Below are 72089 nucleotides of genomic sequence, written 5' to 3' on the forward strand. Positions count from 1 at the left end.
ACTCAAACTAAATAATATTCTCTTAAGAGAGTGGGAGCGGACGACTCAAATTAAAATTAAAATCCTATTTTCAACCATTGTGTTAAAATAAAAATCTTAACAAGGGCAAAAGTCCATTAATAATTATTTATTTTGGAAATAACTCATAATTAAGCTTTTATTAATAAGAAAACTTACATAATTAAAAATACATAATTTTTTTTTTTGTTTTTGTTTTGGGTACAAGGTAAAATATATTTTGTCGAATCTGAAAATTTAAATTTAAACAAGAACTTGCATAATTACTGAACTAAAATTTGTTGGTTTATTATTCAGTTAACAACAATACTCATTTAATCACACTGGAGTAAGAAGCAAATCAGTGACACAATTCAGCGTAGCCTTTCCATTAAAAGTTAATGCATCTTCTTCTTTGTAAAGCTCATCCATCACTCTTGTGTAGTTAAGAATACAAGTAAGTAGACGCATTGGCACTGGGGCTGTTGGCACGAGCAATTCTTCGTTTGTATCTTTCCATGCATCCAAAATTTGCTTCTTAAATGCCTTGTACGTCTCATGCACCGTTATTCCATGATCCTTTATATAGCTTTCAACTGTTGATGTCACGTGTCCTCTCTCTTGTTCTTTCTATATATATACATATAAATATAGTAAGAGGTATCAACAAAAGAAAAAAAAAATTAAACTTTTGAAGATTAATAATTTTTTAAACTTAAAAAATCACGAGTTTAAAGTTAATAGATGCAGGATGAGGTAGGTTTCACCAAGAACCTGCATAGTACGAATGAAACATTTTTTTTTTTATAAATAAATTTGCCACAGATTTCGGGCGATTTATCCTATACCCGGGACGAGTTTGGTTTTGGCAAAACTCACTTTGCACCCGCCTTGTTGTTAATAATATATTTAAATTCAATTAATTAGTTAAAAACTGTTTCAATAAATTAATAATTATTTTAATTTTCTACGTTAAGACATAAAAAAAGATACCAAAAGTTTGTAACAACAAAACAAAACAAATAGATACCAAATCATAATATGCCAAATTCTGAGAATTACTTCAGTAATCTACCAGTTAATTTTGTTTTAGCAGAGTTAGATAAGAGTAGAATTATTAACTATAAATTATACATACCGTGTGGGAGACAGTATCACCCATAAGCCTGCAAATAATGGCGGAAGCCATCACAATCTTTGGATTAGCAGATACCCAATCAAGAATTTCCTTTGTTGCAATATCTCCCATTGCCACAAAAGTAGAGGTAATAAACATGGGGTAACAAGTTGAAATTAATGCGGTCTCCATACATTCTTCCATTGGTGGGGTGTAATTTTTGTTATACCATCTTGCTTCAGTTCTGTAGGCTTGGACTTGCTTCTTAATCTGCTAATTAATTAATAAACAAGGAAAATTAAAATTGTAGAATTTAATATATGTGAAAAGGTTAAAAATGTTGTAAAAAGAAAAAAAAGAAGAAGATAAAATTAGGCCAAAAAAAATCAAGTTCAGATAGCACTATATATCTTTAATGAGTTTTCCTTCTTTTAGTTGAATTTTAATTTTAATTTTATTGACGCTTGTTTAAGGAAATAAAGAAAAGTTTAATAGAAAGTATGAAACTCGTACCTTTTCTTTTATATACTCAACACAGTACGCATTTCCTCTCTTAATCATCTCTTGCTCTACTTCTTTATAAAATTCTAAAAGAATCTGGTAGACAAATCTTATGTACTTGGGAAGCTTGTCTAAGTTTTCTGTATCCCACCTAAGAGGTCAATTACAAAAATTATATGTAATTTATACTAGATATATAACAAGATTAATTTTCATATATAAACCAATATTAGAATTTCATATTGTACATATATGTGGGTAGGAACTTTCAACAAACCTTTCGATCATATCTGTAACAATTTCAAGCTCTTCCAATATACCATATGCATCATATAGATCATCTAAAACTATTGCTATGGAAATCATTTTGGTCATTGTACTTCTTACATAGGCATATTGAGGTTCAAAGCATACTCCTAAAATCCAAAAATAGCTTTCTGGTAATCTATGTCGTGCAAAAGGTGCATTACTTGTAATGTCCAAATCATTCCACCACCTATTAGATAAAAATAAAAAAAATTGTATTAAATAAAAATTAATATTAAATTATATTAGTTACGGATAAAAAAAAATCAGAAAATTATCAATATATAAATTTATATTACCTTGTGAGCTCACCGAGCTCTTTTTTGTATAAAGACTGTAAAAACTTAAAATCTAACTTAGCAAAGTTCAATAGTATTTCATTATGTGAAGGATTTTGTTGGTAGATAGAAATGTATCTCTTGGCCTCAAGCCTCGGTACAGCCTTGCGGATTGGTCGTTTTAAAGCCTTTGCTACTTGTTCTGTAAGATGATTACTTAAATTGGCACTCTTCAAGGCCAACTCAAGATGAGTGGTAGTGAAAATTAATGCTTCCTCTAGTATGTCTTCTCCATGTACTCGCAAATGGGAAGCTTCAGATAGTTCTAACATCCCAACAACATTGGTAGTCAAGGGTACTTCGAAATTTCCATTGTCGTCTTTAAATTTATTGAACACTTCTGCTCAACTCAAATACAAACTCATATGTTAGTTAATTTTTATATAAAATAGTTTAATTTTAAACGAGAATGATCATACATATGTGTGTTCTAGAAAAATTTTCAATTTTTTGAAAAAAAAGTAAGAAATCGTATCGTATAAACAAATTGAATAAAAGAATAAATCTGATATTTTTTTTAAAAAAGGCTCTCTTAGAAAAAAGGTACAATTATGTAGTATATATTAGCAATATGCTCACATACAAATTGAACTGCATTTGAATCTAAATATAAAAGAAAACCTAATTAAATAATTAGTAACAAAAAAAATGTGAATGAAAATTTATGCTATGTGAACATAATAAAATTAAATAGATTTCTAAAAAATCTAAGATAAAATAAAAGAAATTAATTTATTAATATTATATTTTAACTTAAGCAATGTTACTCCTATAGAAATGATCATGAAAAATTCGCTTCTTTATGTTACAAAGGAAAATAGAAGTTTTGTGGTAGAAAAAAGTAAATGGAATCACGAGAAACATACCGCATGAAATTCTATAACCTTGTTGTCTAAGTAATCGAAATTGGAGAGAAGTGATATAAAGATCATCATCATGATCAACATGATTATCGAGTTTGATAGTCTCATAAATTTGCTTCAAGATTTGATCAATCTCGCTTTCAAACTGGTAAGATATGCCTAGTTGTTGAAGTGCATCAATGAAGATAAGTTTCTCATAAAAAGGTTTGTCAACAATAGCCACTACCATTTTCTTCACTTCTTCCTTCAATTTGTTATATTTTAGTTCTTCATTATGTTCCTAAATTGAATTCAAGTAGAAAAATAATGATAATGAGAAAATGAGAAAAAAGTTGAATGCAATGATGAATAGAAACAGAAAAAAAGAATTAAGAAAGTTACTTATTATAATTAATGAAGTCAACTATAAAGTTTAAATCATGTTTCTTAATTGGATTAAGAAAGTAATTTCTCTTAATTAAATAGGATAATGATCATCCACGACCTACTTGATCAGTTCAAAGAGAGGTAATAGTGTTTGTACTTCATATAGTTTAAAACTGAGTAAGTATCAAATTAGTATTCAAAGTCTAACACTTGTTACAATTTATTTTTTTAATTTTTTTATATCATAATTTGGTTACCTTAGATTTCTATTTATTTTAAATTTTCAATTTTTTTTTCCCATTTCTTAACAGAAAAGATTAAAATTGGTTTAACCTATTTTATTTAATTAGTGATCGAAGTCATTTTTTTCGGCCTTTTTTAAAATTTCAAAACATAATCTAATTAGTTTCAACTTCTACTAAAAAATGAAAGACGATTAAGTATTTAAAATAAATAAAAAACATTAAGAATAAACTACAACCAAAAAAAAAAAATTATTGACCAAACTGTAATCAGTGTGAATCTTCGAAAATAATTAATATAGTAATTTATTTTTTAAAATTTTATGTTTCAATCTTTTTTTAATTAAATGGTTCAATATATACTCCCATTTGCATGTATATACACATATACATTATATGAAAAACGTAGAATTACATGCACATACTACCTATAAATAGTATACACAATACCATTACGTATATATATATATATATAGAGAGAGAGAGAGAGAGAGAGAGAGAGAGAGAGAGAGAGACGCACACACACAGCTAACTTAGCAAATATAAACTAATTTACCAGAAGCGGGGTGGCATCATATGAGAGAAAAAGATCACCCCAATGGCTGGGCTGATAGTTTCCAGAGGGACGCTTTTGGTCAGCTGGTTTGGCCATAGTTTTAGCTTCAACTGAGGAAACTTGAGCCAGAGACATCTGTCTTAATTTTGATATTTTATGGGTGTGTATGTGTTGTTCTTTGTTTCTGTGAAGTGATTTCTGATTTGGTTGCCTGGGGATATTTATAGGCATACGGTGATCTGCTCAGACAATAATTCATATATATATATATATATATATATATATATATATATGTAAAACTAGGGTGATCTGGGAGGTCAAAAAAAGTGAGCTGGAGACATTAAAAAATTAGGCAATCAGTGACTGATAGATGTATAGTGAACAGTTCAATGGTGATGCCGGGGGTGATCCATTCGCCAACCCCTTTTCCCGTGCCAAGAGTTTTGAAATTTATGCCTTTTTATGTATACGTTTAATCTTTTTAAAAAATTAAATTATTTTCGATTATAAATTTATATATTTATCAATTATATATATTATTTATAATATAATAAAATACAATTTCTAAAGAAAAATATAAGAACATATCCCGAATTAATAATCTCTCTTCGAAGTAGAAAAAAAAAATAAATATATATATATGTATATAAGCGCGCAAACACATATAAACACACCGCAAAAAAATTAAGTTCTTGAAAAATGTAATTCTCTATTTCACGAACTTCTGGATAAGCAAAGTTGATAGAATAATTGTATTGATTGTATCAATTATGATTTTTAATTTAATTATAAATGCATTGATCATCATCATAATCGACAAGAATCATATTAGGTGGCAGGTCTTTACCAGATATGCATTTCATCATAATATATTATCTACACAATATTATAGAATAATTTATTTAAATAATAAAATATAACAACTATATTTGACATGATTATATCATAAATACTACATTTAATTAGGTAGTGATTTAATTTGATCAATTTCATTAATTACTTTCGATAATAATTTAAAATTTAAAATTGCATGTGTTTTTGATTTTATTGAATCAACTATTATAAACTGATTACCGTTATACTATAATATACTTATTAAAAATAATGAATTCTACGTACTTAATGATATTCAAATTCGTATTTTTTAATAATTAAAGAGTCTTGAGATCTTAATTTATAGATCCCTAAATATATATTCAACCGTCCAAAATTGACCTAGAACTACTTAGAGAACAGTTTTCAAAATTTTCCTTTAAAAAACCTACTACAATTTGCACTATAAAAAAATTTTTAAATTAAAAATAAATCATTACATTATGGACTAGATTCAGTAACCCAATAAATTTTCAAAGAGTAAGGAGGTCGGTTCAGCAGTTGCATGGGAATTTAAACAACGCAACATCAAATTCAAAAAGTCAAAGGTCAAACTTGCTGGACAGCAACTGAATATATAATCTTTACATTTATAATTATATTACATCATACCGTATATTATATTACATAATACAGGTGCGATTCAAGTGATCAACTTAATTTTCCCATTATTTTATATTTAAGTCTGTCGCTATATAACCAAGAATGGAGGAAGGCATATCCTACGACCATAATTAGATAACATAGTCCAGCTTTATTAATAACTATTATATTATATGTATATCAGTATTTATCTCTTAAAAGATATGTACTTTGACATTTTGTTAAAATTTACTTGGATATTGTTTTATATTTTACTAGATTTTTATCCCCTATTGATTATAATTTCATTAAAATTTTTACTTCCCTATATAATTTTAATTTTTGGTAGAAATTTAACGTGAATTTTATAATATCAATATATAATTTTTATTAGATAACTAATAAACCATTTTAATTAGTTTTAGTTTTAGTCTAATTATATATAATTAAAAAAGCAAAAAAAAAAAAGTACTATTTTATAAATCAAATAAATAAATTATTATATAAATCCAAATATATCTATCCATTTGATAATATAATTCTATTTATTTTGCTTAAATTATTAACATAATGTGAAGGGTATACATATCCAAACAGTTTGAGTTCTCTTTTAAATAATCAATTGCAGTATATAATAAATATATAGTAAATAGATGATAATAGCTGCAACACAATTTTTCTAACGTCCAGTATCGCACATGTAAAATTCACCTATAGTGCATCAATCTGATAAAAATTCAAAATTATTTTATCTCTTATACAAAATTTACAAAACATGAGACTCTATACAATCTCTTTACATTCAATATTTTATTTCTATTCTATTTTTACAATCCAAAATAGTTAAACTAAGAAATTTCTTAATGTTTGCTCTAAATCCGTCCAGTTCTGAAATGACTATGAAAATTTAGGGTGAGAATTTCATTATTTCAATAAAAAAAGAGGAAGAATCCATAATAGAGATATGTAACTAATAATCATATAAATAAAATAAACGTAAATTTTATTTATGAAAATTCTAGTCTGAAGGACAATCATAATCGCCATCATTTTCATAAAAAAAAAGCACGTCCTGAATGCATGGCGGGTTCGAATTTGCTCTTCATAAGTGTGTCTCAGGTTTACTAAATGATAATTTCTTATAAGAAATTTAAACGATTAGTTATTTTGAAAAATAACTCATCATTAAGCTTTTATTGATAAAATTTTTTATATAATTCAAAATATATAATCATTTAATACTTTAGAAAGTATATATAATAGATACTTTGTTATTTTTCATAACTAGATCTATGATCGCTTACGAGAACTTAACATTAAAACTGATTAATCTGTAGTAATTGGATGTTGGGGAAAAAAAATTATGTATGTATATATGTGTATATAGTAATAATTATAGACAGGAAACGGCGCCGTTTGGAGAAGAGGAGGAGGAAACGGTGTCGTTTGGAGAAGGGGAGGAGGAAACGACGTCGTTTGGAGAAAACGGTGCCGTTTGGTGAAGAAGAGGAGGAAACGGTGTCGTTTGGAGAAGATAAGGAGAAAACGACGTCGTTTGGAGAAAACGGTGCCGTTTGGTGAAGAGGAGGAGGAAACGGTGTCGTTTGGAGAAGATAAGGAGAAAACGACGTCGTTTGGAGAAAACGACGTCGTTTGGAGAAAACGGTGCCGTTCGGTGAAGAGGAGGAGGAAACGGTGTCGTTTGGAGAAGATGAGGAGAAAACGACGTCGTTTGGAGAAGAGGGAGTGGACGGCTGGGATGAGGTGAGGTGAATGGACAAGATGAGAGGCAGTGGGGTATAAATAGGAGAAGGAAAAGGAAAAAAAAGAGAAAGAAAGAAAAAGCAAGAGGAAAGAAAAGAAAGAAAACAGAGAAAAGAAGGTTTGAGAGAGAGAGAGAGAGGAGCCAGAGTGGAGAGGAACGAGAATAGAGAGAGAAGGAGGAAGAGGACGGTAACGGTACGAGCCACGGGAGTGCAGGAAGAAAAATAGAGATGGGAGGTAGGGTAAACTTTAAGTTACATGCGTAGGTTTGGTGTAGATTTGAAATTGTGACCGTAGGTTGAGGATTTTATGTGAGTATGAGTGGAGGTATATGAAGGAGGTCGTGGGAGGAGAGAGAAGAAGGAACGCAGTGTGTTAGTGAGGTCCGTGAGAGAGAGGAGATTTTGTGTGAGTATGAGTGGAGATATATGGAGGAGGCCGCGGGAGGAGAGAGAAGAAGGAATGCGGTGTGTGAGCGAGGTTTGTGAGAGAGATGAGGTTTTGTATGAGTATGAGTGGAGGTATAGGGAGGAGGCCACCGGAGGAGAGAGAAGAAGGAACGCCGTGTGTGAGTGAGGTCCGTGAAAGGGAAGAGATTTTGTGTGAGTATGAATAGAGGTATAGGAAGGAGGCTGCGGGAGGAGAGGGAAGAAGGAATGCGGTGTGTGAATGAGGTCCGTGAGAAAGAGGTGATTTTGTGATTGTGAGTGGGTGTACTTAGAGTAAGCCGCGGGATGAGAGAGAAGGAGGACTTCGGTTAGTGAGTGGGATTCGTGTAAGAGATAAAATGCTAGGTGGTTGTGAGTAGAGGTAGGCATAGAAGGGTGGAGTGTGTGTATGTTGGAAATTAGGGAGTAAAAAAGGGAGGCCTGTAGAGTGTGAGGGATCAGGGTAGTGGTGTGTTGGTGTAGATGTGTGGTGTGCGGGTGTGAGTTGTATATAGGTTGGTATAGTTGTTGTAAATTTAGTAGTTGGCAAGAGAACATTACTGGTGTGTGTGTTAAGTGTTAGGGTGTATCATTTGGGGAAACGCGTGTAGGTTCTGTATACAGGTTAAAATTATAGGAGTGCCTTAGGACAATGTTGTGGAGTAAGAATGGGGTGGTATTATCCTTGAATTGCTAGCATTAGAGGGACACCGATATTGGTTGTCGCTACCTAGAAGGAGTAAGTTGATCGCCGATAGTGGTGATAGTAGGGAGACTCCGACGGGTAAGGGGTTGGGTCGCCGATATTGGTGACGGAAAGTAATGGTATCTTTGTGTGTGTGTAGCCTGTTAGGGGTCGAGAGATAGAAAGTTCATAGATGGTCGCCGATACTGGTGATAGGTGTGAATATTTGTACGGATGGGGTGACGTCGGGAGACGGTCACACTTAATGTACGTAATATTTAAAATACCGGGGGTAAATATTAGTTCTGGGTAGTTCTAGGGTGGTAAGAAGGTATGACTTAGGTTATAAAGATAGAATACATATAGAAATACTTAGTTTCATATTATTGCATACGATACTTGTAACTTAATTTTTACTGTACTGAGTTAATGTACTCACTCTTTATTATTTCCAGATGAATTAGGGATGGAGTCGGGATCGGAGTTGCTAGTTTTCGAGCCTAACATATAGAGCAACAGTGCAAAAATTTTTATTGGCGGAATTGAGTGTGTAAAAGTTAGTAGTAGTGTAGAGAGTGTGTCTATTGGGGGTATATGAGGTTGTGTTTCACTGTGATGTTAAATGTACGGTTGTAGGTGTATATTTGATTTGAATAATAGATTGTGATAGTATTTCTACGTGTTCGACTAATTTGAAATGAAACTTTCGTATTTGATCATGAAATTATTTTAAACTACGCCGTTTAAAAAAAAAACGGGACGTTACATAATCACATTGGAGTAAGAAGTAAATCAGTAATACAATTCAGTGTAGTCTTACTGTTATTAGTTATTGCATTTTCTTCCTTGTAAAGCTCATCAATTACTCTTGTATGGTTCAAAATACAAGTAAGTAGACACATTGGCACCGGAGCTGTTGAAATAATTCTTCATTTATATCTTTCCATGCATCAGTAACGTGCTTCTCAAACTCCTTATCTGTCTCTTGCACCGTTATACTATAATCTTTCATATAGCTTTCAATTGTTAATGTCACATGTCCTCTCTCTTGCCCTTTCTACATATATACATATAAAGGAAAATATATTAACAAAAAAAATAACTTAAACTTTGAAGATTAATAATTTTCTAAATCTAAGAAATTACAAATTCAAAGTGTTAAGAGATGTTTGAAATGTTAAAAATGGAGCTTACGTTATTTATTAATAATGTTACATATGTGGGAGAGGATTATGCCAAAAGCAAATGATTGATCGAGGATCTCCATACAAGCTATTCACAAGCCCACAATTTTTATTGTGTTGGGATATATCCAATTATTGTTAATAATGTATTATAAATTTAATTAATTAGTCAAATTTTTTCTTTTAATTTTTCAAAAGAATTTTAGTTTTTTAAAAAAAAAAAATAAAACAAAACTAAACATTTAAAATAAAAAAAAAATATTAAGGATCAAAATTGTAAAGAAAATATTAAATACCAAATCTTAATTTGTCAAATTCTAAGTACTAATTCAATAATTTATCCTAATATATAAAATAAATTTTGTTTTAACATAATTAGGTAACAATAAAAACAGATTTAATATTGTTAATAATGTGTTGTAAATTTAATTAATTAGTCAATTTTTTTCTTTTATTTCTTTTGAAGTATTTTAGTTTTTCTTTTAAATAAAATAAAACTAAACATTTAAAATAAGAGAAAAATATTAAGGATCAAATTGTAAAGAAAATATTAAATACCAAATCTTAATTTGTCAAATTCTAAGTACTAATTCAATAATTTATCCTAATATATATAATAAATTTTGTTTTAACATAATTAGGTAATAGTAAAATTAGTAAATTTCTTCTCTTAATATATATATATACATACATGACTATAGTATATACATACAATGTGGGAGACAGTATCACCCATAAGCCTACTAAGTTTCGAGGAAGCCATCACAATCTTTGGATTAGCAGATAACCAATCAAGAATTTTCTTTGTTGCAATATGCCCCATTGCCACAAAAGTAGAGGTAATAAGCAAGGGGTAACCACTTGAAATTATTGCGTTCTCCAGACATTCTTCCATGGTTGGGGTGTAATTTTTATCATACCACTTTGCTTCAGTTAAGTAGGCTTGAGCTTGCTTCTTAATCTAATAATTAATTAATAAATAAATAATATTATGTAAAGGTTTAGAATTTAAATAGAAATAAAATCATAAATTAAATATGAAAGTGAAATAATAAAGTTAAGATTTACATTCATTACACAATAATTTAGAATGCCCAATAGTGTAGCGCCCGGAGAAAAGGAGCCGAAAAAAAAAAAAAAAAAAAAGCCACATCAGCAGGTCCGGTCAGCAATCCCGGCCAACCGGGGCCTGCCACGTGGCAAGACCATGTCACTCCGGAACGGACCACGTTGGCGATCTGTGTGAGTGCGATCGGACGGTCCAGATCAATCGCGCGATCGGACGGCCCAGATCAATCGCGCGATCGGACGGCCCAGATTCAATCGCACGGACGGCCCAGATTCAATCAAAAACGAACGGCCCAGATTAAAACAAAATGGACGACTGAGATCAAAAGGCAAGGGGTTATAAATAGAACCCCCACACCAGACCACAAACCCTAGCCGCCTGCCGCTCGCCGGAGAAGACAAACCAGAAGCCGGCCGCCGCCACCCGCCGCCGCGCCGGGGAAATTTTCGACCGCCGATCAAGGTAAATTTTATACCCCCGACTCGTTTTTCCACGCTGATTCCTCCTGTGGCCAAATCGGAGCCAAAATCTCGGCTAAACGGCCGGAATACGCGGCCGAAGACTAGCGGCGCCGCCGCGCCCCTTCTCGGTTTTTGCCTCCGACGAGGCCCTTTCCGGCCTCCGTTTGATGCAATTTTTATATCACCGTGATCACCATTCTTTTCTCTACAGGTTGACCAGAGCCGAATCACCAAAACACGAACCTCGCCGGAGCGCCGCCGCCGGTAAGCTCCGTTTTTCCGTGATTTTTTGGCCCCCCGAGGGCCCTAGGGTTGTTTTCTCGCAGGGACCGATGCGAGTGTGGCCGAATTCGGCCGAAAACGACCGAAAATAGCCAACCCGAGGCGAATCGCCGCCGCAAGCAGCGGCGCCGTCGCCGGAGCACGGCGGAGCCGCCGTGCCGGAGTTGCGATATTGGCCAAAAAGAGGCCCTGAGCCTAATTTGAGATTTTTTGGAACACGTGCAGGTACCGTTAGTGCGTTTCAGTTCCCCGGGAAAAATTCAGGGAAAATTAGGAACAGCCTGTAGGCGCACTGTGAATCGTATTCGAATCCCGAAAACAAGTAAGGACCCCTCACCCTATTTCCTATCACGGTATTAGAGTTCAAAATGATAAAACGGTATTTCTTGAATTAACGAATGTGTGAAATTGCTTAAGGTGGCTAATGGAGCCCGAGTCTAGTGTGATTGGTGATTTACTGTTATTTGGCCTGTTTACAGCTTTAAATGCAAAATGAGGTTTGATGTATTCATTTTACAGATTTGTGTGCATATACTACGTTTTTATTAATTATGGGTTGAATGACTGAAAAACTGATACTGTATGTTGTCTGTTTGGCATGAATTACGATTTGCTTGTTTAAATGTGAATTGATGATGCTGACTGAGGAAAAGAAAAATAAAAGATTGTGTAGACTGATAATTGTATTATGGGGTCAGCCTGACTAGATATCCTGGGAGATGGTGGACGGACCGGGTCCGTAGGGAACTCTACCGGGATTGTGGTCTCACATGCCGGACGGGGTATGGAGATCTTATGGTTTTGGCGCCCATACCGGACGGGGTATGGGGACGGGCCGTTTCACCCTCATACCGGACGGGGTATTGAGGTTTATGGTTTTGGCACCCATACCGGATGGGGTATGGGGACGGCCCTGGAAACTAATTATGAATGTTAAAGGTTAACGGGTAGCGGGACCCCTATGGACCCCCACGGATACTAGTAGGCTGGTAAATGAGAAAAAAGATGTAACGGCCCCGGAAAATATTAAAATGAAATGAGTATTTAAATTATATCGAATGCGGAAGCGAGATCAAAATTTCAATTAACATCCCTTACACGAAAAACCAAACAAACGTACTTAAAATATAAAAGGTTAAACTAACTAAGAAAGAAAACTCGAAAATAAACTATGCGTATGACTACAGAGTCTCTAGGCATCCCCTTCGTCGTCCTCCTGCGGAACGGGCTCGGGAACCATGTCTTCCTGATCTGAAATGGTTAATTAAGGAGTGAGCTACACTAGCTCAGTAAGAACATCACGATATCTCACCGTCACGGAGATAAAGGTGGGTAGAAAACCACAAAAAGACCAATGGAGCATAATTTACAACAAAACCTTTTATCAATAATAAAACTTTTACCATCCACTTACCTTGGTGGAATTTATGAAAACAATATGAGAAAACAATAACATTATCATAATCATTGAATAATCTAAGCTGTAAAACATAACACTTATCACGCCTCTTGTAATCCAATCATTGTACAACATATCTTTTTTCTCATTTACCAGCCTACTAGTATCCGTGGGGGTCCATAGGGGTTCCGCTACCCGTTAACCTTTAACATTCATAATCAGTTTCCAGGGCCGTCCCCATACCCCGTCCGGTATGGGCGCCAAAACCATGAACCTCAATACCCCGTCCGGTATGAGGGTGAAACGGGCCGTCCCCATACCCCGTCCGGTATGGGCGCCAAAACCATAAACCTCAATACCCCGTCCGGTATGAGGGTGAAACGGGCCGTCCCCATACCCCGTCCGGTATGGGCGCCAAAACCATAAGATCTCCATACCCCGTCCGGCATGTGAGACCACAATCCCGGTAGGGTTCCCTACGGACCCGGTCCGTCCACCATCTCCCAGGATATCTAGTCAGGCTTACCCCCATAATACAATTATCAGTCTACACAATCTTTCATTCTCCTTTTCCTCAATCAGCATCATCAATTCACATTTAAACAAGCAAACAGTAATTCATGCCAAACAGACAACATACAGTATCAGTTTTTCAGTCATTCAACCCATGATTAATAAAAACGTAGTATATGCACACAAATCTGTAAAATGAACACATCAAACCTCATTTTGCATTTAAAGCTGTAAACAGGCCAAATAACAGTAAATCACCAATCACACTAGACTCGGGCTCCATTAGCAACCTTAAGCAATTTCACACATGCGTTAATTCAAGAAATACCGTTTTATCATTTTGAACTTTAATACCGTGATAGGAAATAGGGTGAGGGGTCCTTACTTGTTTTCGGGATCCGAATACGATTCACAGTGCGCCTGCAGGCTGTCCCTAATTTTCCCTGAATTTTTCCCGGGGAACTGAAACACACTAACAGTACCTGCACGTGTTCCAAAAAAAATCCAAATTAGGCCCAGGGCCTCTTTCGGCCCAAATCGCAACTCCGGCAAGGCGGCTCCGCCGTGCTCCGGCGACGGCGCCGCCGCTGGCGGCGGCGAGTCGCCTCGGGTTGGCTGTTTTCGGCCGTTTTCGGCCGAATTCGGCCACACTCGCATTGGTCCTTGTCAGAAAACAACCTTAGGGCCCTCGGGGGGCCAAAAAATCACGGAAAAACGGAGCTTACCGGCGGCGGCGCTCTCGGGTGCGGCGACTCTCCGGCGAGGTTCGTGTTTTGGTGATTCGGCTCCGGTCAACCTGTAGAGAAAAGAATGGTGATCACGGTGATATAAAAATTGCATCGAACGGAGGCCGGGAAGGGCCTCGTCGGAGGCAAAAACCGAGAGGGGGCGCGGCGGCGCCGCTGGGCTTCGGCCGCGTATTCCGGCCGTTTGGCCGGGATTTCGGCTTCGATTTGGCCATAGGAGGAATCAGTGGGAAAAAACGAGTCGGGGGTATGAAATTTACCTCGATCGGCGGTCGGAAATTTCCCCGGTGCGGCGGCGAGTGGCGGCGGGTGGCGGCGGTCGGCCTCTGGTTCGTCTTCTCCGGCGAGCGGTTGGCGGCTAGGGTTTGTGGTCTGGTGTGGGGGTTCTATTTATAACCCCTTGCCTTTTGATCACAGCTGTTCATTTTGTTTTAATCTGGGCCGTTCGTTTTTGATTGAATCTGGGCCGTCCGTGCGATTGATTGATCTGGGCCGTCGGATCGCACCCACGCGGATCGCCAACGTGGCTCCTTTTGGAGTGACGCGGTCTTGCCACGTGGCAGGCCCTGGTTGGCCGGGACTGCTGACCGGGCCTGCTGACGTGGCCGCCCTTTTTTTTTCTTTTTTTTTTTTTTTTTTTTTTTTTTTTTTTTCCTCCTCCTTTCCGGGTGCTACAAAAGATATGTTGTATAATGATTGAATTACAAGAGGCGTGATAAGTGTTATGTTTTACAGCTTATATTATTCCATGATTATGATGATGTTATTGTTTTTCTTATATTGTTTCATAAATTCCACCGAGGTAAGTGGATGGTAAAGGTTTTATCATAAATAAAAGGATTTGTTGTAAAACATGCTCCATGGGTCCTATGTGTTTTCTACCCACCTTTACCTCCGTGACGGTGAGATATCGTGATGTTCTTACTGGGCTAGTGTAGCTCACTCCTTATTTAACCATTTCAGATCAGGAAGACATGGTTTCCGAGCCCGTTCCGCAGGAGGACGACGAAAGGGATGCCTAGAGACTCTGTAGTCATACTCATAGCTTTATTTTCGAGTTTCTCTTTCAGTTAGTTTAATCTTTTATATTTTAAGTACATTTTTGGTTTTCGTGTAAGGGATGTTAACTGAAATTTTGATCTCGCTTCCGCATTTGATATATTTAAATACTCATTTCATTTTAATATTTCCGGGGTCGTTACAAATAGGGTTACGGGAATATCCATTCTAAAAGAATAAATAAAAATTAAAGAAATAAACGAAAAGTAAATAACTAAACATTTTAGGACAAACTTCACTAACTTTTGAAGAGTTACGAGAATGTTCATTCTAAAAGAATAAACGAAAATCGAAAAAATAAATAAAAAGCAAATAACTAAGCATCTTAGAACAACCTTCACTAACTTTTGAAGGGAGTTCAGGTGGTGAACTATTCATAACCCTCTTATTGATCGAGATCTGAATCTTTGTCATCTTGATATGAAATAGTTAATAAAAGGGTGAACTACACTAGCTTACTAAGAATCATACTAATCACAGATACAAAAAATTAAAAATTAGTAAAAATAAGAAAAACAATCAATGAAGTACTTAATTTAATATAAATTCATTTACTATAAAGAAAATTATTTATTTTATATTCGTGTAACAAGTCTTTCCCAATAATAACTTATAAAAACTCAATATTCATGCACTATTATTTATCACATATAAGATAACAAGAAACGATCATTTTATATTTTTACTCGTTTACCGGTACCCTTGGGGGTCCATAAGGATGTCCTCCTACTTGTGAATCCAATATCCAATTAAATAATTAACTGATCGTCCTCATACCCCGTCCGATAATGAGCGTCAAATATTCTACCATCTCGATATCCCGTTCGGTATGAGGGTGAACCATAGCTCTCAAACTTTATTGGTAAGAGACTTCCCAGCCCACTTCGACTGAGGTAACGTTCATGGTAAGGTTTCCTATGTACCAGGCCCGTTTGCTTTTTCCCGGGTACTTAGTAAGTCTTTCTCATTCAGATTTCTATTAATGTAACAATCAACCACGCATTAACTATATCTCATTTCATACTCACGGTTCACTTAAATAACAATATAATTTAACACAACCAAATAACCAATGACCGGAATATGGGCACACAATGTAGGAAAATAAATAACTAAATAACCAAAAAGACCCTAAAAACCATCAAATGAGTTATGCATAGTCTAATAGTAAATAAATATAGGCAATCTAGGAAAATAAATAAGAAATTGAAATGGCTGTGAACTAACTGGTTTCGGTTCCTCTAATGACCTGTAATTATTTTCAATATTTTTTAATTTTTCATAAAAATACACAATTATTAATTATTAAGGCTCAATTTGCCGTAACGGAGAAAAGAGTGAGGGATCCTTACCCGAATCGATATTTCGGGATGCTGTACTGTTTATTACGCTTTCTAACGGGTATCAGATTTCCTGAATTATCTACGCGGAATCTAAAACAATTGTCATGTACCTAAAAATACCATAAAAATTCAAAATTGGTGTCCAAAACTGGTTCCGACCAATTTCAGGTTTCTAGCACGGTGGTGCTGTCGTGCTCCGGTGCCGTCTCTACTGCCTACAACATCGGTTTACCTCGACCTAGCCGGTTTTAGCCAGTTTTGACTGATTTTTGGGCGATTTTGGCCGTATCCCTGTAGAAAAACATGTCAGGGGCCATGGTTGGTCGAAAAATCATAGAAAATCGAACTCACTGGCGGGGGGGGGGGGGGGGGGGGGACCTCTGGGTACGGTGGCTCCATCGGTTCTCCTTCGCGGCTGAGATTCTTTCTTCAGTCAACCTACACAGAAAAGGACAGTGAACACAATGATAAAAGCATTACATAAAACGGGAATCGGGAAGGGGCTCATTGAAGGAATTTTGGGACTTTAGCCGCAGTAGTTCCGCCGAGCTTCGCCCACAATTTTCGATTCACTCGCCGTTCTTTTTTGCTCTGATTTAGCCGTGGGGTGCTCGAACCCAAACCCTAGTCACCAGCCCCCTGCCAGAGAAGAAGAACCAGTCGCCGAAGAAGGGAGCCGACCACCGCGCTGGAGCCACCTCTGATCGCCAAAAAGTGTAAAAATTCTCCTATTCACTCGAAATTTGATTTTGAACACCTCCACGACCATATCGGAGCAAAAAAATAGCGAATGAGTCGAAGATAGTTGGTAAAGCCCGGTGGTGCCACGACGAAAAAAACCAAAAACTGCCTCCGATGAGCCCCTTCCTGCTTCCCGCTTCGTGTGATTTTTTCACTATTGTGTTTATCATTCTGTTTTCTACATATTGACTTAAGAAAAATGCCCAGCCGTGAAGGTGAGTCAGCAGAGTAGCCGCATCAGAAAATTTTACCACCGGTAAGTCTTTGTTTTTTAACTTTTTTCGGCCAACCAAAACCCCTTAATGTGTTTTCTGACATAGATGGGTATAAAACAGGCTAAAACATGCTAAAATTGGCTAGTCTGAGGCAAACTGCCATTATGTGTGGCGGTGCAGCCGTGCCAGAATTCTGAAATTTGCTAAAAATGGTTTTTAACAACGATTTTAGATTTTTTGGTGTATTTTTTAGGTACATGAAGTGTATTTTTACCTTCGCAGAAAAATTCAAGAAATCCAAGGATCGCTAGTAGGCGCAATAGACAGTTCAGTATTTCGGACACTGATTCGGGTAAGAATCCCTCACTTTATTCACTGTTATGGAATTGAATTATAATTATCAATAGTATAGTATTTTGCGTAATTTAGAAAGTTTCAAAAATTAATTACAAGTTACTAATGGAGCCAGAATCAGTTATTTATTATTGTTGTCATATTTAATCGATTGTTTGATTTTACAGCTTTAAACGCATGATAATATACTGGAATTGGTAAAATAATTCAGTGGTGTTTTCTTGATGCATATATTATTTGTCTTGCGTTGATTTACGGTTAAATTGTGAAACTAAAAATTAAAGCTAAACAGAAAATTGATTGGTTAAGTGAATGAATGAATGGTTGCCTTATTGGATATCTTGGGAGATAGTGGATGGATCGGGTATATAGGGAACCCTACTGTGAACGTTGCCTCATACGGGATGGGGTATCGAGGATTAGTATTTTTGGCGCTCATACCGGACGGAGTATGGTGACGATCCGTTTTACCTTTATACCGGACGGGTTATTGAGGGATGATATTCTTAGTACTCATACTGGACAAGGTATGAGGATGTTTGGTTGGTTGACAATGTTGAATAATGGTTCATGCGTAGTGGGATATCCCAATAAACCCCTATGAATACCAGTAGACAAATAAAAAAGGAGGTTTGTTATTCTTGCTTACTTGAAAGTGATATTGGAATGCTATTTGAATTGTTGTCTCTATAGATCAGTTTTGAAAATCTCACTACAGTAAGTATGCAATAAATGATTTTATTTATGATAAATGAATTTACTTAATTTAATAACTCTATTGGTTGTTTTTATGATTTTTACCAACATTTATTTCTGTATTGGTGAGCAGTGTGATATTCTTACTTGGCTAGTGTATCTCACAATTTCATCAACAATTTCAGACCGAGAGGATCAAGATTCAGATTTTGATCAACAAGTGGGTTATGAATAGTTCATCACTCGGACTCTCTTCAAAGGTTAGTGAAGGTCGTCCTACGATACCTAATTGTTTTCATTTATTTTTTTGATTTTTTGCTTGTTCTTTTAGAATGGTCATTCCCATATCCCTATTGGGTATTTTAAATTATTGTGTAAGGAATGTAAACCCTAACTCTATTATTTTGCTTCCGCATTCAATTTATAATTTATTTCATTTTAGGTTCTGGACCACTACAAGATAGCACTTATATATATCTTTTATGAAATTTCTTTTTATTCAAATTTCAATCTTATTCACACTTTATTGACCAAATAAAGAAAAAATTAATTGAAAGTATATGAAACTCATACCTTTTCTTTTATATACTCAACTCGATATGCACTTTCTCTTTTAGTCATCTCTTGCTCCACTTCTTCGTAAAAATCTAAAAGAATCTGGTAGACAAAACATACTCCCAAAATCTAAAAATAGCTCTCTGGCAATCTATGTTGTGCAAAAAGTGTATTATTTGTAATATTTAATTCATTCCACCACCTATCAAATTAAAAATGCAAAAAAATTATATGGAAACATATTTTCTTCAAAAAATTAAATATAGAAGATTATTGATATATAAATTTAGATTTACCTTGTGAGTTCATTAAGTTCTTTTTTGTATAAATACTATAAAAGATTAAAATCTAACTTAGCAAAGTTCAATAATTTTTTATTATGTGAAGGATTTTGTTGATAAATGGAAATGAATCTTTTAGCCTCAAGCCTCGTAACAACCTTGTGTATTGGTCGATATAAGGCTTTTGTTACTCGTTCTACAAGATGATTATATGAAGCAATGCTCTTCAACGCCAACTCAAGATGAGTGATAGTGAAAATCAATGCTTCCTCTAGTATGTCTTCTCCATATACTCGCAAATGGGAAGCTCCATATAGTTCTAACATTCCGACAATATTGCTAATCAAAGATTTTTTGAACTTCACATTTTTTTGCTTAAATTTGTCGATACTCCTGATCTATTCACCACAAATCCATATATTGGTTAATTGTTATATAGATAATTTAATTTAAACGACAATAGTGATACATATACTGATGCACATACAAGAATTTATCAACTTTATGAAAGAAAAATAAGAAATTGTATACAAAATCAATTTTTTCTTTTTAAATACAAATGAAACATCATGTGAACCTAAATATATAAGATACAAAAGAAATGTGAATGAAAATTTACACTATGCGAATATAATAAAATTAAACTAATTTCTAAAAATCTAATATAGTATAAAAAAAAAACTAATTTATTATTACTTATGTGATAGTTTAACTTATACAATATTAATCTTATAAAATGATCTTAACAAGTTAGCTTCTTTTGGTTACAAGGGAAAATAAAAGTTTTATATATAAAGAAAATAAATGGAATCACGAGAAACATACCGCATGATATGTAATAACTAGGCCCAAGGGAGAGGAGAAAGCCCAAATATAGGACTGGAAATAAAAAATAATAATAATAAAGACATAAAGAAAAAAATAAAATAAAAAAATAAAAAAGGGAAAAAGAAACCCTAACAGAAAGGGGGTATAGGGGTAGTGGAAAAAAAGAAGAAGAAAAAGGAGGAGGAGAAGAAGGATAAAGAAAAAAGCATGGCGGGCGGCCGAAAAAGAGAAGTTGTGCATAGTGTCGGGCCCGCGGTGCGCTTTACCACCGAAGAAGAAGAAGAAAAAGAAGAAGAAGAAGAAGAAGTAAAAGAAGAAGAAGAAGAAGAAGGAGAAGGAGAAGGAGAAGGAGAAGGAGAAGGAAAAGAAGAAGAAGGAGAAGGAGAAGGAGAAGGAGAAGAAGAAGAAGGAGAAGGAGAAGGAGAAGAAGAAGAAGGAAAAGAAGAAGAAGAAGAAAAAAAAAAGAGGAAGAAGAAGAAGAAGAAGAAGGAGGAGGAGAAGGAACGAAGCATGACGAGTGGTTGGAAGAACAGCTGCACGCGGTGCGCAGTGTCGGACGCGCAACAGGTGCAGCTGAGAGAAAAGAGCTACAAACAGTGCATAGTGCCGGGCACGCAGCGCACGATGCACAATGTTGGACGAGTGGTGTATAGTGCCGGGTGCGCAGTTTGTAGTGCCGGGAGTGCAGTGTCGAGCGCAAGGCGCGCATTGCTGAAGAAGAAGAAGCAAAGTGCGTGTTGGCTGGACCTGATCCGCATGAGGTAGAGCATGGCACGGCATTCCAGATCCGTCCAAAGATTCGTGCGAGGCCAGAAATTAGGGAACTAAAGAGAGAGACCGAAACCGCACTTTTTCAAGTCGAAAGTTTGAATTGGACACAGATTTCAATAAATTTTCCTCCACCTTACATTTGGTTATTCTTTTAAATTAAATCACTAATCACGTGTGTGAAATTTTTAGGGAAATTGGGAATAGAAAACTGAAAAGGAAGCTGACTGTATGGAACCAAAGTCGTTCGAAAACTTTTCGATTCTTTTTTCATTGGAGGTTCTAGTAAAAATATAGTTAGTTTTTATTTGGGGATTTTTATTTTTGTAAAATAATTTATTGATTTAAAAATAATAGACCCAAGTTTAATAGATGATTTTAGAATATGTTTTCTAATAATTTATCATCTATATGTATGTGAAAGTGTGTGAATAACTTCCTACGATTGTATTTGTGTAATTAAAAATAATGTTGAAGTTGTATGAATACATAACTAAGTGTAATTGAATATATTTACGTGTGCCAATAAATACACATATAGGAGATAATGGGTGGGAGTGTATGTTTACAAATTATATGTCTTGTTATATATATATACATACGATTACATGGAATTATTTTGAATGAACAGTATATGATTTCCTATGGATATATACGATATATGTTAAAAATATGCAATATACAGGTAAGATGAATGCATGTGTGTAGGATGACATATGCATAATTAGGTGCATACACATTTATATGTATGTGCGAGCATATATAATACAGTATATGTATCAGTAAGTGATTAAGCTGCTGTATGAGTGTGGGTGCAAATCTGTAAGTTTTTAATAGTAGACATGATTACTTGCGAAATATGTGTAGGGGTAGTTAAGATATATACTGTTGTGTGTGTATGAATATGTAATCTAAAGTGTGTTACATACATGTAAATTATATGTACAATGAATACTTAAACAAGGCAGTAAGTATAGAAATATAAGAATGTGTATGTTTGTGATTGGTGTTTAAATTTCTGAAGTTGAGATAATTTTTGAAGAGGAAAAAACTTACTGTGTATCATGAGAGAGAGTGTACGGACTTGATACATATGGTGAACCCTATTGTGGATATGTCCTAAATTGTACAGGGCTGGAAAGTCTTATACCAAACGAGATATTGAGACGATTTATAATTGTGGCGCCCATTACCGGATGGGGTATGTGGACAACTGGTGAATTGTAAAAGAAATATTTTTTATATCCACATGTAGCGGGAATCCCTATGGGTCCCTAGTGATACTGGTGACGGAAATGAAAGTATGTAATAGAAATAAAAGTCATCTGGATATGTATCTGGTGTGGTTGATGGTATTTGTGAATGAAATGAAATTATCTAGATATAAATCCAATATGATATGATGATATTTATGAATGTGAATGATATGTACGGTACCTAGATATAAATATATTGGAATAAGTAATGAAAAGGATGTGGTTCTTGATTGTTTTTTTATTATACTTTGCGATAGTGATGATGAGTATGGTTGTCTTGTAAATTAGACTTCAATGAATATAAAATTTGCATTTATTTTATTCAATCTGTATGAATATACATTTGCATATCTTTATTTTGAATACTACTTTATTCTTATTAAGTTTATGAAGCTCACCCCAATTCACAACCCCTAATACAGATTAGTTCAGGTCAGGAGTGAGTTTAAGATTAAAGGAAGACTTTGAAAAATCTTTTAACTACCTTAGACGTTTATTGTAAAGTAGATATGAATATATTATTGAGATATAATTTCAAAGGATTGTTGTGAGCCTCATGAATTGTGACTCTGTACAAGGGATGTATTGTTAATTTAATGAGATTAGCGTAATGTTACGTAAAATTTATCAGTTTTATGTGTAAGGCAACACTCCTTTCTCTCTAGAGAAATTGGGTCATTACATGATATCATATATCATTGTTGTCTAAGTAATCGGAATTGGAGAGAAGTGATATTGTAATATCCGGATCCGGAATCAATTTTAACAATTTAAAAATAAATAAAAATTTATTTATAAAATAATTTAATTTAATTTTGTTGAATTTATTAAAAAAAAGAGGTTAGGGATGTAATCGAAAATAATTTCTAGAAAAATGGATAAACATTTGGGTTTGTAGGGTGTTTTTGAAAGAAAAATTACAAATAGGGAATCAAAGTGCAAATAGAAAAAGTTTGACCACGTAGGACTGGTCAATCAGCAGTCCCGACGAACCGGAGCATGCCATGTGGCAAGACATGCTGACGTCGGTGCCACGCGGGAGGCCACACGAGCGATCCGCGTGCTCCATGATCGGACGACCCATGATGGATCTCGCGCGAGTGGATGGCTAGGATTCACATCCTTCTTAGGTGTGATTAGACGGATAAGATCAAATCGCGATTGACGGTCCAGATTTGTTTCCTCCTTAGCACGATTGGACAGACGAGATCGATCGCAATGGACGGTTTAGATCAACACAAGATGGGTATAAATATTTTGCATTAGACGGGAACTTGAACCCTAGTCGCCAGCCCCTATCGGAGAAGAAGAACCAGACGTCGGAGAATGAGGCCGACCATGGACCGCTTGGAATTCAATTTCGAGCACCCCTTGGCTAAATTGGAGCAAGAAGGACGTTAGGTTAGCTAGAAATCGCGGTCAAAGCCTGACAAAGCCACTACAGTCAAAACCCTAAAATTTCTCTGATGAGCCCCTTTCCTATTCCCGTTTGACATGATTTTTTGATCATTGTGTTCGTCGTCCTTTTCTGTGTAGGTTAGCCAAATAAAGAACCTGAGTCGCAAAGGAGGACCAGTGGAGCCGCCGCACTCGAAAGTTCTCCCTGCTAGTAGGTTCGATTGTTTGTGATTTTTTGGCCAACCGAGGCCCTTAGCGTGTTTTTCTATAGGGATATGACCAAAATTGGCCAAAACCGGTCAAAATCGGCCAGACTGAGGCTAACCACCACTATGGGCGGTGGAGCCAGCGTTGTTACGGAATCCTAAAATAGCTGGAAAGAGTTTTGGGTATCGAGTTTGGAATTTTGGAGTATTTTTAGGTATGTGATGAGTGTTTTGGATTCTATAGAAAAAATTCAAGAAACTCGGTACCCGTTTGGAGGCGTAGCAGACATTGCGACGTCTCGAAATACCGATTCGGGTAAGGATCCCTCACCATATTTTTTGTTACGATAAATTAAGGCTTAACGATGTATAATTCGTATTTTCATGAAAAATTACAAAACTCTAATAATAATTATAGTTTACTAGTGGAGGCAGAACCGATTATGTAACGGCCCCAAAAATTAAAAGGAAACGTATATATAAAAATTCTAAGTGCGGAAGCGAAATAAAATATTATGATTAACATCCCTTACACAATAACCAAAATGTATTAAACGTATGAAAGAATAAGCTAACTAAAGTAAATACTAGAAATGAATACTATAAGGAAAACTATAAAATCTTTAGGCATCTACTCGCCGTCTTCCTGCTGAATGGGTTCGGGAACCGAGTCCTCCCAATCTGAAATGGTTAAGTAAGGAATGAGCTACACTAGCCTAGTAAAGATGTCACACTATCTCACTGTCACAGAAGTAAAAGTTGGTAGAAAACAAAAACGACCAATGGAGCATAATTTATAACAAATTCATTTATCAATAATAAAACCCTTTATTGTCCACTTACCTCGGTGAGATTCATGAAAACAACTTATGAAAACAATAACATTATAATATCATGAAATCATACGCACTCTGTAACATAACACATGTCATAGTTTTAATATTTCAATCATCAAGCAACAAATTTCCTCTTTTACCAGCCTACCAGTATCCATGAGGATCCATAGGGGTTCCTGCCACACGTGAACCATTCATTTTTAATAACTTAATTTCAGGCCCATCCCCATACCCCGTCCGGTATTGGCACCAAAACAATAAACCTCAATACCCCGTCCGGTATGAGGGTGAAGCGGGCCGTCCTTATACCCCGTCCGGTATGAGGGTGAAGTGGGCCGTCCCCATACTCCGTCCGGTATGAGCGCCAAAACATTTAAAGTCTTCATACCCCATCTGGTATGAGAGACAACATTCCCGGTAGGGTCCCTTATGGACCTGGTCCGTCCACCATCTTCCAGGATATCTAGTGAGGCTGTTAACCTATCCATTTATCAACTCAATCCCATTCCTATTTGTTATTAGTCTCAATTACCCAATTAAACATGAATATGTAAACCAGTAACGAACACCAAACAAGGCAAACATAATATCAGGTTCACAATAATCAAACCATAATAAATTAAACAATGAATCATGCATACGAAGCCACAGAATAAACAAATCAGATACTACACTGCATTTAGACTGTAAAATAAATCAAACAGGAACTGACTGAAAAACATATCAGATTCGGGCTCCATTAGCAACCTTAATTAATTATACATATCCATGAATTCATAAAATATTATTTTATCATTTATTAGACTTTAATACCATTATAGGAAATAGGGTGAGAGATCCTTACTTGATTTGAAGTCTAAAATCGGTGGCGGCGGTCGGTTCCTCTGGTGGCTGGGCTGTCTTCTCCGGTGAGGGCTCTGGCTGCTAAGGTTTGGGGTTGGGTGTAGATGAGATTATTTATAACCTTCCCCTTTTAATATGAGCCGTCCATCACGATTTAATCTGGACCGTCCGATCCCGATTAAATTAGAAATGAATATGGACTGTCCATCACGATGCGATTTGGGTCGTCTGTGCATGATTCAATCTGGGCCGTCCGCGCGCGCGTTTGATCTGGACCGTTCGTGCACGCAGGAACGAATCTCAGCCGTTCGAACGCGCGCACGCGGATCGCCCATGTGGCCCGTTCCGCATGGCCTTCCAGTGTCAGCATCTCTGCCATGCGGCGTGTCCTGGTTGGCCAGAGCTGCTGACCGGGCTGCTGACATGGCTGCTGACGTGGCGTAATTTTTTAAATTATATTTTGACCTCCGGTTTCTGATTTTCTTTTCAAAAACACCCCCAGAATATGAATTTTCACCACTTTTTCTCAAAATTATTTTCAATTAAACCCCAATAATAATTTTATCTATTTTTATCATTATTATTATTTTTATTTCTATTAAAAAAATATAATAAAATTAAATTATAATAATTCCAATAATAATAATAAAAATAAAAATTAGGATGTTACAACTCTCCATCCCTTAAAGAAATTTGGTCCCCCAAATTTGTCTCTTACTCCTGGCCGAACAAATGAGGATACTGGGCTCTAAAGTCTGATTCTAGCTCCCAGGTAGCCTCTCTTGGCGTGTGGTTCTGCCACACGACCTTTACAAATGATATTTTCTGGTTGCGGAGTATTCTGCTCTTTCGGTCTGTGATACCGACTGGTACTTCCTCATAAGACAAGTCATTTTGGAGTGGAAGCGGTTCATGAGCCAAGACATGAGAGGGGTTTGGGTTGTACTTACATAACATGGACACATGGAACACATTGTGGACCTTGGAGAGCTCTGGAGGCAGTGCTAGTCTGTAGAACCAATCCTGTCCAAGATTTCAAATGGTCCAATAAATCGGGGGTTTAATTTTTCCCTATTGCCGAACCTACTAATTCTCTTGAAAGGAGTGACCTTAAGGAACACCCGGTCGCCTTTCTCAAACGCTAAATCTCTCCTCCGGGTGTCCGCATAACTCTTCTGCCTGTTCTGAGCCGTCTGAATCTTCTTTCTGATTTAACTATTTTAGACGTGGTCTCCTCCACCAACTTTGGGCCGAACAATTTTCTGTCACCCATTTCTTCCCAACAAATCGGAGATCTGCATGGGCGCCCATATAACGCCTCATACGGAGCCATGCCAATGCTCGTTTGGTAGCTGTTGTTGTAGGCAAATTCTATCAGGGGTAGATGGTCGTCCCAATGGCCCCTAGAGTCAAGGACACAAGCTCGGAGCATATCTTCAAGTGTACAGATTGTCCTTTCTGATTGTCCATCAATCTGAGGATGAAAGGTAGTATTGAGAGATAGCTTTGTTCCCATGGGCTGCTGAAAGCTACTCCAAAACCGAAAAGTGAACTTGGGGTCCCTGTCGGATACCACTGTCTCTGGAACTCCATGCAATCTGACTATTTTTCGGATACACATTCTTGCCAACTTGTCCAAGGGATCGGTCATCCTGATGGCTAGGAAGTGGGAAGACTTGGTAAGTCGGTCAACAATTACCCAGATGACGTCATGTCCTGAACGTACATTGGGTAATCCTGTTACGAAGTCTATGGTGATATGTTCCCACTTCCACTCCGGGATGGGTAAAGGCTGAAGTAACCTGCCTGGGCGTTGATGCTCTGCCTTGACTTGCTGACATACCAAGCATTTAGATACAAAGTCAGCTATGTCCCTCTTCATCCTATTCCACCAAAACCGGGGTCGCATGCTTTGGTACATTTTGGTGCTTCCGAGATGCATGAAAAATTTCGAGCTATGGGACTCTGTCATGATGTCTCTCTTTAACTCACTGTTATCTGGGAGACACACCCTATCCTGGAATCGGAGTAACCCATCGGCAAAGACTTGAAATTCTGAGCTCACTCCCTGTTTTGCATCATTCTTGCGGGCTACTAGGGCGGGGTCGACTGACTGGGCTTCCCTTATTCTCTGTATTAACTCGGGCTAGACGGTTAGACGACCCAAACATGCGATTCTCTTCAGGTCCTGAAGCCGAACCTGTTGTGTGGCCCCAATTTGCCTGCGTTCAGAAACCATCAAATGGGATAAGATACCTGTATTTTTCCTGCTGAGAGCATCTGCCACCACATTGCTCTTACTTGGATGATATAAGATATCACAATCATAGTCTTTAAGGAGTTCCATCCACCTTCTATGACGCATGTTGAGATCCTTTTGAGTGAATATGTATTTCAAACTCTTATGATTGGTATAGATCTAAAAGGTCTCTCTGTATAAATATTGGCGCCAGGTTTTCAAGGCGTGTATGATTGCGGCAAGTTCCAAGTCATGGGTGGGGTAATTCTTCTCATGATTCTTTAACTGTCTGGACCCATATGTTATGACATTCCCATGCTGCATCAGGACACAACTTAGAACTAGATAGGAGGTATCACTATAAACTGTATATCCCCCCAATCCACTCGGTAAAGCTAGTACGGGTGCAGTGGTCAGCCGCTCCTTTAATTCTGAAAAACTTCTCTCACAGTCCTCATTCCACTTAAACTTAGCATTCTTCTTTGTGAGTCGGGTTAGGGGAGCCGCTAGACTAGAGAATCTTTCGACGAACCTACGGTAATAACCTGCCATTCCCAGGAAGCTATGGATTTCCTTAACTGATGTCAACTTCTCTCAGTCAAGTACCGCTTCAACCTTTTCGGGATTCACTGATACTCCTTCCTTCGATATGATGTGTCCTAAGAAGGCGGTCTGCTCAAGCCAGAATCCACACTTACTCAACTTTGCATATAGCTTCTTTTTTCTGAGGACCTGCAAAACTTGGGCTAGATGGTGAGCATGCTCTTCTCTGCTTTTTGAGTAGACCAAGATGTCATCGATGAACACAATAACAAATTGATCCAAGAATTCTCTGAAGACCCTGTTCATCAGATCCATAAAGATGGCCGAGGAGTTGCTTAGCCCAAATGGCATGACCAGGAACTCATAATGTCCGTAACTAGTTCAAAAGGCCGTTTTGGGGATGTCTTCTGTTCTTATTTTCACATGATGGTAACCTGATCACAGGTTTATTTTGGAAAAGACCTGCGCACCCTGCAGCTGATCGAAGAGGTCATCAATTCTGGTAAGGGGATATTTGTTCTTGATTGTGACCTTGTTCAATCCTCTATAATCAATACACAGTCTCAACGTTCCATCTCCCTTTCTGACAAAAGTGACTCCGGCACCCCAAGGAGACACACTGTGTCTAATAAAACCACTATCTTGCAATTCAGTGATCTGTTTTCTCAGATCTTCCATCTCAACGCGGCTCATGCAGTAAGGAGCAACCAAAATGGGCTGGGTGCCTGGTCGTGGTCTATAGTGAACTCAACTTCCTTGTCCACTAGCAGTCCGGGTAGTTCGTCCGAAAATACATCTGGAAAGTCTTGGACTAGTGGAATCTCTTGGATACAAATTTCCTTCTTGGGCTTGCTTAATTAGAGAAAATAGCAAGGTTAAAGTACTTGAAAATTAAGGAAACTTGCCATCAAGGAATAAGTACCAAATGATTTTATTAATTTGTAGATGGTTCTTCATTAGAAGGATTAAATACAACATTCTTGTTAAAATAATCTATGGTGGCGTGATACGCCTCTAGCCAATCCATCCCTAAAATTACATGAAAATCCCCCGTGTCTAACCCTATTAGGTCTATACTCAGTTTCCTATTTGCTATCTCCACGACACAAGCCCTGTAGACAACTTTCCCTAATAGTGTTTCACCCCCAGCAGTAGATACAAATAACATCGAATCAAGTTTATTAGGTGATACATTAAGTTTGGATGCAAAAATATGTGAAACAAATGAATGTGATGCACAAGTGTCAAATAAAATATGAGCAATATGGTTACAGATAGTGTACATTCCTTGTGCCACGTCCGGGTCGGCATCGGCATCCTGCTGTGTGAGGTTGTAAACCCTGCCCTGAAGAGGAGGTCTTCCTTGGTTCTGGTTCCTCGGGTACTCTCTCGCATAGTGTTAGGCACTACCACATATGCGATAGGTGTTGTTGAGGCGATAACATGGTTGGTCCCCGTGATCCCTACTGCAGTGCTGACAGATCTTGCCACGTGCTAGCCCTAGAGCTTGAGGGAGAGCCTAGATCGCCGGTCTGGGCCTCTTATTTTATTGGATAGGCGCAGTAGGTGTTGGTCTGCAGGGTGGAGCTGAGGGTCTGTGACTCCCTGCTGACTGAGGAAGGGTGTTGAAACTCCTCTCCACGATATGTGCCTTTGCCAGAACGGCTGAATATGTCTTGAGCTCTAGTACCAATAAGTGCTGCTTGATCTCTAGGTGGAGGCCCCGCTAAAACCTCCTAGCCTTCCTGCCCTCAACTATCAATGTCTCAGGGGAGTATCGGCCCAGCTTTAGGAACTTACGAGCATATTCTGATACCGTCATGTTTCCCTGGACCAGTTGGACAAACTCTATCTCCTTTAGATGTCAGATGTGCTTGGAGAGGTACTCCGCATGAACGACTGCTAAGAACTGCTCCCAAGTGACTGGTGTAGGCAAGGTGGTCTGCTTGAGCTCCCACCAACGACCTGCTTTCCCCACCAACATGTATGAAGCAAGGGTAACCTTCTACTCAGGAACCACTCCTAATGTCTTGAAAGCCTTATCTGTCTCCGCCAACCAGTACTAGACATCTTCGAAAGAGGACTCCCCTGCAAAAGTGGAAGAGTTCAGTCTCGTGTACCTCTCTACATAGCCTGGGTCAATCAGGGAAGGAGTTGGGTCATGTGGAAGAGGGACTGGGCCAGGCTGAGAATAGACTGGGGGACCCTGTGGTGGCACCTGCTGATATAATGGGGGCACTAGATTGTACTGTGGCGGTGCCGGGCAGTACTGTGGCTGGGGCACCGGATTATACTGTGGCAGTGGTGACATGGGGTACTGTGGAGGAGCAGACTCGTGCCGGGGTGGCTCGGGATCCGCTCAGTGTAGCGGTGGCTCAACCTGTGGTAGTGGGGGAGGGTCGGATAACTCTCTTCTCTCCTCTCGGCCTTGCTGGGCAGCAATGATCCTTTCTAGCATCTCAAATATTCTGTCCACAACTTCCCAAAGTGAATCATCCCGGGCTACTCGGTTTAGTAGGGGTCTTCCTTTTCTCATCTCTCTGCACCTGCATTTCACGAGGAAGGGTTGAGTAACGATTAATCAGTTGGTATTTCTCTAAATATTATTGTGTAAGGGACGAGTCCGAGAAACGCGGCTCTGATAGCAACTGTAACGGCCTCGGAAATTAAAAGAAAACGTATATATAAAAATTATAAGTGTGGAAGTGAAATAAAATATTATGATTAACATCCCTTACACAATAACCAAAACATATTAAACATATGAAAGAATAAGCTAACTAAAATAAATACTAGAAATGAATACTATAAGGAAAAATATAAAATCTTTAGGTATCTACTCGCCGTCTTCCAGCAGAACGGGCTCGGGAACCGAGTCCTCTCGATCTGAAATGGTTAAGTAAGGAATGAGCTACACTAGCCCAGTGAAGATGTCACACTATCTCACTGTCATAGAAGTAAAGGTTGGTAGAAAACAAAAACGACCAATAGAGCATAATTTATAACAAATTCATTTATCAATAATAAAATTCTTTACTGTCCACTTACCTCGGTGAGATTCATGAAAACAACTTATGAAAACAATAACATTATAATATCATAAAATCATACGCACTCTGTAACATAACACATGTCATAGTTTTAATATTTCAATCATCAAGCAACAAATTTCCTCTTTTACTAGCTTACCAGTATCCATGGGGATCCATAGGAGTTTCCGCCACACGTAAACCATTCATTTTTAACAACTTAATTCTAGGGCCGTCCCCATACCCCGTCCGGTATGGGGACCAAAACAATAAACCTCAATACCCCGTCCGGTATGAGCGCCAAAATATTTAATGTCTTCATACCCCGTTCGGTATGAGAGACAACATTCTCGATAGGGTCCCCTATGAACCCGGTCCGTCCATCATCTCCTAGGATGTCTAGTGAGGCTGTTAACCTATCTATTTATCAACTCAATCCCATTCCTATTTATTCTTAGTCTTAATTACCCAATCAAACATGAATACGTAAACCAGTAACGAATAACATACTAGGCAAATATAACATCGGGTTCACAATAATCAAACCATAATAAATTAAACAATGTATCATGCATACAAAGCCACAGAATAAACAAATCAGATACTACACTGCATTTAGACTGTAAAATAAATCAAACAGGAACTGACCGAAAAACATATCAGATTCGGGCTCCATTAGCAACCTTAATTAATTATACATATTTATGAATTCATAAAATACCGTTTTATCATTTATTAGACTTTAATACCGCGATAGAAAATAGGGTGAGAGATCCTTACTTGATTCGAAGTCTAAAATTGGTTTTTCACTGTACCTACGGGCAGTCCCTAGATTCCCTGAATTTTTCTCCGGGAATTGAAATACACTTCTAATACCTGCACATGTCCCCAAAAAACTCCAAATCAGACCCAGAGCTTCCTCGGCCAATTTCAGAATTTCGGTACGGCTGCTCCGCCATGCTCCGGCGTCGGCGCCGCCGCCCATGGCGGCGATTCACCGTGCTCCGACATCGGCATCGCCGCCCACGGCGGCGATCCGAATCGGGTTAACTGTTTTCAGCCGTTTCTGGCCAAATTCAGCCAAACTAGCACCAGTTCCTGGGAAGAAACACACGTAGGGCCCTCGATGGGCCAAAAAAATACAGAAAATCGAGACTTATCGGTGGCGGAGCTCTCGAGTGCGGCGGCTCCTCCAGCACGAGTCGCAATTTGGCGTTTTACTCTGGTCAACCTGTAGAGGAAAGGACGGTGGTCATAGTGGTGTACAAATTATATCGAACGGGAATCGGGAAGGGCCTCATCGGAGGTAAAAATTGAGAAAACCAGCGGCGGCGCCGCTGGGTTTCGGCGGCATTTTTCGGCCAATTGGCCGGTAGTTTGGCTCCAATTTGGCCACAGGGGGTTCAACATCAAAATTGGAGCCAATAGGAGAAATTTTACTTCATTTGGCGGCCTGAAAGTGCTCCGGTGTGGTGGCGAGTGGCGGCGGTCGGTTCCTCCAGTGGTTGGGCTGTCTTCTCCGGCGAGGGCTCTGGCGGCTAGGGTTTGGGGTTGGTTGTGGATGAGATTATTTATAACATTTCCCTTTTAATCTGAGCCGTGCATCATGATTTAATCTAGATCGTCCGATCGCGATTAAATTAGAAATGAATTTGGACCGTCCATCGCGATGTGATCTGGGCTGTCCATGCATGATTCAATCTGGCCCGTCTGCACGCGCGTTTGATCTGGGCCGTCCATGCGCGCGAGAACGGATCTCAACCGTCCGATCGCGCACACACGGATCGCCCTCGTGGCTCGTTCCGTGTGGCCTTCTCGCATCAGCATCTCTGCCATGCGGCGTGTCCTGGTTGGCCGGAGCTGCTGACGTGGCTGCTGATGTGGTGCAATTTTTCTAAATTACGTTTGGACCCCTGGTTTCCGATTTTTTCTTCAAAAACACCCCCAAAATCCGAATTTTCACCCTTTTTTTCAAAATTATTTTCAATTAAATCCCAATAATAATTTTACCTATTTTTATCATTATTATTATTTTTATTTCAATTAAAAAAATTAAAATAAAATAAAATAATAATAATTCCAATAATAATAATAAAAATAAAAATTAGGGTGTTACAGGTTAGTTCACAACTATCTTGACTTCCTGTTTATTTTTTCGTACTATTCTACTTGCTTTATTGATTCACTATATGATTAAAATTATTACTTTTAAATTATTTTTCTCATTTATTTATTGTCTGATGTGGTGCTGATGTGGTGCAATTTTTTTAAATTACGTTTGGACCCCTGGTTTCCGATTTTTTCTTCAAAAACACCCCCAAAATCTGAATTTTCACCCTTTTTTTCAAAATTATTTTCAATTAAATCCCAATAATAATTTTACCTATTTTTATCATTATTATTATTTTTATTTCAATTAAAAAAATTAAAATAAAATAAAATAATAATAATTCCAATAATAATAATAAAAATAAAAATTAGGGTGTTACAGGTTAGTTCACAACTATCTTGACTTCCTGTTTATTTTTTCGTACTATTCTACTTGCTTTATTGATTCACTATATGATTAAAATTATTACTTTTAAATTATTTTTCTCATTTATTTATTGTCTGATCGTGATCTTTATCTGATTCATTAATTTAAAATAAAGGCCCCGATTATATTTTTTAATTGTTGAGGTATGAAATAGTACTGTTTACTTAAATGTTATTTTATTAATATGTTAATATACAATAAGATATTTGTATTACACGGTTGGTTGTTTTGTTGATAGAAATCTGTATGTAAAAAACTTACTGAGTACCTGAAAAAGGGCGGACGGGCCCAGTACATAAAAAACCCTATCGTGAACTTTACCTCAGTCGAATGGGGCTGGAAAATCCCATACCATAAAGGTTTTGGAGATATACTTTATCCTCATACCGAATGAGGTATCGATACGATAGAATGTTTGACGTCCATTACTGGACGGAGTATGAGAATAGCCAGTTAATTGTTTAAATTGGATATCGGGTTCACAGGTAGGAGAGACACCCTAAGGATCTTCAAGGGTACCAGTAAGTAAATAAAAAATGAAAGGTATCGTCTCTTGTCCTTTTATATATAAAAATAAAAATTGTATAAATATGAGTTTTCATAAGTTGTTTTTGAAAAATTCGTTATAATAAGTATTAAACAAATATTTTACAGTTGAAATATATTTTAGGACAGCCTGACATATATATATATTTAGGATAATGTAATATATATATATATATAAATATATATATACTTTCTGTGTTAAGTAAGCGTCAAAATTAAACTTTCTAATTTAATTGAGAACATAAATAACCACCAGGTCGCTTTCTAATAAATTTATTCAAAAATGTTAACAAATTTATGGCCTCCATAATTTTTAAAGTTACTAATTCAAAATTTTATGAATATATAATATATGAACTGTGAGATATTATTTATTTACCAGATGTAGAGAACTTTATAATTCCCAATAATCCAATTAAAATTTGTGTTATCAAGGTTTTAAAACAATCTTATAATAATAAATAAATTATTAAATTTTCATTTCACTAAATTTATTCGCCTAATAAATTCACGGCCCATAAAAATATATTATATTATTATTATTCATTGTTTAATAATAAAAAAAATTATTATAATAATTTATTGATTAAAATTATTATGTTATGTTTAAAGTTTATAAATTATAATATTAATAAAAATATAAAATTTATTATTTTATGAATATATTATACATTAATTACACTAACTCATAATATTTAATTTGACGAGACATAATACTTAACCCATTACAAATTATGATGTATATGTGACAATTAGATTCCTTTATTTGAGAGTACTCTCATGTTAAAAATACTATATTATATGACAGAGATGTGTATGTGTCATACTTCTGATCAATTTTTTCAGATGAAATTCACGTGGTCATTCTTTATATACGTGGTTTTGCTATATACACAAAGAATGCAACGATTTCTGACTGCAATAATTCATCTTAAGCAGAGATTCACAGTACAATAATTTGACAATACCATCCAGCTTTAGTAATAATGTTATGTGACTTCTTTGTGGGGACATTATTTGTTGTGGTTTTTTAAATATCAAGAAATCATTTACTATTCTTTTTTAAAAAGAATATTATATGTTTTTTTTTTTAAATATGTGCGTATCAGTATATTATCTATTTTGAAAATATATAGTTTTATATTTAATATTATATCACAAATTAGTCATATTAATAATTATATTAGATTCGTAAATACATTAGTATATGATAAATGGTCCACTGAATTTAATAACATAAAATTTGATTTAATTTAAACTTATGTAGTTATATATAAAAAATTAATCAAAGGTATTTTTGTAATTTTATTTAATTTTAAGAAATTTATGTAGTAAACTTATGAATATACACCCGTATTCATATCTTAAAAGACGTGCACTTTGACATCTTGTTGATGCAAATTTATTAAAATTTTTGCTTCCTTATTTAAGTTTAGTAGAAATTTGACTTGAAACTTATAATTTCTTCAATGTATATAATTTTTATTAGATAATTAAAAAAGCATTTTAATTTTAATCTAATTATATATAATTAAGAAAGAAAAATTGTGTAAAAAATAGATAATAAATTAGTACATAGATGTACGGTTAATCGTTCATCCGAGCAACTTTTGAATAGAAGAATTCAACCAATTAAGTATGAGATTTATTGTCTACATAATCGAAAGTGGAGAGAAGTGATATAAATATCGTCGTCGTCTTCGTCAACATGATGATCGAATTTCATAACCTCATAAATTTGCTTCAAGATTTGGTCAATCCCAATTATTGAAGTGCATCATTGAAGATAAGTTTCTCATGCAGAGGCCTATCCACAATAGTAATTATTATCTGCAGTCACTTCTTCCTTCAATTTTTTGTACTCTATTTCTTCATCATGTTCCCTAATTCAATCCAAGTATAAAAATAATGATAACGAGAAATGGAGAAAATAGTTAAATGTGATGACAGAAAAAGAAATAGACAAATAGAATTAGTAAAATGTAAAAAAAATATCACGTGTATTATTAATGAAAAGTCGAATTACATATTTTAAGAAGAGATTGTGTTCGTGTTAGTCACTATTTATGTAATAAAACATATGAACTTTCACTTAAAAAAAACTAATGGAATTAAAATTTACTTTTTAAAAAAAAATTATAATTAATGAAGTCAAGTACAAAATCTAGATCATCTTTCATATATAAAAGATATATATACTTATTTTTCTTAATAAACTTAGGTACTGAAAAATATATTTTAATTATGAAAATATAAACGATTTAATTACTAATAAAAAAAAAATACTTCTTAAAAAAATGTCTGTAACGCCCCGTTTTTTTTTTTATTTCTAATGGCGTAGTTTACAACAGATCCATGATTAAATACAGAAATTTCGTTTCAGGTCAGACATGCACATAGAAACATCATTACAAACTATTGTTCAGAGTTAAGATAGATCAGCAATCACACATATAACATCACATGAAATACAGCCGTATACACTATCAACAAGAATACTATCAACTCTACTACCAACTTTTACATATTCAATCTGTCCATAAAGATCCTTATTATGTTGCTCTAAGCGTTAGGCTCGAAAACCAGCAGCTCTGATCCCAACTCCATTCCTACATCGTCTGTGAACAACAGAGGGTGAGTTCATATAACTCAGTACAGTAAAAATTAAGTTACAATTATGATATGCATCGAATATGAAATCCAGTATTTCTATATGTACCCCATCACCGAACCTACGCCTACCTACCTTGTCATCACTATGGGACTACGCAGGACTAAAAAGTACCCCGGAATCCTAAATACCATGCATACCATGTGTGACCACCCCCTAACGTCACCCCAAGCGTAAAAATATTCACACCCGTCACCAATATCGGCGATCATCAATAAACCACCTACCTCTCGACCCCTAATAGGCCACTCACACACACAGAAATACCATCCTTTACCGTCACCAATATCGGCGACCAAATCCATTCTCGTCGGAGTCTCCCGACCATCACCACCATCGGCGATCAACTTACTTTTCCTAGGTAGCGATAACCAATATCGACGTCCCCCGATGCTACTGAGCCAACACAACCTCATCATGTCGTTACTCCCCCACCTTATATGGAAGCTTTCTTATACTTTTAACCTGTGTACCTAAACTACATCCATCTCCCCATAAAACACGCACTAACACTCAACATACCCACACTTGCAATGTTTCATTGCCAACTACCAAATTTACAGCAGCTATACCAACCTATACACGACCCATACCCTCACACCACACAGCTACCCCACACATCCCCTCGTCCTACACAGAGACAGCCCCACACCTCCATACCGACACTTCATTTCCACGGTCTACGACTTCTCTTTTCTCATCCCAAACTTTCTACGTCCACACGCTCTACTTCCTCCCTTACACATATTTACCTCACTTCCGAAATCTCTCATTCTCTCCCCCTCCACGGCCTATTCTAGATACTCCACCCTAAAATCCCGAAATCACCTCACTCACACCCTACACATCTTTCTTTCCCTTCTTTCGCGGCATATTCTAGATACTCCACCCTCAAATCCCGAAATCACATCACTCACACCCTACACATATTCCTTTCCCTTCTCCCACGGCCTAGCCTCCTCCATACACCCCCACTCACACACAACAGCTCCTCTTCCTCACAGACCGCACTCACACACACCGCACTCCTTCATTTTCCTCCTCCCACAGCCTAACCTTCTCCATTCACTCTCACGCACACACAACAACTTCTCTCTCTCACAAACCGCACTCACACACACCTCACTCATTCCTTTCATCTTTCCGCGGTCTAACCTCCTCCATTCACTCTCACGCACGCACAACAACTTCTCTCCCTCACAGACCACACTCACACACACCTCACTCCTTCCTTTCCTCATCTCAGGGCCTAACCTCCTCCATTCACTCTCATGCACACACAACAACTTCTCTCCCTCATAGACCGCACTCACACACACCTCACTCATTCCTTTCCTCATCCAGCAACCTAACCTCCTCCATTCACTCTCACACACACATAACAACTTCTCTCCCTCACAGACCGCACTCACACACACCTCTCTTATGCACAACCTCACCTCTCCTTCATAGACCTCACTCACACACACCGCACTCCTTTCTTTTCCTCATCCCGCGACCTAACCTTCTCCATTCACCCTCACGCTCACGCACAACTTCTCTCTCTCACAGACCTCCCTTCTACGCCACATTTTTTCCTCTCTCTCCTTCCGCGATCTAACTTCCTCCCTACGCCTCCACTCACGTTTCCACAGCTCCTTCACCTGCAGCAAAATCTCAAATCCACATCTACTAACATAAAACTTAAAATTATCGTACCTCCCATTTCCATCTTCCTTCCTCCCGCTGATCGCACTGTCACCGTCCTCTTTCTTCTTCTCTCTCCCTTCTCGTTTCTCTCCGCTCTGACTCCCCTCTCTTTCTTTCTCGAACCTTCTTTTCTCTCTTTTTTTCTCATTCCCGCTCTCTCCCTTCTCAGTTTTATCTTTTCTTTCTTCTTTTCTTTTTTTTCTTCCTTTACCTCTTTCTTTTCTTTCCCGTCTCCTATTTATATCTCACCTGCCTCCTCAAAACGACGTCGTTTCCCCCTTCAAAAACGACATCATTTTTCCCCCTTCAAAACGACGTCGTTTCCCCCACTTTTTCTTTTCCTTTTTTTTCCAGTTACTACAATGTCTGTCACTCTAATAAAAGAAAAGTCAGAATTGAGTTTAAAGTGATGCATTTCATTTTCAAAAAAGCTTCAATCCTTTTTTTTCTTTTAATAAATAAATGGGTCAATTTCCTCGACTTGCATGTATACATATATGAATATGAGAGGTATGGTCTTATGCACACATACTACTTAATTCATATGCATATGCAAAATGAATATGTATGTATATATGTGGATACATATACAAGCACAAATATAGCCAAATGAATCTTTCCAATCAAAAAACATTTCTCTTGATCAGGTTTATCCAGGTGGAGCTCAAGTCACCAAACCAGCTGAGGAAAAATGTTCATGTGAAAACTTTTAACTTAGTTGTTGGAATGACTTTTTTCTCTCATGAAGGTGGAATAATTAGATCAAATGTTGTAAGGGATGTAATTTTTAATTTAGAATGCCGCATAAAGATACGATTTCTAAATTATTTTATTATTTTAGTTCGAATTTACTCTTCATAAGAACTAATAATTAGCTTCGGGTGTGGTAAAACTCGTCTCGAATTCACTTTATTATCATCGTTAGTTCCAACGATAGTATTTTAGTATTAATAACACTTACTTTTCCAAATCATATCATCAAGTTCTATTAATCTATGTCATGGTAACATATGGTAATAAAAATTGTGAAAAGTGATATGAGTTTTCATATTCTGATATAGGCTAAAAAAATTAGACCGGATCAAACTGAAAAGTCTTTGATCTAAACAATAAAGAATAGAAAAATTAATTTATCTCCGTCCCAATTCCATACTGGATTGAAATCGATTGCAAATTTTTAAGTAGATATTAGTTTTTATATGAAAGGAAAATTTTAAAATAAAAAATTAAAATCCAAAATTTAAGGAAAAAAAAATTGAATTCAGTCAATTTTGATAGGCTCCTGATTGAAATGTTTATTCTCTTCAAAACCTCCCTCCATGGGATCCTAAATTGAGACATCTTTTGTATGTCAATTTAGGATTTAGCAGAGTTTTCTCCAGCAAAATAAACTCAGAATTGATTATCTATCTTTTATACACATTTTAAGATTTTAACTACATTTTATTTTTACCCCAAAAATTTGAAATTTTACTTTCAACATTTAAAAAGCACAAATTGTAACACCCACAAAAAAAAGAAATAATAAAATAAAATAAATAAAAATTTGTATATAATTAAATAATTAATAGATATAATTTTTTATTAATTTATTTTATTTTGTTCTATTTTATTTTATTTAATTTGGGGTAAAAATAAAGTAAAAATTGAATGAGGATGAAATTGGAAACAATTTTGGAGAAAATGAGTAAAAATTTGGGTTTTGGGAGTATTTTTAAAAGAAAAATCTGAAATCAGGGGTCAAAGTGCAATTTGGAGAAGTTCTGCCACGTAGGATGCCCGGTCAGCAGCCTCGACGAACTAGGACGCGCCACGTGGCAACGGGCGCTGATGCAGTGCCACTCGAAAAGCCACGTGGGCGATCCGCGTGACCGCAATCGAACGTCCCAGGTTCGTTCTCACGCACACAGATGGACTGGATGCGCTCCCTCCTAAACGCGATCAAATGATCAGATTCAAATACGATCGGACGACCCAGAGTGAATCGTGATGGGCAGTCCATATTAGATCGCAATGAATGATCCAGATTCACTCCCTATTTAATCACGATCAGACGGTTTAGATCAAATACGATGGACGGCCCGGATCAAAAGTAAACAGATATAAATAACCCCCATCCACACTAAACCCTAACCCTAGCCGCCAAACCCCCTCATCGGAGAAGACAACCCAACTGCCGGGGAGCCGACCGTCGCCATTCACCGCGGCACCAGGACCCTTTTCGACCGCCAAAAAAAGGTAAAAACTTCTCATTTTGCACGAAATTCAATTTTAAGCTCATCCATGGTTAAATTGGAGTAAAAAGACTGGCCAATTGGCCGAAAAATATCGGCGAAGCCTGGCGGTGCCGCCACAGGGAATTTCACAAAATGCCTCCGATGATGCCCTTCCCGATTCCCATGCTGTGTAATTTTTCTACCGTTGTGATCACCGTGTCCTTCTCTACAAGTTGACCGAAGTAAAACACCCAACCGCAACGTGAGCCAGAGGAGCCGCCGCACCAGAGAGCCCCGCCGCCAGTGAGTTTCAGTTTTTCGTATTTTTTCGGCCAACTGAGGCCCTTTAACATGTTTTATCGCAGGGATCGATGCAAAATCGGCCAAAAATGGCTGACCTAAGGCAGACTGCCACTGCGAGCAGCGGCACCGTTGCTAGAGTACTGCGGAGCCACCGCGCCGAAATTTTGAAATTGGCCGAGTGGGCCCTGGGACTACTTTTGGGTTTGTTTAGAATATTTATAGCTACTATTAGTGCATTTCGATTCCTGGAGAAAAATTCACGGAACCGAGGGACTCCCCGTAGGCGCAATAAATAGCTCAGCTTTTTGGGCATCAAATCGAGTAAAGATCCCTCACCCTATTATCTATCATAAAATTGAAGTCTAAATTAATAATAATATGGTATTTGTGCAAATTAAATAAATGTGCATAGTTAATTACGGATTACTAATGGAACCCGAATTGGAAATTGTTCTGTGTTGATTTCTGTTAATTTATTTTACAGTCTAAAAGTATGATGATATCTTGTTTATCACTTTTATTATTTGAATGCATGAATTGCTGCCTTATGTGACTATTATTTGATTGAAAAATTGAGATATGATTGCATTCCCTAATGTATGTTTGTTTGTTTATGTGATAATGGTTGATTTGAAAATAGAGACTAAAGGAAAACGGAAAAGTTGTGTGGCTAAATAAATAGATAGAACAACAGCCTTACTAGATATTCTAGGAGATGGTGGACGGACCGAGTACATAGGGAACCTTATCGTGAACGTTGTCTCATACTAGACGAAGTATGAACACTTGATAATTTGGCACTCATACCGGACGGGGTATAGGGACGGCCCGCTTAACCCTCATACTGGACGGGGTATTTAATTTTAATAATTTGGCGCTCATACCGAACGGGGTATAGGGACAACCCGTAATTGAGATTGTTAAAGGAAAGGGGTCACGTGTAGCGGGGACATCCCTATGAACCTCCATGGATACTAGTAGGCTGGTGAAAAAGTGACACTTATTGTTTGGTTATTCGACCATGTGTATAGATTTATGATGTGTTCTATATTGCTGATCTTACATGAAATTATGATACATATGATATTATTGTCTGCATAGGTTATTTTCATTACTTCTACTGTAGTAAGTGAACGGTAAATGATTTTATGATTAATAAATGGATTTGCTAAATTTAGTGCTCCATTAATTATTTTTGTTTTTATACCCACCTTTATTTCTGTGTCGGTGATATAATGTGATATCTTTACTGGGTTAGTGTAGTTCATTTCTTATTTAACCATTTCAGATCAAGAGGATCAGGTTTCAGAGTTCGATCCGCAAGAAGATTGCAAGTAGATGCTAGATATTTTCTCTTTTTCGTTTATTTCCTTATTTCTTGTGTTTCTTTCAAAAGGTGAATTCTGTAATACTGTTTAATATTTTTAAGTTATTGTGTAAGGAATGTAAATTTTAACCATTTTATTTCGCTTTCACACTTAAGTTATTATTTATTTCTTTTGGATTTCCGAGGTCGTTACACAAATTCTTGAAGTAAAATAAACAATCTTACATAATTTATAAGAAAAATGGCTGGAGATTGTTTTTTAAGAGAAAAAGTATATGTAGGGTTCTTTAATCTGTTATAGTTATCCCAACTAAGAGAAAGTAGCCACCATAGAATGTTTTTTTTCATCCAGGTACATCATGACTTGTTATATCAAAATTTTAATTTATTTACCCTAATTTTATTAATACACGAGTGAGTTAAGTCATATACTTCATTAAATCAAGTTATGAGTTGGCTATCACTTGCTTATGATATATATACAAAATAATAAATTTTATATTTTTATTGAAATTAAATTTATTAAATTTTATGTACGTAAAAAATAAAAAAATTTATAAAAAAGATACAACAAGGAGAAAAAAGTAAATATCAAGTTCAGATATAAAGATCATCATGATCGTCATCATGATCAACATGATGATCAACTTTAGTAGTCTCATAAATTTGCTTCAAGATTTGATCAATCTCGCTTTCAAAATGGTAATGATATACCAATTGTTGAAGGTCATCAATGAAGATAAGTTTCTCATGCAAAGGCTTGTCAACAATCGCCATTATCATTTGTTTCACTTCTTCCTTCAATTTGTTATATTTTATTTCTCCATCACGTTCCTTAATTGAGTTCAAAGATAAAAATAATGATAATAAAAAATAGAATAAATATATATACATATGTATACGCAATATACGTAGGCATGTATATATATATATATATAGACACGCAAAGATAGATATCAGAAATATAAGTTAATTTACCAAAAGTTCTATAGAATCATATGAGAGAAATAAGCTTCGACGGGATAAACTTAGTCAAGAGACATATTTTTTGATCAGAAAGTTTTATTTTGCTACGTGTGTGTGTAGATATGTATTGAAGACAACGTAATATATAATTCTTGAACTGAACATTTAATTTTATTCGAAAACATAAAATAATGCTGGACGAAAGCGAGTTGGATTAGTATATACGTTTTCTGGTGTGTGTATATATATATATATATACATATATTAAGCCCAATATAATATGCATACGTTTTGTCCGCTCTCTAATAAATTTATCCGAAAAGTTCACAAATTTATGGCCTTCATAGTTTTCTTAATTTACTAATTCAAAATTTTATGAATATAAAATATATGTGTTATGAGATAATTCATGGACAGAGTGGTTAGATATTATTTATTTACCAGATGTAAACAATTTTATAATTCCCAATAATACTAATAAAATTGTGATGTTTAGATTTCTAAAAAATCTTCTAATAATAAATAAATATTAAAATAATATTTTCACTAAATTTTTTAGTCGTTTCACAGCCCATAAATATATAATATTAGTATACTATATTATTATTATTCATTGCGTAAATGAAAGAAATAAAATCATCAACATAGAAGTTTAATTATAGAGATTATTGTATTTTGTTTAAAGTTTACAAATTATAATATTATTAAAAATATAAAATTTATTATTTTATCGTTATATTACGATGTTAATTATACTAATTCATAATATTTAACTTAACATCGTATAACGCTTAGTTCATTATAAATCATAAATAATTATAACAGATTAAACAATCCTGACTTAACTCTTTATTTCCTTAAAAAACAAAAAACAAAAGAACATGGCTGTATTATATGTTATATTATATGATGGAGCTGTGTCATTCTTCTGATCAATGAATTTGTTTAGAGGAGCTTCGTGTGGTCAAATTGAATCTCCTTCAATTTTTAAAAATATGTAGTTTTAGTAATGATGTTATATGTTTTTTTTTTTGTCGGTAGATAATTTATTGTACTCTTTTTTATAAGAACTAGTTACATACTTTAAAAAAAATATGTATTATATGTTTTTTTTTTTAAATGTATATATGTGATAATTCGAAAATATTTTCGAGTTAATTTTTTATATTTGATATATTTAATTTAACTTTTATATATGTTTAAAAATATATAATGTAACGCTCCATTTTTTTTTTTCATTTTTTCTACGGCGTAAGATAAAACAATCCCGTGACCCAACATGCAAATCCTAGACCAATTGCATCACACATAAAGAAAACTTGTCCACAGTTTATTGTTCATACCTAATGAAAGTTATAATTCTACTTATACATCAAATGGCCACACCATATCACACATCTCCAGAAATCAGTATCCATACTAAGATAACCTTTTACAGACTACAACCCGCCACAAGGAAAACCCTTGCCCTATGGCGCTAAAGACTAGGTTCTGTAACCAGCAATTCGGATCCCAGCTGAATCCCTATTTTATCTGTTAACGAAAAGAAGTGAGTTCACATAACTCAATACGATAAAAATTAAGTTGCAGGTATAATATTCAGTGACAGGAAATTTAGTATGTCTATATGCATTTCTCTTGCACAACCCAAGTCATACCATGGAACCACCCTACAACTAACCGTCATTAACCTACCCCGAAATACCAGTTATGGTTATCAATACACCTACAACAACAGCAAATCCAGTACCCCCATAAGTACCCTATCCATACCACCTACATCCTGCCTCAACACTATCCTAGTCCAACACCAGTCCCACTCATCCCGATAGACCCTTCGTGTTGCATAACACACGTGACTCCCCAGCCGGAGTCACACCCCGAGCACCCCTGTCACATTCTACCAATATCGATTACTCATATTCAATTTTTCTATTCCTCGACCCTAATAGACCACACACGCACATGCCGACACCATTATCTCACATCACCAACGTCGGCGACTCATACTCACTCCTCCTCACCTCGACCCCAATAGGCCACACACGCACACAAATACCATCACCTCACGTCACCAACATCGACGACTCACACTCCCTCCTCCTTCTCTCGACCCTAATGGGCCACACACACACACCAATACTATTCTTTCACGTCACCAACATCGGCAATCCATACTCACTCCTCCACCTCTCGACCCTATTAGGCCACACACACACACACAGGTACCATTAGCTCACGTCACCAACATCGGCGACCCATCCCTACTCCTCTGCCTCTCGACCTTATCAGGCCACACACACACCTACATTTCACGCATACACAGGCGAGGTTCCCTCGCCAACCTTTAGACTTACAGCAGCTATACAAACCTATATCCCCTTCCCATACTCCCACTACACAACTACCAACACGCCCCTACTCTCCCACCCTAAACCACACTCTACGATCCCCTTCGGTGCCATCCCAATCTTTAGCAACTACACTCTCCTCCCCCTCTAACCCTACTTCTTTCTACAATCATAATACGCCCCTTCCCTCACCCGAATCTTTTCATACACCGATTCCTATTTTGTAGTCCCCTCCATCACACAATCCAGAATTCCCCTCTCCCTCACAGCCCTCACGCCTCGCTTCCCTTATTCGTTTGCCTCACAGGGGCTGTTCGAAACATTCCAACTCACTGTCATAATCACCGACACTCATTCCTCTCCCTCACTAAAGACATTCTTCCTTTTCCTTCCGCACGTGACTCCCTCTGCACCACTGCTCACACACACGACTCTCTTCGTCATCTGTAATGCCCACACACACCAAATTCCTCACTCATTCTTATGCTCAGTGGCCTTCCGTCCGTGCTCACACTCACCTCACACAACCTCCACTCTCTCCCATGGATCTCCCACACGCCCCAACGTTGCCATCCTCTCCCTCACCGAAGACATTCTTCCTTCTCCTTCCGCACGTGACTCCCTCTGCAACCCCCGCTCACACACACGACTCTCTTCGTCATCTGTAACGCCCACATGCACCAAATTCCTCACTCATTCTTCTACTCAGGGGCCTTTCGTCCGTGCTCACACTCACCTCACACAACCTCCACTCTCTCCCACGGATCTCCCGCACGCCCCGAGGTCACCATCCTCTCCCTCACCGAAGACATTCTTCCTTCTCCTTCTGCACGTGACTCCCTCCGCAACGTCTCCGCCTACCTCCACCTCTCAGCTCCGCCACGCCACATACGGTCTACCTGGCCTCTGCAACCTACAGATAACCTTACAACACATACAGAATCGACACAACTAAGATTTTTTTACCGTACCTCCCATTTCCATCTTCCTTCCTCCTGCTGATCGTACCGTCATCGTCCGCGGTCTTCTTCTCTCTCCTTTCTCGCTCCTCTCCGCTCTGACTTCTCTCTCTCTCTTTCTGGAACCTTCTTTCCTCTCCTCTTTCCTCCTTCCCGCTCTGCTTTTCTCTTTTCTTTCTTTTTTTTTCTTCTCCCCTTTTCCCCGTCCTCCCTTTTTATTCCCTCTGTTTTTCTTCCCTTTTTATACTCCACCTACCACACATCCTGGCCGTCTATCCCCTCTCCCCATCTGCACAAATCCTAGCCGTCCATTCCTCTCTACTAATCTATTCTACACTCTCCATTTCACTATTCCCTCTCCCTTTTATTTTATTCATATATTTGTCTCCTTATATATATATATATATATATATATATATATATACATATATCCCTCCCTTTCTCAGTTATTACATATAATAGCATTAAAAATATAATTTAGAGTCAAATCGAAAACTGCTGGATAAAGATGAAGAAACTATAATAAGTATGAAGAGCCAAAAAAAAAAGGTGGGAATCTTATAGATGAAGTAACATAATGAAAAGTAGTAACTTTTAGATAAAATGATATAACGAAAAGTGACAACTTTTAAATGAAGTGATATGTGAAAAGTAGTAACTTTTTAGATGAAGTCATGTAATGAAAGGTAACAACTTTTAGATGAAATAATATTATAAAAAATGACAGTTTTTAGATAAACTGACATAATGAAATGTAACAATTTTTAGATGAAGTGGCATATTGAAATGGTGCAACCTTTCTCTCGTGGCTCCCCACTCCTATAAATAGAGGATGAGAGAATGGAGGAAGAGACATCATAAATGAGAGAAAAATAGTGAGAAACATAAAGGTGAGGGAAGAAGGAGGAGTATGAAGTGTGTTTAAGGTTTTTGTTTTGTACTTTTATTTTGTAATGTAAGGAAAAAAATCTAGAAACTTATATATATGTTTATATTTTATATTTAAGAAATGTAATACTTTTGCAACTCTATTCTGATTAATAAAATTGAGTTATTTTACTTAAACTCAAGTGTATGTGATTTAAGTAAGTATGTTTCGGTTATTATTATGTAAGATGGGGTATGATCAATGACAATATTAGTATATTCTCTATTATAAAAATATATAATTTAATATTTAATTGATATTTTTTATTAATTATTTTATGACAATAAGCGTATATTCTTAAATTTTCAAATCGCATTTAAAAAAAGATTAACAATTCATCTAAAAAATAATTTGTATTTGGCTACTATTTGTTGATATTTAGTATAGGGAGCATTACAATGTGTTAAAGGACATTAGTGATTCCATAATCATCAACCTTTAATACATGACCTACTAAAATTTTGAAAACATATAATTTGATTTTATTATAAGATCCACTAATTTTTAGTTAATTATTTATATTAAATCACAAATTATTCATATTAGTAATTATATTAGATTTTTAATTAGTATAAGAACTTAAAATTATTTATGCCTTAAAAGATAGAATAAGTAGATCAAATGTTGCTAATTTTTAATTTAGACTCTTGCATAAGAATATAAATTTTAAATTATTTTATTATTCTATTGCGTGCATGTTATAAGAACGCTAGATAAGTGTCCGGACCGTTACAGTTTCAGTTTCGTTGGACTTCTAGTAAATTAACTTATATTTGTGATATTTATTCATGTGTATGTATATGCAAAATGCATACATATGTATATATATATATATATATATATATATAAACACAGAGATAGATATTACAAATATAAATTAATTTAATAGAAGTCTCAAAGAATCATATGAGAGAAAAAGATCATCCCAATGACTGAATTGAAAGTTTGCACATGGATGTTTTTCTCAGCTGATTTTTGGGACTAGTAATAATTTTTTTGGTAAAATAATTTTTGTAAAATTGATAAAGAGACATATATTTTTTTGGTAAAATAATTTTGTAAATATATATTCAGATCTATTCTAAAAATTAGATAGGATAAAACCGAAAATTCCCTGGTCTAAACAATAAAGAACAAAAAAAAAATCAATTTATTCTGGTCCCAATTCTAGTTCGAATTGAAATTAATTGACAATTTTTAAATATATAATACTAATTTTTTTTAAAAAGGAGAAATTTAAAAACTAAAAATTAAGACCCAAAATCTAAGGAAAGAAATTAAATTGAGTCAATTTCTGATTGAAATAAAACAATCAAATCTTAAATATCTCAATTTCGGATTTAGTAGACTTGTCTCCAGCAAAATAAATTCAGATCCTTTTGTACGCATAAGTTATGATTAAAGAAGCACATAAGTTTTGACGAATTGGGAGAGGTATCGACATCACATATTCTATATTGCGGAATGCGATAGGTGTGACGGTCTTATTAAGGATGTGAATCATGTTCTTCGTAATTATAGCATGACCAAGCTGCTGTAATTGAAGATCATACCCACTGAACCCCAATTAACTTTCTTCGGTGGTGCTGTAAATGGGTGGTTAGTGCTGAGCCTCAAAAATAATTAGCCTTGGTGCAAGACATTTCAAGATTGGAGAATGACATTTGGCCTTACTTGTTGGAACTTGTGGAACTATAGAAATAAATTTATTTTCTAAGAGAGTGAGAGCAATATTAAGAAGCTTGCTAAGGATGTATATTTCATGACTGATTATATTTTTATACCTAATAATATGAATCTTTATTTTCTTTCAGGTATGACGAACAGATCGAAAGAACTTACTGCTTAGTAGAAACCACCTAGGGGTTAGGTGAAGGTGAACACTGATGGTGCTTATTGTGCCACAACCAATCTCGCATGCTGTGAGAGACTTATTAGATATAAGGATGGTGCTTGTCTAAGAAGCTTCAGCAAAAAAATTGGTAGATGCTTTGTTCTTCAAGCCGAGGTTTGGAGTTCCTTTGATGATCTTCAACTTGTTTGGAATATCGGGTTTCGTAATATCATTCTGTAAATGGATAACGCTCTGGTGGTGCAGTTACTCACTAAGGATGATTACGGTACTAATACGTATACTGCCCTCATTCGTACAATCAAACATTTGCTACTGTAGAATTGACAGATTTGTATCTAACATGTCTATCACGAAGGGAATAAATGTGCTGACTAGTTGCGAATGCTGATCTCCAACAACTCTTCATTTGGGATATGATGGGTGTCTCTTAACCCAAAATGTACATGACGATATCTTAATTTTCTTTTCACTTTTACTTCTCCTTGTACAAAAAAAAAAAACACATAAGTTATAAATTTTTTTATCAGGAATAGTTTAGTTGGATAATATTAATTTATCCATTAATTAATTACCGAAAGCATTCACTTGCATCAATTGACTTAAAGCAATAAATGCATCATGATTTTTTATAATAAAACTTACTTGTTATACAAATATAAAATAATAAATTTTATATTATCAATAAAGTTTGAACTCACAACTTTCAAGTAGAAGATAAGAATTTTAACCATTAGATCATTATATATTTATTACTTTAATAGTTCGAGTTTATTGGTTAAATGGGCGATTGAGTTTTTTATTTCCAAAACATGATTAATAGAGTTTATTTGTTTAGAAAATTACAAGAATCGACATTCTGTAATTCATTTTAAATGGTTAACCGTAATTATTATTTTAAAAGTAATTCTATTTCAGGTTCACCAAAAATATATTGTATGTTGACCTGAATCTATTTATATAAAAATAATCAGTATTTAGCTTAAACAACATAATGTTTCTGTAAGAGAATTGACAACTCAAATGATTTAAATTCTATAATTATTCACTGAGAAATTAGCACCAAAATTCATTTAATTATATTGAAGTAAGAAGCAAATCGGTGATACCCTTCACTGTAACCTTACCATTTAAAGTAAATGCATCTTCTTCTTTGTAAAGCTCATCTATTACTCTTGTGTAGTTGAGAATACACTTAAGCAAACACATAGGCACCGGAGGTGTTGGCATGAGCAATTGTTCGTTTATATCTTTCCATGCGTCCACAACTTGTTTCTCAAATTCCTCATACGTCTCTTGTACCGTCACATCATGTTCCTTCATGTAACTTTCAACAGCTGATGTTACGTGTCCTCTCTCTTGCTCTTTCTATATATATAAACACAGTAGAAGGTGCCAAAAAATTAATTTCTTTTACGATTAATAATTTTTTAAGGTTAAGAAATTATGAATTTAGAGTGTTAAGAGATGTTTGAGATGTTAGAAATGGAGCATAAGTTATTCACTAATAATGTTACATATGTGGGACAAGATTATGTCAAAAGAAACTGATTGATTGAGGCCTCTATACAAATTATTCACAAGCTCACAGTTTTTATTTTATTGAGATATATCTACTGACCTAAACAGAACGGGACAGGTTTTACCAAAAATTTGCACAGTGCAAATAAAATTATTTTCTAATAAACCTGTCAAAGGTTTAAAGTCGTTTCAGAATAATGTATTTTATACTAAGATAAGTTTGATTTTAACAAAAATTCATTCTATACCCGCTTCATTATCATATCAACTTTAGAACAATAGTCAAAAAGAATAAATTTGACTAATTTATTAAATTAATAAATTAATAACAACAAAAAATAGGCTTAATAGTGGTAACATACTATAAATTTAATTAGTTAGGCAAAATTATTTTTTCATACTGTTCTTTAAAGTATTCAAATATGAAATAATTATTTTTTTTCCCGTTAGAAAGTAGAAGAAAACTGGATAGTTAGGAGATCAAACAATGTTAGGAACTAAATTTACTAGTTAATAAAATGGTAGTATGTCAAGTTTACCCTAATATATGTAGTTAATTTTGTTTTAACAGAATTTGGTAAGAGTAAAATTAGTAATCTTTTTTTTCCTTAACATAAATTTATATACGTATAATACATACATACATACCGTGTGGGAGACAGTATCATCCATAAGCCTGCAAACAGTTGCAGAAGCCATAACAATTTTTGGATTAGCAGATACCCAATCAAGAATTTCCTTCGTTGCAATATCTCCCATTAACGCAAAAGTAGATGTAATAAGCATGGGGTAACCACTTGAAATTGCTGCAGTCTCCATATATTCTTCCATTGTTGGGGTGTAATTTTTATTGTACCACCTTGCTTCCGTTAAGTAAGTAGACTTGGGCTTGCTTCTTAATCTACACATTAATTAATTAATAAATAACATTAAATTTGTCTAATTTCTTATACGTAAAAATTATAAAAAGAAAAAGAAACGATAAACTTAGCCAAAAAAATAAATATGAGTTTTCTTCTTTACTTGAATTTCAATCTCAAACATGTGAAACAAATGAATGCGATGCACCAATGTCAAATAAAACATGAGCAATATGGTCACAGATAGTGTACATACCTTGTACCACGTTCGGGTCAGCATCGGCATCCTGTTGTGTGAGGTTGTAAACCCTGCCCTGAAAATGAGATTTTTCTTGGTTCTGGTTCCTCGGGCACTCTCTCGCATAGTGCTGGGCACTACCACATATACGATAGGTGTTGTTGAGGCGATAGCATGGTCGGTCCTCGTGGTCCCTGTCGCAGTGCTGACAGATCTTGCCACGTGCTGCCCCTGAAGCCTGAGGGGGAGCCTGGATCGCCGGTCTGAGCCTCTTATTTTGTTGGACCGGCGTAGTAGGTGCTGGTCTGCGGAGGGGAGCTGAGGGTCTGTGACTCTTGTTGACTGAGAAAGGGTGTTGAAACTCCTCTCCACGATCTGCACCTTTATCAGAACGGCTGAATATGTCTTGAGCTCTAGTACCAATAAGTGCCGCTTGATCTCTGGGCAGAGTCCCCACTAGAACCTCCTGGCCTTTCTGCCCCCATCCATAAATGTCTCAGGGGAGTATCGACCTACCTCTAGGAACTTACAAGTATATTCTGACACCGTCATGTTTCCTTGGACCAGCTGTACAAACTCCGTCTCCTTTAAATGTCAGATGTGCTCGGGGAGGTACTCCGCATGAAAGGCTGCTAAGAACTGCTCACAAGTGACTGGCGTAGGCAGGGTGGTCTGCTTGAGCTCCCACCAACGATCTACTTCCCCCACCAGTATGTAGGAAGCAAGAGTAACCCTCTGCTCAGGAACCACTCCTAAGGTCTTGAAAGTCTTCTCTGTCTCCGCAAACCAGTACTGGGCATCTTTGAAAGAGGACTCCCCTACAAAAGTGGAAGGGTTTAGTCTCCTGTACCTCTCTACATAACCCGGGTCAGTCAGGGAAGGAGCTGGGTCCCGTGGAAGAGGGACTGGGTTGGGTTGAGGATAGACTGGGGGGCCTTGTGGTGGCACCTGCTGATATAATGGGGGCACTGGATTGTACTGTGGTGGTGCCGGGCAGTACTGTGGCTGGGGCATTGGATTATATTGTGGCGGTGGTACTTGGGGGTACTGTGGAGGAGTAGGCACGTGCCGGGGTGGCTCGGGATAAAATCGCTCTCGCGGTGGCTCAACCTGTGGTAGTGGGGGAGGGTCGGGTAACTCCCCTCTCTCCTCCCGGCCTTGCTGGGCAGCAATGATCCTTTCTAGTATCTCAAATATTCTGTCCACATCTTCCCGAAGCGAATCATCCTGGGCTGCTCGGTTTAGTGGGGTCTTCCTCTCCTCACCTCTCTGCACCTGCATTTCACAAGGAAAGGTTGAGTAACGATTAATCGGTTGGTATTTCTCTGAATATTATTGTGTAAGGGACGAGTCCGAGGAACGCGGCTCTGATACCAACTGTAACGGTCCCGGAATTTTAAAAGAAAATGTATATATAAGAAAAATTCTGAGTGCAGAAGCAAAATAAAATTGATTATGATTAACATCTCTTACACAATAACCAAAATGAATTAAACGTATGAAAGAATAAACTAACTAAAGAAAATACTATAAATGAATACTATAAGAAAAACTAATAAATTCTTAGGCTTCTACTCGCCGTCTTCCTGCAGAACGGATTCGGGAACTAAGTCCTCCTGATCTGAAATGGTTAAATAAGGAATGAGGTACACTAGCCCAGTAAAGACATCACACTATCTCACTGTCACAGAAGTAAAGGTTGGTAGAAAACAAAAACGACCAATGGAGCATAATTTATAACGAACTCATTTATCAATAATAAAAATCTTTACTATCCACTTACCTCGGTGAGATTCATGAAAACAACTTATGAGAAACCATAACGTCATAAACATCATAAGATCATGTACACTCTGTAACATAACACATATTATACTTTTGTATTTCAATCATCAGGCAACAAAATTCCTCTTATATTAGTCTACTAGTATCCATGGGAATCCATAGGGGGTCTCCGCTACATGTGAACCATTCACATTAATAACTTAATTCCAGGGCCGTCCCCATACCCCGTCTAGTATAGGCGCCAAAACCATAAACCTCAATACCCCGTCCGGTATGGGCGCCAAAACACATAAAATCTTCATACCCCGTCCCATATGAGAGACCACGTTCCCGGTAGGGTTCCCTATGGACCCAGTTCGTCCATCATCTCCCAGGATATCTAGTCAGGCTATCGATACTATCCATTTATTAATTTATATACCTTTTTCTATTTTTCTTAATCTCAATTATCCAATCAAACATAAACACATAAACTAGTAATGGACACCAAACAAGGCAACACAACATCGGGTTCACAATAATTCAAACCATAATAAATGAAACCGTGATTCATGCATACGAAACCATAGAATAAACACATCAGACACCATACTACATTCAAAACTGTAAAATAAATCAAACAACACCTGATCGAAAAATACATCAGATTTGGGCTCTATTAGCAACCTTAATTAATTATACATATCTATTAATTCATAAAATACATTTTTATCATTTATTAAACTTTAATGCCGTGATAGGAAATAGAGTGAGAGATCCTTACTTGTTTCGGAGTCTGAAATCGGGTTCTCACTGTGCCTACGGGCAGTCCCTAGATTCATTGAATTTTTTTTCGAAAACTGAAACACACTTCCGGGACCTGCACATGTCCCCAAAAAATTCTAAATCAGACCCAGGGCCTTTTCGGCCAATTTTAAAAATTCCGGCACGGCAACTCCGCCCTGCTCCAGCATCGGCACCGCCGCCCACAGTGGCGATCCACCACAGGTTGGCCGTTTTTGGCTGTTTTTGGCCAAATTCGGCCAAACTTGCATTGGTTCCTGTGATAAAACACCCCTAGGGCCCTCGGTAGGCCAAAAAATTCCAGAAAACCGAGACTTACTGGCGGCGAAGCTCTTGGGTACGGTGGCTCCTCCGACGTGAGTTGCGATTTGGTATTTTGCTCCGGTCAACCTGTAGAGAAAAGGATGGTGGTCACAGTGGTATAAAAATTACATCGAACGGGAACTGGAAAGGGCCTCATCGGAGGCAAAAACTGAAGAAACCCGCAGTGGCGCCGCTGGACTTTGACGGTGTTTTTCGGCCAATCGACCAGTGGTTTGGCTCCGATTTGGCCACAGGGAGGTTCAGCATCGAAAAACGAGCCAATGAGAGAAATTTTACCTCGTTTGACAGCCAGAAAATCCTCTAGTGCAGCGGCCCGTTCCTCTGGTGGCTGGGTCGTCTTCTCCGGCGAGGGTTCTGGCGGCTAGAGTTTGGGGTTGGGTGTGGATGCGTTTATTTATAACCTTCTCCTTTTAATCTGAGGCATCTATCATGATTTAATCTGGACCGTCCGATCGCGATTAAATTGAAAATAAATCTGGGTCGTCCATCGCGATGCAATCTGGGCCGTCTGTGCGTGATTAAATATGAGCCGTTTGCACGCATGTGATTTGGGCCATCCATGCGCGTTTTTGATCTGGGCCGTCCGTGTGCACGGGAACGGATCTGGGCCGTCTGATCGCACGCACGTGGATCGCCCACATGTCTCCGTCCCGCGTGGCTTCCCACGTCAGCGTCCTTGCCACACAGTTTGTCCTGGTTGGCCGGGGCTGCTGACGTAGCACTACTTTTCTAAATTACGTTTTGATCATGGATTTTCGATTTTCTTTTCAAAAAACACCCCTAGAATCCAAATTTTCACCCCTTTTTCCCAAAATCAATTTCAATTAAATCCCAAAAATAATTTTACCTTATATTATTATTATTATTTTTATTTCTATTAAATTAAATTAAAACTTTATAAATTAATTATTAAAATAAAATAAAATTAAAATGAAAATTAAAATAAAATAAAAATTTTGGGTGTTACAAGGGGAGGTATATGGTGGAGGCCACGGGAGGAGAGAGAAGGAGGAGTTCGATGAGTGAGTGAGTTCCGTGAGAAAGAGAAACTCTGTGATTAAAAATGTGTAAGGGAAGTTGTAGGGAGATGATGTGAATAGATGTGATTGGCGACGGACAGAAGCGCACGGAATGAGGTAAGTGAAGGGAGGTGAGAAAGGTGTGGAGAGAGGAGCGGTTAGGGACAGAATAGACCTAGGAGAGTAGTAGAGGGGGAGCTGGCAATGGAGGATAGGAAAGGTAGGGGGCTGTGAGAGTTGATACATCTAGTAAGAAAGGATGAGAAGCCGAGGCTATTTGGGGAGGAGTGAAGGCAGGGATAGAGAGTGTGTTGAGTGCTAACAGAGAAGGTAGGCATGGGGGTGGAGTGTGTGTATTATGAAAATTAGGGAGTGGGAGAGGGAGGCCTGTAGCGGGTGTGTGTGAGAGATTAGAATAAAAGTGTATTGGTGTGGATGTGTTGTGTGTGGGTGTGAGTTGCATGCACATATAGGTTGATATAGCTGCTGTAAATTTAGGAATTTGGTAAATGAGCATTAAGTGTAGGGGTGTACTGGTGTATGAGTGCTAAGTGTGAGTGTATGTCGTATGGGAAGACGTAGGTAGGTCCTGTACACATGTTAAAAGTATAAGAGAGCCTCAGAACAATGTTGTGGTATAGGAACATTTTTAAAGGGTATACCAGTAAGGGGAAAAATCAAGTATGTGAGTCTATTGGGTAATTTGAGTAAGAACGGTATGAGATTGTCTTTGAGGTGGTTACGCTGGGAGGACGCCGATATTAGTTGTCGCTATCTAAAAAGAGTAAGTTGATTGCCGATGGTGGTGATAGTTAGGGGTTTCTGGCGGGTAAGGCATTGGGTCACCGATATTGGTGACGGGAGAAAATATTATTGGTGTGTGTGTGTGGCCTGTTAGGGGTCGAGAGATAGAAGGTTCATTGATGGTCGCCGATATTGGTGATGGATGTGAATATTTGTACAGTTTAGTGGCCTAACCCGGGTCGAGGGGGTGCTGTCAGAGGACTGTCACATCTAACATGAGTGACACTTAAAATACCGGCGAATAGTTATTAATCCTGTGTAGTTAAATGGTAGTAAAAAAGTGCGACTTAGGCTACGGAAATGGGAAACATATAAAAATAGGGTTTTAAATTGGTTTTCATATGATACTTGTAATTTAATTTTTACTGTACTGAGTTGTATGTACTCACTCTTTATTATTCACAGATGAAGTAGGGATGGAGTCGGGATCGGAGTTGTCGATTTTCAATCCTAGCGTATAGTGAAACAGTGCAAGGATTTCTACTAGTAGAATTGAGTGCGTAAAAAGTTAGTAGTAGTATAGGTTGTGTGTCTGCTGAGAATGTATGAGATTGTATTTCACTGTAATGTCACATTTATGGTTGAAGGTTTATATTTGACACTGAGTAATAGATTGTGATAGTTTCTTTTCTATGTATGCGACTGATTTGGAGTGAGTTTTTAGTATTTGGTCATTGAGCTGTTTGAGACTATGCCGTTAAAAAAAAAAAACGGGGCGTTACATTGCATCAATTTACTTACATAATCTTCAATAATTTTAATCATTAAATTATCACATCTTTGTTAGTATAATGGTTCGAGTTGATTGGTTAAATGAACGATTGAGTTTTTTATTTCTAAAATATTATTACTATAGTTTATTTGTTCAGAAATATATAAGAATCAACATTCTATAACTCATTCTAAATGGTTAAAACCGTATTATTGTTTCAAAAGTAATTCTATTCCAAGTTCACCAAAATATATTGTACGTTGACTTGAATCTATTTATATGAAAACAATTAGTATTTAACGTAAACAACATAATGTTTCTGTAAGAGAGTTGACAATTCAAATTCAAGTTCTCTTTTCTACTATTATTTTTCAAAAAAATGAATCACACAGGTGAAAAATCACTCTAAATCAAAAGGCAGGCAAGCTTTAAAATAAAAACCTAAATTCCCTAACTATAGATCAGACTATGAGGTATTAAAGAAAGCAAAAATTGATCAATCATTTCTTTTTATTTTAAAAAATAACTTAATATAAAGCTTTTATTGATACAAAATTACATAATTAAAAATACATTATCACGCAATAATTTAAAAAGTATCTATAGTCGATACACATTTATTTAAATTCTATAATTATTCACTGAGAAATTAGCACAAAATTCATTTAATTATATTGAAGTAAGAAGCAAATCGGTGATACCCTTCACTGTAACCTTACCATTTAAAGTAAATGCATCTTCTTCTTTGTAAAGCTCATCTATTACTCTTGTGTAGTTGAGAATACACTTAAGCAAACACATAGGCACCGGAGGTGTTGGCATGAGCAATTGTTCGTTTATATCTTTCCATGCGTCCACAACTTGTTTCTCAAATTCCTCATACGTCTCTTGTACCGTCACATCATGTTCCTTCATGTAACTTTCAACAGCTGATGTTACGTGTCCTCTCTCTTGCTCTTTCTATATATATAAACACAGTAGAAGGTGCCAAAAAATTAATTTCTTTTACGATTAATAATTTTTTAAGGTTAAGAAATTATGAATTTAGAGTGTTAAGAGATGTTAGAAATGGAGCATAAGTTATTCACTAATAATGTTACATATGTGTGACAAGATTATGTCAAAAGAAATTGATTGATTGAGGCCTCTATACAAATTATTCACAAGCTCACAATTTTTATTTTATTGAGATATATCCATTAACCTAAACAGAACGGGACAGGTTTCACCAAAAATTTGCACAGTGCAAATAAAATTATTTTCTAATAAACCTGTCAAAAGTTTAAAGTCGTTTCAGAATAATGTATTTTATACTAAGATAAGTTTGATTTTAACAAAAATTCATTCTATACCCGCTTCATTATCATATCAACTTTAGAACAATAGTCAAAAAGAATAAATTTGACTAATTTATTAAATTAATAACAACAAAAAATAGGCTTAATAGTGGTAACATACTATAAATTTAATTAGTTAGGCAAAATTATTTTTTCATACTGTTCTTTAAAGTATTCAAATATGAAATAATTATTTTTTTTCCCGTTAGAAAGTAGAAGAAAACTGGATAGTTAGGAGATCAAACAATGTTAGGAACTAAATTTACTAGTTAATAAAATGGTAGTATGTCAAGTTTACCCTAATATATGTAGTTAATTTTGTTTTAACAGAATTTGGTAAGAGTAAAATTAGTAATCTTTTTTTTCCTTAACATAAATTTATATACATATAATACATACATACATACCGTGTGGGAGACAGTATCATCCATAAGCCTGCAAACAGTTGCAGAAGCCATAACAATTTTTGGATTAGCAGATACCCAATCAAGAATTTCCTTCGTTGCAATATCTCCCATTAACGCAAAAGTAGATGTAATAAGCATGGGGTAACCACTTGAAATTGCTGCAGTCTCCATATATTCTTCCATGGTTGGGGTGTAATTTTTATTGTACCACCTTGCTTCCGTTAAGTAGACTTGGGCTTGCTTCTTAATCTACACATTAATTAATTAATAAATAACATTAAATTTGCCTAATTTCGTATACGTAAAAATTATAAAAAAAAAAAAAGAAACGATAAACTTAGCCAAAAAAATAAATGAGAGTTTTGAATTTCAATCTCAATTGACGCTTTTGGAGCAAATAAAGAAATGATTAATTGAATGTGTAAACACATACCTTTTCTTTTATGTAATCAGCTCGATGTGCACTTCCTCTTTTAGTCATCTCTTGCTCCACTTCCTCGTAAAAGTTTAAAAGAATCCAATGGACAAATTTTATATATTTCGGAAGTTTATCTAAATTTTCGCTATCCCACCTATGAGATTAATTATAAAGATTAGATATTATTTGTACTATATATAAAACAATATTAGTTTTTATATATGATCAACATTAAAGTTTTAAACTATAAATATATATGGATAGAAATTTTAACAAACCTCTCAATCATATCTGTAAGAATTTCAAGCTCTTCCAGCACACCATATGCATCATATACATCATCTAAAATTGCTGTTATAGAAATCAATTTAACAATTGCTTTTCTTACATAAGCATATTGAGGTTCAAAACACACTCCCAAAATCCAAAGATAACACTCTGGTAATCTATGTCGTGCGAAAGGTGCATTGGTTGTAATGTCCAATTTATTCCACCACCTATCACATAAAATTATAAAAATATATAAATTTATTTATTTTTTTGAAAAATTAAATATTTAATCATGCTAGAAATGTATAAAAATTATCAATATATAAATTTAGATTTACCTTATGAGTTCACTAAGCTCCTTTTTGTGTAAAGATTGTAAGTAATTAAAATCTAACTTAGCAAAGTTCAATAGCATTTCATTATGTGAAGGATTTTGTTGGTAAATGGAAATGTATCTCTTGGCCTCAAGCCTCATTACGGCCTTGCGAATTGGTCGATATAAGGACTTTGCTACTTGTTCTGCAAAATGATTACTTAAACTAACATTCTTCAAGGCCAAGTTAAGATGAGTGGTAGTGAAAATCAGTGCTTCCTCTAGTATGTCTTCTCCATGCACTCGCAAATGGGAAGCTTCATGTAGTTCTAACATTCCCACAAGATTGCTAGTCAAGGACATTTTGAAGCTTTCATTTTCATCTTTAAACTTATTAAACACTCCTGCTCAATTCACCACAAGTCCACATATCGGTTAATTGTTATATAAGATAATATACTTTTAAACGAAAATAATCACACATATATATGTGCACATGCAAGAATTTTTCAACTGTATAAAAAGAAAAATAAGAAATTGTATAAGAAAATTAAATAAAAAAACAAAATTGATTTTTTCAAAAAGTGTTTTCTTAAAAAGTGGTATAATTAGATAGTATTTCGAAAACTATTCTCACATATAAATGGAACAACACATGAACTTATATATAAAACAACGTAAGCATTGTGAATTAAACTTTATACTATGTAAACATGATAAATTTAAACAATCCAAGATAGTATAAAAGAAATTAATTTATTATTTATGTTATATTTTTGAACTTCAGCAATATCAGTCTTATACAAATGATCATAAAGAATTTGGTGTCTTCTTGTTAGAAGGAAAATAGAGAAGTTTTAAAGTATAAGAAAATAAATTAAAGCATGAAAAACATACCACATGAAATTCTATAGCCTTGTTGTCTAAGTAATCGAAAGTGGAGAGAAGTGATATAAAGATCATCATCATCATCATAATCAAGTTTAGTAGCATCATGAATTTGCTTCAAGATTCCATCAATCTCGTTTTCAAAATGGTAAGATATACCCAGTTGTTGAAGTGCATCAATAAAGATAAGTTGTTCATGCAATGGCTTGTCAACAATACCCATTACCATCTGCTTCACTTCTTCTTTCCATTTGTTATACTTTATTTCTCCATCATGTTCCTTAGTTGAATTCAAGGAGAAAAATAGAATAAATACAAATACACATGCATATGAAAAACACGTATGCATAAACACATATAAAGATAGATATTACAAATATAAGTAAATTTACCAGAATTCCTATGGAATCATATGAGAGAAAAAAATCATCCCAATGATTGGGTTGAAAGTTTCCACTAGGACGTTTTTTCTCAGTTGATTTGATACTTTGAGCTTCTGCTAAATCAACCTGATCAAGAGACATATTTTCTTTATTAGAAAACTATATTTGGTTATGTGTGTTTGTATATCTATATGTATATATATATATATATATTTTTGAAAACAAAGTAACATGTGATTCTTGTATTAAACACGTGACGAAATTAAATTTTTTAATTTGTTTGAAAACATAAACAATCGCAGTACTAGAATCAGTTGGTCCCATTTTTCTCTACATGTCGGTTTCTAATAAATTTAAACAAAATTTTGTGGCCTCCATAATTTTTCAGTTTACAAATTCAAAATTTTATGAATATAAAATATATGTTTTGTGAGATAATTGGTGAACAGAATGATTAGATATTATTTATTTACCAGATGTCAAGAACTTTATAAATCCAAATACTACAATAAAAACTTTGTGTTACTTCGATTTTTAAAAAATATTCTAATAATAAATAGATATTAGATTATCGTTTCTCCAAATTTATTAGCCTAATAAATTAGTCTCACGGCCCATAAATATATAATATTCGTATATTATATCATTTATTATTCATTGCTTAAACCCAAAAAATAAGAACATCAACACAAAAATTAAATAATTAGATTGTCGTATTCTATTTAAAATTTACGAATTATAATATTATTAAAAATATAAAATTTATTATTTTATGAATATATTATAAAATTAAACACGATAATTTTTAATGTTTTATTTGTTAAATTCACTGAATTACAAGCAATTACAACAAGCTAAGTAATTCAACTTCATTTTTTATCTCCTTAAAAAAAAAACAAGAAAACAAAAGAACATGCGTGTATGATATGTTATGTATTACACAATAGATATGTACTATTCTTCTCATATGTAATGTCCAAATTTAATTTAATGTAAATTAAATTAATTTATAAATATAATTTTTTAATTTTAATTTAGTATAAAAATGAAAGAAATTTGATAGAGGATAAAATTAGAAATAATTTTGAAAAAAAGGGCAAAATTTTTTATTTTAAGAGTATTTTTAAAAGAAAAATAAAAAATTAGGGGTCAAAATATAATTTAGGAAAGTTGTGCCATGTGGGATGTCCAGTCAGCAGTCCCGACGAACCAAGATACACTGTGTGGCAACGGACACTGACGTGGTGCCACGCAAGAGGCCATGCGAGCGATTCACGTGCCCGCGATCGAATGGCCCAGATTCGACCTCGCGCGCAAGGACAGCTCGGATCTGTTTCCTCCCCAAATGCGATCGGACAGTTAGATTTTGTAACACCCCAATTATTATTATTATTATTATTTCATTTTAATTTTTTTTTTGTAATTTTTTTATATGAAAATAATTATTTATTATGTAATAAAATATGGTTTTAATTTAATTAAATAGAAATAAAAATAATAATAATAATAATAAGGGATAAAATCATTTTTGGGATTTAATTGAAAACGATTTTGGAAAAAAAAGGTGAAAATTTGGATTCTCATGGTGTTTTTGAAAAGAAAATTAAAAACTGGGAGTCAAAATACAATTTAGAAAATTGTGTCACGTCAACAGCCCGATCAGCAGCCCCAGCCAACCAGGACACGCCGCGTGGTTGAGACGCTAATGCGAGAGGCCATGCGGAAGGGAGCCACGTGGGCGATCCGCGTGCGCACTATCGAACGGCTGAGGTCCGTTCCCGCGCGCACAAACGGCCCAGATAAAAAACGCGCACGGACAGCTAAGATCGCTCACGCACGGATGACCCAGATTGAATCACGTACAGATGGCCCAGATTGCATCACGATGAACGGTCCAGATTCATTTTCTATTTAATCGCGATTGGACGGTCCAGATTAAATCACGATGGATGGCTCATATTAAAAGTAGAAGGTTATAAATAATCTCATTCACACCCAAACCCTAACCCTAGTCGCCAGAGCCTTCGCCGGAGAAGACAGCCCAGCCACCGGAGAACCGACCGCCGCCACCCGCCGTCGCACCGGAGCACTTTTCGACCGTCAATCGAGGTAAAAATTCTCTCCTTGGCTCAGATTTCGATTCTTAACCCACTTGTGGCCAAATAGGAGCCAAAACACCGGCCAATCGGCCGAAAAACACCGCTGAAGCTTAGCTACCGTGGGTTTTCTCAGTTTTTGCCTCCGATGAGGCCCTTCCCGATTCCCGTTCAATGTAATTTTTCTATCATTGTGACCACCGTTCCTTCCTCTACAGATTGATTGAAGCAAAATACCAAATCGCGACTCGATCCGGAGGAGCCGCCGCACGGGAGAGTCCCGCCGCCGGTAAGAATCGATTTTTTATGTTTTTCGGCCCACTGAGGGCCTTACGTGTGTTTTCTCGTAGGAACTAGTGCTAGTTTGGCTGAATTCGGCCGGGGTCTGATTTTGAGTTATTTGGGGATATGTGCAAGTACTGTAAGCGCATTTCAGTTCCCGAAAAAAAAATTCAGGATATCTAGGGGATTTCCCGTAGGCGCAGTGAAAAACCAGTTTTAGACTTCGAATCAAGTAAGGATCCCTCACTCTATTTTCTATCGTGGAATTAAAGTTCTAATAAATAAAAATATCGTATTTTTGTAATTAACATATATGTATAATTAATTAAGGTTGCTAATGGAGCCCAAATCTGATATATTTCTATGTCAGTTCCTGTTTTATTTATTTTACAAGTTTTGAATGCATTATGGTATTTGGCTTATTTATTCTATGGTTTCGAATGCATAAATCACTGTTTACTTCACTGCTGCTTGATTTCGTGAATTTAATGTATGCTTGTCTTGTTGAATGCACGTTGCTTGCTTAAATATTCATGTTCGATTTGGTAATGGAGACTAGGAACAAATAGGAATGGGATTGAATTGATAATTGGATAAGATGACAGCATCACTAGATATCCTGGGAGATGGTGGACGGACCGGGTCCATAGGGAACCCTACCGGGAACGTTGTCTCATACCGGACGGGGTATGGGGATGGCCCGCTTCGCCCTCATACCGGACGGGGTATTGAGGTTTATCATTTTGGTGCCCATACCGGAGGGGGTATGGGAACGGCCCTGGAATTAAGTTGTTAAAATGAGTGGTTCACGTGTAGCGGGGACCCCTATGAATCCCCATGGATACTGATAGGCTGATAAAAGATGAAAATTGTTATTTGATGATTGAAATATAAAAGTATGACATATACTATGTTACAGAGTATGTATGAATTCATGATATCTATGATGTTTTCATAGATCTCACCAAGGTAAGTGGACAGCAAAAAATTTTATTATTGATAAATGAATTTTCTAAAAAATTGTGCTCCATTAGTTGTTTTTGTTTTCTACCAACATTTACTTATATGACTGTGAGATAGTATGACATCTTTACTAGGCTAGTGTAGCTCATTCCTTACTTAACCATTTCATATCAGGAGGACTTGGTTCCCAAACCCATTCCACAGGAAGACGGCGAGTAGATGCCTAGAGATCTTATAGTTTTCCTCATAGTATTTCATTTCTAGTATTTTCTTTAGTTAACTTATTCTTTCAGATTGTTAGTACGTTTAGATTATTGTGTAAGAGATATTAATCAGAACTTTTGTTTTGCTTCTACACTTAGAATTTTTATATACATTTCTTTTTTAATTTTCGGGGCCGTTACAGATTTAAACGCAATCAATGGTCCAAATCCGTTCCCTATTTAAATAAGATCGGACGGCTCAGATTAGATCGTGATGAATGGTCCAGATTCACTCCCTATTTAATCGCGATCGGACGATCCAGATCAAATACGATGGACGACCCAAATCAAAAGATGATAAGTATAAATAACCTCATTCACATCAAACTCTAACCCTAGCTACCAGAACCCCCTCGCCGGAGAAGAAGACCCAGCTGCTGGGAAGGAGGCTGTCGCCACCCGCTGCTGCACCGAAGCCTTTTCTGACTACCAGTAAAGGTAAAATTTTTCTCTTTTACTCAGAATTCAATTTTAAACACCCTCATGGATAAATCAAAGCAAAAGGACCGGCAGATTGACTGAAAACTACGGACAAAAGCCCAGCAACACTTCTACGAGAAATTACAAAAACTACCTCTGATGGTGCCCTTCCCGATTCCAGCTATGTGTAATTTTTTCACCATTATGATCACCATTTCTTTTTTTACATTTTGATTGGAGCAAAACACCCAATCGCAAAGTGAGCTGGCAGAGCCACCGCACCGGACAGCCCCGCCACAAGTGAGTTTCGATTTTTTATTTTTTTGGGCTAACCGAGGTCCCTTAACGTGTTAGTCGAATTCAGCCGAAAATAGCCAACTCGAGGCAGACCACCGTTGCGGGTGGCAGCGCCGTCGCCGGAGCATGGCAAAGCCGTCGTGCTGGAATTCTGAAATTGGCCAAAAATGGGTCCTGAGACTGATTTTGGGTTTTTTTAGGACATTTGTAGGTATTTATAGCGCGTTTTAATTTCTAGAAAAAAATTTATGGAACTCAGGGACCACCAGTAGGCACAGCCAACATATTAGCTTTTTGGGTATCAAATTGAGTAAGAATCTCTTACTCTATTCTTTGTTATGGAATTGAAGTCTAATTAACAAATAATATGGTATTTTGTGCAATTTAAAAAATATTCATAATTGATTACGGGTTACTAATGGAGGCAGAATCGGAAACTATTCACTGCTAATTCTGTTGATTTATTTTTCATTTTGAATGCTAGATAGTAATTGATTGATTGATTTATAGTTTTGAATGCATGTGTGGTTTGTTTTGTATAGTTACGGTTGAATTGGAAAATTGGAGGTTAAAGGTAAACGAAAAATTTTGTGATTAAGTGAATGGATGAAACGACAGCTTTACTGGATATTTTGGGAGCTGATGGACGGACCGGGTACGTAGGGAACTCTACCGTGAACATTGTCTCATACCGGATGGGGTATCAAGACTTGATAATTTGGTGCTCATATCGAATGAGATATGAGAACGGTCTATTTTACCCTCATACCAAACGAGATATTGAGATTTAGTAATTTGATGCTCATACCAAACGGGGTATGAGGACGGTTTAAATTATTATGTAATGAATGTAAGATTTAACTATTTATTTCACTTACGCACTTAATTTATAATTTATTTCTATTCGTATTTCCGGATTATTACATTATCAGTCAATTCTTTTTGAAGTAAATTAATTTGGTCAACTTGATTCTCTTTTAATTCATACATGTCCTGTTGCTATTAACAAAAATGCAGTGATTCCTAATTTTAGTAATGATGTTATATGTTTTCTTTGTATGAACTGATTACTTACTTTTTTCTAATATAATATATATATATATATATATTATATATTTTTTTAAATATATGTATATCAGCATGTTGTCTATTATAAAAATATAGTTTGATATTTAATGCTTAGCTTGTTAGATTCATTTAATTATGAGTAATTACAATGAGTTAAACAATCCAATTTGGCTTTTTATTTCCTTAAAAAAACAAATAGAAACAAAAGAACACAGCTGTATGATATGTTATATACATGATAAAGATGTGTCATTCTTCTGATCGGTCAATTTATTTCGGAGTAAGTTCATGTGGTGAAGTTTATATATGTCGTGTTGCTACTGTATAAAATGCAGTGATTCCTAATTTTAGTAATGATGTTATATGTTGCTTTTATTTTTATTTTTATTTTTTTTGTATGAACTGTTTACTTACTTTTTTTTAATATAATATATATATATATATATTTTATGTTTTTTTAAATATATGCATATCAGCATGTTGTCTATTATAAAAATATAGTTTGATATTTAATTGATATTTTTTATTAATTGTTTTATGACAATAAGAGTATATTCTTAAATTTCAAAATCACAATTTTTTTTTAACAAATATGTATTATATAACTAAAAGTTATTTATATTTTATTAATATTCGTTTTGTTTTATTGATATTTAGTAAGAGTATACTGTCTCAGTGATACCGTAACCATCAACCTTTAATACATGACCTACTGAATTTTTAATAACATAAAATTTGATTTTGTTATATGATCCACTAATTTTTACTTAATCATTCATATTAAATCACAAATTATTCATAAATACGACTAATTAGTCGTTAAACTTAATTACATAAAATTAGATTTTCTCATACAAAGTTATTAGGTGGTTAACATAATGATCTTTTAACATTAAAAAACATTTTTCTAAAAAAAAAATAAGTAGAAGTAAATAAAAGGAAAAGAGAAGAAGAATAAAAAGTATTAGGAAAACCCTAAAATTAATGGATACTTATTAAATTTATGTAGTCCTATAACATTTAATACTATTGGCAAATTTATTATCATACAAAGTTAACTTTTTACTATTATAAATATATTTATATTAACGTAATATAATAATTAGGTTGATTTTGGATCAAATAACTCTCAAACTTAATACAGTCCAAAAAATAAAAAAATTCAAACCCACTCCATCAAGACAAGTGCGAATTTGCTCTTCACAAGAATGGTTAGGTCCGCACCTGGTAAAACCCATGTAGAATTTATGCTGGTACGATCATTAGTTCCACTAATACTATTTAGCGTTAATATTATTTTCTTTTCCAAATAATACCACCGAATTTTATTAAGATATGCCATAGTAGTGTATGGTGATAAAAACTATGAGGATTGTTGTGAGTGTTCATATTTCAGATTTAAACTAAAAGACTTACTAGTTTACGAGTATAATATGAAGCTGATCATGTTAATCCGTAATACTTGATTTAAGAGACACAGTGTTGAGTTCATACGAGTTATGATGTATCGGATAAAAAAATATTATATAATAATTAAATTTTTTAGTTATGAATGATTATAATATGTTAAAAATTTTGATTTAATTTTTTTATTTCTGTTATATAATATATGTGGTCTTGGAATTTTTTCTCGAGGAATCCCACGTGCTTAAATTGATTCTCCACACATTATATATGTGGTCTTGGAATAGTTGAGCAAAGATTCCCTAGTACAATAGTTTTAGTTAGATGTTATAAAGTTTCTTCGTCGGGAGATGATTTGTTGTGGTTGTTTATTTGTCTTTGTATGAATTTGGTTACTTACTTTTTTCAGAAATATATATTATGTTTTTTTTTTAAATATAAGTATATTAATGTAATAACTGGAAAAAAAAAACAAAAGAGAGAGGGAAGGGAAAACGATGTCGTTTTACAGAGGGAGAAAACGACGTCGTTTTGGAAAGGGAAAAACGACGTCGTTTTGCAAGGGGGAAAACGACGTCGTTTTGAGGAAAAACTAAGGTGATATAAGTAGGGGGCGGGGGAAGGAATGAGGAGAAAGAAAAAGAAAAAAAAAGGGAAAAAGAACAGAGGAAGAAGGGGAGCGGGAAAGAGAAAGAGGAGAGGAAGGAAGGTTCCAAAAGGAGAGAGAAAGGAAGCGGAGCGGAGAAAAGAGGAGATCGCGGACGGTGATAGAGCATTCGGCCGGAAGAAGGAAGATGAAAATAGGAGGTACGATAACAAACTTCAAATACGTGTGTTGATTTGAGTTTGAAATGTTTGGATGTGTGGTGTGTGTGGTCACGGCTTACGGAAGTAGCAGTGTACGAAAGAGGCCGTGTAGGGTGAGTATGTGTAGTAAGGCGGGTGGAAGGAAGTTGGCCGCGTGAGAATCGCGGGAGGAGAGAGGGAGAAGGTGACGGCACGGGCGGAGGCCGGGAGAGAGATAGGAGTGTGGAGTGAGTGGAGGTCGGGAGAGAGAAGGAGGTGTGTGAACTATGTGGGAGAGAGCGGGTTGTGTGAGCAATGCGGGAGGAGAGAGGAAGATGCGTGAGGTTAGCGAGCGGTGTGAGAGGGAACGAGTTGTGTGAGCAACGCGGGAAAAGAGAGGAAGATGTGTGTGAATTGTGTGAGAGTGAGCGGGTTGTACTAGCAACACGGGAGGAGAGAGGAAGAGGTGTGAGGTTAGTGAGCTGTGGGAGAGGGAACAGATAGTGTGAATAACTCGGGAGGAGATTGGAAGATGTTGTGGCGTGAGGACATAGTCCGAGAGAGAGATAGGGAGAGGCAGTGGGTAAACGCTGGGGAAGGGAAGGATCCGCGGGGGTGAGTGAGGTGAGAAAGATGGTGTGGCAGAAAGATGTAGTCCGAGAGAGAGATAGGGAGAGGCAGTGAGTGAATGCTGGGGAAGGGAAGGGTCCGCCGGGTGAGTGAGATGCTTGAGGGAGTGGAGCGGGGTAGTTGGAGCCTTGGGGGAGAAGGACGGTGTGAGTAAGGGCACCTAGGACATGTCGCAGGTAGCGGGCAGAGAGAGGCAGTGGGAGAGAAGGAGTAGTGTGTGTGTGTGTGGCCCAATGGGGGTCGATAGGTGGACGATGGTCGCCGATGTTGGTGACGCAAGCAAATGAAAATGGTGTGCGTGCGTGGCCTGGTATAGGTCGAGAGATGGTTAGTGGTCGTCGATATCGGTGACGGGAGAGAATGATTAGAGTGTGTGTGAGTGGCTTGGTATAGGTCGAGAGATGGCTAATGGTCGCCGATGTTGGTGACACAAGTGAATGAAAATGGTGTGCGTGCGTGGCCTGGTATGGGTCGAGAGATGGCTAGTGGTCGCTGGTGATGGGAGAGAATGATCAGGGTGTGTGTGAGTGGCCTGGTATAGGTCGAGAGATGGCTAACGGTCGCCGATGGTGGTGACAGGAGAGAATGATTAGAGTGTGTGTGTGTGGCCCGATAGGGGTCGGTAGGTGAATGATGGTCGCCGATGTTGGTGACAAAAATAATTGAAAATAGTGTGCGTGCATGGCCCAATAGGGGTCGATAGGTGGTTAATGGTCGCCGACCTTGGCGGTGGGTGGTATCACTGGCACGTCTGGAGTGCCGTCGGGGAACAGAAACCCTGGGTAGGTAGGATTGTAGGTACAGGAGGGGAAACTGGAATTAAATAGTGAACTGTTGGTAAAGGCATACCGTTTTATATTGCTGCATTTCACACCTGTATTTTGAGTTTTACTGTACTGAGTTTAATGAACTCACTCTTTCCTTTTTACAGATGATGTAGGGACGGAGTCCGGACCGAAGTTGTTGGATTCCGAACCTAGTGTGTAGAGTAACAGGATGAAGATTTGTGTTTTTTTTCTTGACCGAATGGAATGTATAAAATTGATAGTACCATAGATATTGAGCATGGTTGTATTGTGTGCGATATCTTGTATATGATTGTAGGTTTATCTGAATCATTGAATGAGGGATTGTGTTAGTGTTTCCTTGTGCATGACCGATCAGTTATGGAATTGGTTGCTTTGTTAATTACGTCCAACATGAAAAAAAAAAAACGGGGCGTTACAATTAATATATAATATTTTAATATTTAATTAATACTTTTCTTAGTTATTTTATGAAAATGAGCCCTATAATCCTAAATTTCGAAATTAAATTTTAAAAAATATATTAATTATTCCACTGAAAAATAATTTATATTTAGTTAATATTTAATTTGTCTTATTGATATTTGGTACAAGGAGTATTACCATGTTTTAAAAGGACAAAGTCAACATATTTATCAAAGTTCTAATTTGTAGAGTTGTAAAATATTAATTTATAGATCTTAAATATATATTTACCTGTATAGAATCGCAGAGAACCGTGGTTATATGTAACGGCCCCGGAATTTTGAAATGAAATATATGTATTAAAAAGGTCAAATGCGGAAGCGAAATAAAAATTTGATTAACATCTCTTACACTAAAACCAAAAACGTGCTCAAAGTATAAAAGAACAAACTAACTAAAAGAGAAACTCGAAAATAAAAGCTATAAATATAACTACGGAGTCTTCAGGCGTCCCCTTCGCCGTCTTCCTGCGGAACGGGCTCGGGAACAATGTCTTCCTGATCTGAAATGATTAAATAAGGAATGAGCTACACCAGCCCAGTAAAGACATCACACTATCTCACCGTCATGGAGGTAAAGGTGGATAGAAAACACAAAAAGACCAATGGAGCATAATTTACAATAAACTCGTTTATTAACATAAAAACCTTTACTATCTACTTACCTCGGTGAAATTCATAAAAACAATATACGAAGGCAATAACATTATCATTATCATAAAATCATATGAGCTATATAACA

At 36.1% G+C, this 72089-nt stretch overlaps 3 protein-coding genes, 2 long non-coding RNA genes and 1 pseudogene across 6 annotated transcripts; 1 reads left to right on the plus strand and 5 right to left on the minus strand.

The window, feature by feature from the left end:
- Positions 1-236: 236 nt before the first annotated feature.
- On the minus strand, positions 237-4494 carry LOC148266601 ((-)-germacrene D synthase-like). 2 transcript variants are annotated; one of them, XM_088215105.1, is made up of 7 exons: positions 4287-4494; positions 3126-3402; positions 2221-2599; positions 1893-2111; positions 1628-1766; positions 1136-1387; positions 237-627 (listed from the first exon to the last, which is right to left on the minus strand). In XM_088215105.1, exons 1-7 carry the CDS (start codon positions 4419-4421, stop codon positions 337-339), a joined length of 1692 nt encoding a protein of 563 aa, XP_088071231.1. In that variant the 5' UTR covers positions 4422-4494; the 3' UTR covers positions 237-336. The 2 variants fall into 2 exon arrangements, with proteins under 2 accessions (XP_088071231.1, XP_088071232.1); XM_088215106.1 differs by having other exon boundaries at positions 1136-1384; positions 4287-4493.
- A 4617-nt stretch (positions 4495-9111) lies between these two features.
- On the minus strand, positions 9112-43527 carry LOC148266602 (sesquiterpene synthase Cop-like; annotated as a pseudogene).
- LOC148266603 (uncharacterized) lies at positions 13777-15227 on the minus strand. Its single transcript, XR_015817585.1, has 2 exons — positions 14533-15227; positions 13777-14322 (listed from the first exon to the last, which is right to left on the minus strand). It is a non-coding gene; the product is annotated as an uncharacterized LOC148266603 (long non-coding RNA).
- Positions 43528-50860: 7333 nt separating the features above from the next.
- On the minus strand, positions 50861-52251 carry LOC148266604 (putative terpene synthase 2). Its single transcript, XM_088215109.1, has 2 exons — positions 51976-52251; positions 50861-51174 (listed from the first exon to the last, which is right to left on the minus strand). The coding sequence occupies exons 1-2, from the start codon at positions 52234-52236 to the stop codon at positions 50884-50886; spliced, it is 552 nt and encodes a 183-aa protein (XP_088071235.1). The 5' UTR covers positions 52237-52251; the 3' UTR covers positions 50861-50883.
- A 6093-nt stretch (positions 52252-58344) lies between these two features.
- LOC110825369 ((-)-germacrene D synthase-like) lies at positions 58345-62040 on the minus strand. The gene is made up of 7 exons (XM_088215108.1): positions 61878-62040; positions 61495-61765; positions 60623-61001; positions 60293-60511; positions 60030-60168; positions 59597-59845; positions 58345-58812 (listed from the first exon to the last, which is right to left on the minus strand). The coding sequence occupies exons 1-7, from the start codon at positions 62007-62009 to the stop codon at positions 58522-58524; spliced, it is 1680 nt and encodes a 559-aa protein (XP_088071234.1). The 5' UTR covers positions 62010-62040; the 3' UTR covers positions 58345-58521.
- A 7096-nt stretch (positions 62041-69136) lies between these two features.
- On the plus strand, positions 69137-71265 carry LOC148266605 (uncharacterized). Its single transcript, XR_015817472.1, has 2 exons — positions 69137-69468; positions 71009-71265. It is a non-coding gene; the product is annotated as an uncharacterized LOC148266605 (long non-coding RNA).
- The last annotated feature ends 824 nt before the right edge of the window (positions 71266-72089 follow it).

Source organism: Carica papaya, chromosome 3, assembly GCF_054855325.1.
Source record: "Carica papaya isolate Zhongbai chromosome 3, ASM5485532v1, whole genome shotgun sequence".
NCBI lineage: Eukaryota > Viridiplantae > Streptophyta > Magnoliopsida > Brassicales > Caricaceae > Carica > Carica papaya.

Bases quoted from the DNA above. Each gene is read 5' to 3' on its own strand.
- LOC148266601 (XM_088215105.1), bottom strand. From the start codon at position 4,421: ATGTCTCTGGCTCAAGTTTCCTCAGTTGAAGCTAAAACTATGGCCAAA. The intron at 2,112-2,220 runs GTAATATAAATT...TTTATCTAATAG, and splicing joins GAGCTCGGTGAGCTCACAAG to GTGGTGGAATGATTTGGACA. The intron at 1,767-1,892 runs GTTTGTTGAAAG...TTGACCTCTTAG, and splicing joins GTTACAGATATGATCGAAAG to GTGGGATACAGAAAACTTAG.
- LOC148266604 (XM_088215109.1), bottom strand. From the start codon at position 52,236: ATGTGTAGATTAAGAAGCAAGCCCAAGTCTACTTACTTAACGGAAGCA. The intron at 51,175-51,975 runs GTATGTATGTAT...TTATATATATAG, and splicing joins ATGATACTGTCTCCCACACG to AAAGAGCAAGAGAGAGGACA.
- LOC110825369 (XM_088215108.1), bottom strand. From the start codon at position 62,009: ATGTCTCTTGATCAGGTTGATTTAGCAGAAGCTCAAAGTATCAAATCA. The intron at 61,766-61,877 runs GTAAATTTACTT...AATTCAACTAAG, and splicing joins ATGATTCCATAGGAATTCTG to GAACATGATGGAGAAATAAA. The intron at 60,512-60,622 runs GTAAATCTAAAT...TTTATGTGATAG, and splicing joins GAGCTTAGTGAACTCATAAG to GTGGTGGAATAAATTGGACA.